This window comes from Gallinula chloropus (assembly GCF_964237585.1).
Source record: "Gallinula chloropus genome assembly, chromosome: 2".
In the NCBI taxonomy this organism is placed as follows: domain Eukaryota; kingdom Metazoa; phylum Chordata; class Aves; order Gruiformes; family Rallidae; genus Gallinula; species Gallinula chloropus.
This window is the reverse complement of record NC_140086.1, coordinates 66941107-67013195: the sequence shown is the minus strand read 5'-3', so window position 1 is coordinate 67013195 and position 72089 is coordinate 66941107. Positions and strand designations below refer to the sequence as shown.

The following is a 72089-nucleotide window of genomic DNA, read 5'->3' as shown; positions in this document are numbered from 1 at the left end:
TACAACAGGGAGACAGGTTCAAAAGCAAATTTGATCTAATGATTTCTATTTTTTTCAAAGGACGTTTAACTTTTTTTTTCTTTCATCTGAAAAAAATTTCATTGTACGTTTTAGTTTCAACAAACCACAAAATGTTTTTCCAATTATTAGTTGCTGAGGTGATATATATATATATATATATATGTATATACATACTTTTTTTTTTAATTTCATGCTTCCACATATTTTTTTCCTTACTTTACTTTTTTTTCCAGTGTTTTCAAGGGTATCAACTTAGTTGTGTAGTCTCAGGCAAAGCAGATTCTCCATGCTTTGACTTACCCACCTGCAAAAACTGTGTAATGTGCTGATTGTGCAGAATTAGCATGATGTTTAATCAGTCCTCATAGAAGCACTCAGCTTCAGAATTCCTGTAGCACGCATGTAGGAAATGCCAACACATCTGATTTCCTACATTTGCAACGTGAACAGAGTGGTAGAAAGGGAGCATAGTTACACTTTTTTGAATGTTAAAATTATTAATGAGTCATACTTTTTGCACTTTAGAGACAGAACAAGCTTGTGTGTCTCCAAGCCGGAGCTGCCATGTTGCTAATGCAGCACGGAATACATGGGAAGTGTAGCATGGTGTAGTAACTCTGTGGTAGTGCTCCCGAGGCAGGAAGACTGTCAGAGCTTTCTCACTGTGTTCCATTTTATTTTTCTCCAGTGTGTAAAAATGTTAATGCTTAAGAACAGGACCTGCTATATGTCACCAAACTGTCTTTATAATGTCTCCCTGTTCTGAGCTATGTTCCCTACGACCAATTTTGTTATCGGATTGCTAACATGGCAGCTGCTTAAATAACTGTTAAAGACTCGTTATTACCATTATTTCACAGGAGTCCCAAAACATATCAAATGCTAGATAAACTTTATAGCAAGACTGGGACTCCCCCCACACTCAACTCCTCACTGCCCCCCGCCAAAGTCCACGCAAAGGGAAAAAACCTGTTCAGAAATGCTCCTGGTCCATCGCCTGTGAAAAATCAATGGGCGATCGATCAGGCTGTACTCTGGCAACTGGAGGTCACTGTTAGAAAGTCTGTAGCACTGCACAGCTTCACAGACACGGCAGCGACTGTAGCGCAGATGCTTCCTTAGTAAAGGAGCGTGCTTTCCTCGCCATCCGTGTTGTTCCCACCTGCTAAAAGAGGTCTCTTCAAATAGATATGTTGGTTAATAATATTTTAAATTAATGTGTTGATCATTAAAGAACAGATTGGAAAGTGGAGTAACTGTGCCTAATTGAGTAACTATTACTGCCCCGGTAATGGGACACGTGAAGCATTTTATCTGCTTTCTTTGCAGATTGTTAATTTAAATGGATAGCACGGCGATAAACCTGTTAGACTTAATCAGCTGAACAAAACTGTAGGAAGACAATGTAAGGAACATTTTAATGCTAACTCAGGAAATTACAGCTGTTGTAAAATATAAAAATTAATAATTAATAGTGTTGATGAGAAACTAATTTCTGAAAAACTGGACATCATTCTAAAGCTACTCATGGGTAAAAGTCCATGAATTTCTTCAGTGTAACGGCCTGAAAAGGTCTTGTATTGTAACGAGAAAGACTGAACTGTAGCAAAGGCAGATGATAATTCTCAGCCTCCATACCTGCACTGAAATCAACTGCAAGGGCCGCATACAAGGCAGCAGTCCCAAAGGGCTGTACTTTGAACTGTGCAGATTGGCACAGAGATGTGTATTATGTGCTTTCAAAATTAATTAAAAATCTCATTACCACCTACACAAGGTTCCAGTTGCCCATGGATCCTTAACAAAAAGTTGTGCTTTCAAATTATCAGTGCTAAGTATTTTTTTTACATGCTTTCTCAAATATTAACAGAAATTTGGGAGTTGGAGACTTTTTGTTTCTGAGCAATATGAAATTAATGGTATACACCTTAAAGAACCAGGACCCTGGCCCTATCGTATTTATTACTGTAAACTTGTCTGTAATGTGACATCAGTTTCATCAAGGTTTGAAAAACCTCTGGACATCCTACTCCTGTTTGGAAGCAGAAGGGCAGTGGAGGGAAGACTCTCTTGTCTCAATGTTAACATCTGATTTTGTGAACTCAGAAGACTCCACTAAACACTCATGGTGTTAGATACACATTGTGATCCATTCTTTTGGGAGTTTTGCCTATGCGTCCGTCACGAACTATAACTCCAAGGACCTTACAGCTATTAGAAAAGTCCCAGAACAGCACTTATACATGAGAATATACAGAAAACAAATGGAAAAATATTTTTAACAGACAACCTCTTCAAGTTTTTCCTGAGGCCTTTTCACCTTGTGACCACAACAGCAGTGTCTTGTGGTGGTGGTTTCACGCTGGCTGGAGGCCAGATGTCAACCAAAGTCACCCTATTACAGTGTCCTCCATTAAATTCTCCAGCATGAGTCCTTTCCCACAGGGCTTCAGCTCTTTCACCAGCTGCCCCAGCGTGGGTCACTGCTATGGGGTGCAGTCGTAAATCATAGAATATCCCTCAGTCTCTCAGGCCCAGACTGCTCCAGCCTGGTCCTCCATGGAGTCACAAGCCCCTTCAGCAAACCTGCTCCAGTGTGGGGTCTCTCCATGGGCTGCAGGTGGGGTCTCTGCTCCCCATCATCTTCCATGGGCCGCAGGGGATACCCACTCCACCAAGGTCTTCTCCATGGGTTGCAGGGGAATCTTTTTCTACTGTACCTGGTCCACCTCCTCCCCCCTTTCTTCACTGACCTTGGTGCCTGCACAGTTTCTTACATCTTCTCATTCCCTTCTCTGACAGTAAAAGGCAGTTGCTTGCCATTTTTTTTCTCCTAAATGTGATTCCCAGAGGTGCTGTGACCATCGCTGATGGGCTCTGCCTTGGTCAACAATGACTTCGGCCTTGAGCTGGCTGGTGTTTGCTTTGTGGGGCCTGCAGAGAGCTTCTGGCTGCTCCTTGCAGAAGCCACCCCTGCAGTCCCCCTCCTCCACCAGAACCCAGCCACGCAAAACTACACCACTTGTCCATACCAACTCTTCAACAAGTCAATGGAAAATGTGTTCAGTTTTAAACAGGGTCTCTTTAGAGTTGGGGTACTGTAATCTGTTTACTTGGGCCGGTACAGCACAAAAGATTAAAAGCTGTAAACATGATTTCTAGGTTAACATGTGGGTATCTCAAAGGGGGCAAATCATTACACAGATACACTGAAATCTGTAGTACTAAACTGCAGTAATGGTCTGATGAATCTTAACCAAGTTTTAAAATGGTCTGGATTTAAAGCTAAATAAAACACTATGTCTGAACTCCATGGACTTGTGTTGGAGTTCCTATGCAAGAGATGCAAACTTCAAATCATGAGCAAACCTGGACCGGTAGTTAACACTGCCACAGAATGAAATTTGTAATGCCAGGGATAATTTATACATAACAGACCATGACTCACATATTAGCAGTACTATGTTCCATAGATCTATACTGGAGAAGAGGATGAAAATATCTCTAATGAATTTATGAACTTGACAACTATTGCATCTCTTAATAATCTATATGTAGCAATTTAATAGCGGGGGGTAGTATTGTATGTTTTATAAAACTTCTGCTTACAGGAATAGAGAAAGAAAGAAAGCTGGCATATGTTTTTGCATAAATCTGCAAAGTGGAAGAAGCAGCACCTGTGTTAAGGTACAGACACAGAATGTATTTATATACAGGTTTTTAAAGGATGACATATCACAGACATTTGCAGGAGTATACACTGGGTCACTCAACCTGATAGAATGAGGACTGCAACATTTAAAATCCCTCCTCCTGAGTCTTCTCAAGGGCAGAGAAATGTTTAAAATAAACTATGAGGTGGGGAAAAATAGAAGAACAGGTAAGCCAAATGTTGTACATATCTGCCTTGTCAGCCTCCTTTGAACCAGCAGGCAGTACAACCATGAACCAGCACAACCTCAGAATGCCACAGAGATGCAGATGTCTTTGAAATGTCTCCTTCTTAAACATCTGTCTGGGCAAACACATCAGGAGGGTTTCTCATCTCACCAGACCTTTCCCAGTCTGACACTGATGTTAAAATTGCCATTTCCATGAAAATGCCAGCCTGTATGCAGAAATGTATCCAAAGTCCCTGTGAACACAGAGCGCTCCATATTCGTTATATGCACATGTCTATATCATGGAAGGGATTACTTTTTGGTTTTAAGGCAATGTGCTTCTTTGCTGATATATTGCAAATGTCCAAATGTATTCCTCTTTTCCAGATGAAACCTATTTCAACTACTACTATTTTTATGATTATCAGCAATAAAGGCAAATACTGGGTGAATCATTAATAAACACAGTAGGCATCATTTTTTCCGAGTCCTATGGCAGCTTTGTTTTCATTCATGAATCACTCAGATCTTCTCATTTAAGCTTTCTTAAGTTTTTAGAATCATTGTCCTCAGACTGTTAAAAAAAAAAATTGCAAATCTTTTCCTTTTATTCTTCTAATCCTCATCATTTCACAACACTGATTCATAAAATTCCCTCCTCAGTGGGGGAATCCAGCTGTCACAGGACTCTGAGCACCAGACCAGTGCATGACAATGCACTCCCCTGGGCTCCACCTTACTGCATGGGGGTACAGACAGCCAGAATCACTTTGCAGGTCTCCACTGTAATGATACCTCAGAAAGCTGCAAGAGGAAGTGTGTCTGTGGTCACATTCCCACCCCTCCACTGTGGACAAAGCTAGCTGATGAACAAACCACTAGAATCTGGGGAGTTACAAGGAAATGATGGGTTTATTCCCATCCTGGAGACAGAAGGAGAAAGGACTACTGTTACTTCCCTTGCTGGTGAAGAGAACTTAGGAAAACTTGGTTCTTCCAGCCATAACAGAACACTCTAGATAAACAGAACACTAAGATAAAGAACCTTTCAATTTAAAATGTTGACATTCTTGTAGAAAAATCAACTGCATCAGATCTTCAGACATGAAAGAAAAATTTATTTTCCTGCGTATATTGTGGCACGTGACCAGTCTAGCTATTTGCTTTTGTGAGGGTGTAGACACCTTAGCAATAAACAAAGCCTGTAGAGCAAAAGCTCCTTCTCTTTAAGATGTATAATAACCAACAACTGAATAGCCAGAGAAGATTCATAGTGAATCATGCCTAACACTGCATGGTACAAGTCGCTCTGAATAAAAGGTAAGGTTGGTTTACAGATGTAAAACACTTCTGGTCCTGTGTTGATGTTCCTTTTCTTCTCTCCCACAAGTAGCAGAGTGAAAACAAGAATCTAACATTTTGACCCCTTGAGTCCTACTCCAGCCTGTTCAGCAATGTAGCTATTCTTGATGTTGCAGTATTTTCTGGCATCGGTGCCTTCTCGCAGCTGAGCACCAAATGCTGCCATAATACCTCCTTCCCTCCCTCACGCAGTATTTGACAACACAGGATGCTGCTCATCCAGACGTTAAAACCATATATGGATGCAGCCTTCAAATGAGTGCTGAGCATTCCAAATCTCCTTTCAGATCCAGCTGCTATACACATCTGTCTGTAAGTACCTAGATAAAGCTTATTTACGCTGTCAGCAAGCAGACTTTCTGTTCCAGGCTGTCTCAATACCCATATTATTAGTTCACTGAACGCTGAATTATCAGAGGATAAGCAGGAAGCAAAGCTGCTCTGGTTGCTTACTGCAGGGGAGAGGTGGAGTAATAGCAGGAAATCAGAACATTCAACAACTGCACATGTAGGAGGTTTCTCTACTGAAAAAAAAAGGTCCAGACAAAAGGAAGAGGTAAGATTAGTTCCCTGTCCAGAAATCCTTTTTTCAGTTCCCCTAAAGGGAGCATGGTCTATGTCTTCACAATAACATCAATCATTCCCAAAACTTCAATACTGTTAAGGGACAGAATACGAAACCCACAAACAAAAAAGTGAGTAGAAATTACATGTATTCAAGACTACAGAGCCTGTCAGAAATCATTTGAGAAGAGATTGCCGTTCTTCCTATACTCTAGCTATATTTGAGAAATTTAGCACCCTTCCAGACTTCTGCAGGGAATGCTCCTCGGCTCTCCTTCCTTGCTATCTTGGTCTCAGCATGGCTGTTGTGCTTCCTCTACCACAAGAACAAGTCTGGCAGTGATTTCTTAGCTCAGAATCAGTATATTATCCATTCCACCTCACAGGGCAGAGACTGGTTTCCCTGGTGAAGAACCAGTGCTCTGCAACACTCGGTGATCTCTTAACAGCTCCTTTTTGAGAACTTGGAGAGATTGGTAGAGTAGCCAAAGGCAAACAGAGAATCTTAAAGGAAAGAAAGGACAGATGGAGGGAGCTACAATACTGCCTGATTTCAAGACCCTAGAACTACATATTAAGCAATCAGCCTTTAAGCACACAGGAGACAAAGAATTTGCCAACACGTCAAAAACCTGCAGCGTCAATTCAAGTTACTTATCTTCTGTGATAATATAACAAGTGTAATGGAAAGAAAGAAACAGCAAATGTGAGATACTCATTTTTCTAAAACTTGATATTTTCCCTCATGATAGTCTTGTAAGTGAACCAGCAAAGGCAGTTAAGATTAAGTTTCAATAGGGTGACCACTCCACTTGGTAGAAAACACGCACATTAGGAGTATCAGTGTCAGGCTGGGAGTATATTTCAATTGGAGTAGAACATGAATTTATCTTTGGCTGAACCTCTATTCAACACATTGTTTAAAACTTGAATGGCAGAGAATAAAAAAATTACCCATTTTCAGATGTCACTGATCTGGAAGGCCTCACACCAGAGATAGAAGTGGTATTCAAATGAAGCCAATAAATCAGGAAGACATACTGTAGGCAAATGCAAAGAACTGCAACCTGAAGAAGTGAAGTGCATAACGTGATATAAAGAGTAACTGCACAGCTAGAGCAGTGAGGAGTTATTTTGGTCCATAAATTGACAGACTCAACACTGTGATGTTACTGCCATGAAAGGAAAATTTTATTTATATATTTTTTTTAGCATATACTGTTAGGACTGTCATATACATGACCCAAGTGATAAAGATTGTTCTACTCTGTGTTCAGTCAGCCTTGGCTGGAACACAGCAGCCAGTTCCTGGCACTATACTTCAAGATAGCTGAGAAATAAGTGCTGAGGAGAAGAATGGTGATGGGTTTAGGCAACATGGCCTGTGAAGACAGGTGGAAGGAATGGTGTTTGCCCAGCCATGGAAAAATGTACTGAGGAGAATCTCTGAAAATATTGTGAGACTTGTAGTAAAACATAAGGTGATCAACACTCTTTTGAATTCAGTGAGAGGGATACAAAAAGAAGCCCGCTTCCATGGTAGCAGAAAATACTCAGGTTAGCTCTCAGGTGAAATTTTAAGAACCATTCCACTGCAGACCAAGTTGCCTGGGAAGCTACGGGATTGAAGCGTTTGAAGAAAATATTACACAGGTATCTGGCACCCGTAAAAGATGTCATAGGTTTATCTATGAAAGTAAAGGCTTTTTGAAGTCATCCCTAGACTTATATTGCTATGAAAGTTATTATCAGCTTTGTAAAGGATTTAGGGAATGCTGTCAGAACCCTGAGCACAGACTGAGAGGTGGGGGAAGGGTTCTGACCCAAAGGATTCACTGTGTTTGGCTCAGGATTCAAGAAGGTCCAAGGTAACCAACAGGAGCAGCAAGGGCTGTCTGCTCCACAAGGGAAGGGGAGCCAGGAGATGAGGGAGACAGCAAGGTGTGCAGAGGCTTCATCAGCAAGGGTGCAGACCCACATTACCTACACAAGAAGAGCAAAGCAGGTCTGGTGGTAGAAGTCAGGTTAAACAAGAAACCAGACTACTCAGTAAGTCTGTAATGCATCCACAGCCACACCAGTCAGCGTCTGGCTCAGTGGGGTATGTGCCCAAGCACATGTAGCTGCAAGGGAGATCAGGCAGCAACAATGAGCAAGGGTCTGAGCCTAAATACAGCGCTCAAACAACATGTGAACAAACCCCAATAAGACTTCTCACAGCTCTTTCTCACACAACTTCTTTCACAGCAGCTGGATCTAAGGCTGAGCAGCTGAGCTCTATTAGCACTGACCTGGAGCCCAGGCTGATGAACCCATAGCAAGGAGCAAGTGCACCCAGAGACCTGACAAGTACATAGGAAGTGATGTGGAAACCAGTGCTGCATTCATTTACCTTTCTTTGGTAGGTAATGCCTAATATTTTTGTGCTGTTTGTACATATTCTCTGCAAATTCCTACTGTACCGTGAATTGACATTTTTAGTTGCCTCTTCAGGGGTGCTAGTACAGTTCCAAGGTGAAACAACTGATCCAGCATGATATAAAATCCTGGCACAAGCATGGATTCCTTTTGGAATAAGTATACTTATAAATAGGTAGAAAAAATATAACAAATTAATATAAATGTTGAATTGCTGATAGTAATTGCAATGTTTTGAAACTATTAATATTGTTTTAATCAGCTAAATTTTGTTAAATAGGTCAATTGCTTATCCATTCTCTAAATGCAGTATCATTACAAAAATTAAGAGCGATGAGGTTTGCAGGTAGTCTTATTGACAGAATAGATGGAAGTACTTGAGAGCATGCCATCTGTTGACTAAATATCGTAATGTAAAGGTGATTAAAGTTGTATTACTAATTAGTAGTAATGCACCAAATATTTCCTTCTAAAAAAGCTTTGGGGTCTTGAAGGCTACGCTGTTGCAGGAGTGGCATACCCAGATTCCATCCAGGGATCAACTACATCACTTTAGTGTAGATATTTCACCTGACCTTCTAATCTAAAGCTTGTGCTTGCTACTTTACAGTCAGTTTTTCTTCAAGCCACCTTGTCAAACACATGGGTCACATTTTCCAAATGCCACTGATAATCTGAAGTATGATCACCCAGAATGCCTTATCTTCAGGAAAGCAAGAGGTGGGGTCACTCTCTTCTGCTAAGAAAACAGAAATAAATGTTCAACATGACAAGTCTCAGATCTCTGAGACTCAGGTAGCCATGCAAAGCTCCACTTATCAGAGCTCACAGTCCACCGTCAGCTTGGATTCCTTTCTCCTTTCGAAGAAAAATTCTACCTGCCAGCCTGGACTGCCACGCAGGGCCTGGACTTCCCCACAAACCTCCTCTAGACAAAGGAGCTCTTCCCTAGCTCTGCCACATTCTTGCAGTGAAATACTTTGCTCAGGTCTCAACAGAAGGGTCAGCAGTGACTTCCCAATAGATTGGTGAGAAAAACAAATGGCAACTGCAGTACCAGTTACTGTTTTAACTATAAGGTAGTTCCAACGCTGCCAATATCAATGGCCAAAGACCCAGAGCAGGAGTTTAGTTTTAAGATGGTCTAATATTTTCATCTTTATAATAAATGTGGTAAGTGTTCCACTGTGTTTAGTTCAAATGTTGCAAATGTAGGGTGTTATTTGTTGGATAAGCTTGTGATTTAAGAGCCTATTTAGGTCAGTGAGGGAGATGCTGCTGCTTCTACATTTACATTGTATCTGTCCAACACTAGTGTTTACCCAAACTGACCCATATTTGAGGAACTGTGGTAACTGCTAACAAATCATTTGATGTATACGATGTATGCAACTGAGTCCTTTCAATATTCCCCCACAGAGTGTGCAATTTGATGAATTGTCAGGTTCGTCGATGCCTAAAATGAAGGAACATGCCAAATTACACTGACTCAGGGTGTTGTAAGAATGTGTCAAAAATAAAATCTAGAGTTTGGTGATAAATCAGACAGGTTATGAAGTGTTGAGTTAATCAAACACTTTACAATTCCTTTCCTTCCTTGTTTGCCAGAGCCCAGAGTAGTTTTGGGTACTTTGGCATATTTCTATAAAAAGGCCTTTGCATTATTAATCACTTTCCAAGAGCAATGAGTGACTGGGAAAAAAAAACAATCCACCTCAGAGTTCTGAGACAGGAGGTTTGTGGGTCATCGATATCTGAAGAAATAATGGTGACTTGACCAAATTTACAGACAAAAAAAAAGGGCAAATGGGGACCTTTCCCTTTGGATACAAAAGATTATAGCAATTTATGTAATATTTTAAATACTTCTCATCCTTTTCTCAACCAAATGCTTTCACAGAAAAAAAAAATAGGTGTTATATTTTTTCATGTTGAAATCATTACTTCTAGATCCTGGGCTCCAGTTCTTCCCTTCTTCTAGCAACCCTTATTTTTCTTAAAAACTTACTGATATATTTCCTCTAGTTCTTTTTGTTTGAAATGACATGCAAGATACTTTTGTTCCATGGAAGTAACAAGCAGGTAAGAATCTAACAATTAATGGTATGTTTTTCATACTAGTAGTGCCAATTATATGCTGTTTAAGCTTATTATCTAATTGCATGCTAGTGCTGGCTTCAGAGATGGCATGACATTAAGTCAGACTTGTGCTGCATTCCCCAGCAGTGGAATATTCAATTATTTGTTCTGACTCATGTAATTCCCTGTATTCCAAGCTTGTTAATGTCATTACAGGGCTGAAATAAAGTGATTACTCTAAATGAGTATTTATCCGATAGGCAATGCAATTCCTGCCCCCTCCAGCTGACAACAGATGATTGCAAGTGTTCTTCTCTACTCCCTCACCTGCACCTCCCCCTCCTTCCCCTGTCAAGGAGGAAACCATAACATTGTGGTGCTCTGTGAAATACTGTCAGATGGCGTAAAATATATATAATAAAATAAAAAGAAGCGCAACCTTCCCCGGCAGAGTTAAAGCTAATGACCACTGCTTCCACTCCCAGTCAGTGATGACAGGTTGAACTAACTGATAATGGCATGCCTGCTGTTGAGCTGGCCACTTATGTTATTTCTCTTGACATGGTTCTGGGGAAGGCCTAATTTTTTTGACATTTGACCATGCAAATTTGAGTCCTGATACATTATTCTGCATTTACATCCTCCCAGTGTTGCTGTTTAAAATGTGCTACAAGCTCCTTGAGCTCAGCTAATAAAGGCCACAGAATGAAAGAAAGTTAAATATGAATGTAAGAGGAGACCTAAATGAAGGGCTAGCTTGTACATCTCAGAGATGACCTTCTGGAAATGAGCAAGTGGAAAATCCTCTTTAAAGCAAATGGTAAGAAGTGTAACATTGATTTTTTTTTTTCTTCAAAAATTTTTTTAAAGATTCTAAAATATTCACAAAAAGGAAAACATTAAGTTTTACATAGACATTTCTTCAGTCAGCAATTCAGCTGAGTGTATTTTAAGCCTAGGTTCCATTAATGACTCTTAGTAATACACCTTTCCCAAAGAGCCAGAAATTCATAGTGCTTCATTAAATATAAGGAGAAAATATGGCTTGTGCTCTCTCTCTCTCTCTCTCTCTCTCTTTCTTTTCACTCGCTCTTAAATTTTTCACACTGTTGAAGTCCAAATGTATTACCTGTGAGCAAACCCAACTTTTTTCCATCTCTTAAAATTAATTTGTATAAATTTACCACTCATGAATGGCAATAGCTTGACAGTTCTGAGAAAAACACATCTCTCTCTAGCTAGAGTGGGTGCACGCTGGACCTGTGGCTCCTTAGCTAAGGCTTTTACCTCAAACCTGAACAGGTGATATGCAGGGAGAGGTCAGCATTGCATGAGCCTTTTATGCAACTGGAGTCACGGAAGTTCTGGCAAAACTTTCATTCCCAGGTTTTTCACTGTTGTCTTGGCTTTTATTGACTCTTTATTGAAACAAACATCTCGGTGAATAAGAAAATATCTACTGAAGTTGATGATAGAATTTTTTCTGGCATACATGCTCCACTTCACTCTCACATAACCACTCCAATAATGAGATGGCTGCAAGAGGATTACACTGCATGCAACCTCCAGCGTCTGGCATGCAGTTAATCAGACATCCCCCAGTCAATCACCCTGGAAAATAATACGTTTCACAAAGAGTATAAATCAGCACCTCTAAGCACAAATAAAACAGCAATCTATGCTGGAAAAGAAAACTTTAATCATTGTGCAATCCATGCCTCCAAGTAAGCCATCCCCTCTAAAGCTACAGTAGCTTGTTCTTTAACAATACTCATTTATGGTCTCCTTACTCTCCTTGCAAGTTCCTCTGATTTCAACAGTGTTTGCCAAAAGCTGCAAACTCTGCAGCACAAAAGTAATGACACAGACTGTGCAAGATAGGTATTTTAAAGCCAGAAAACTTGAAGATGTTAACAATGTACTGAATCGTGTTGCAATGACGTTATACTATATCATATTGTTACCAGCTTAGGATATTATGTTATAAATAAAGCAAACTAACACCAAGTGACTGATTCCATTTTCTTTTTTTCTTCTAGTATCTGCTGATATTGAGACACAGTTTTCAAATTCCTTTTTTTGATGCATATTTAGTACATGTAACTTCGATCTAGTTCAGGCTGACCAACACTGAGAAAAACCATCAAGGATCCGATAAGCTCTCTCCAGCCATGTAAATATGAAGGTAATTCCTCCAGTTTTCAAGTAAGTGTTCCTTCTGCAAGACCGCTACCAGTGACAACTTGATCAGTCCTCTCATAGTCACACTGAGGACAAGGAACATGAATGATTTCCTTACGCACTCTAAATGGATGATGCCTCCACAAGACTTGGTCAATTTGCATACATACCTGATTTTTAATCCTTAGTATCTCTTCTCTCTTGATCACCAAGGAATAGCTCCATGAAAAGGAGGCCCTTTGCCCTATCTTTTCCCCAAGACTTAAAGCCATTTAACATCTTCTCCTGTCTCACATGGGCTACAGGGAAATGCCCTCCCTCACCTTGTGGGGAAGCAGGTGACTAGCCAAACCCACACCAAAACCAGAAATACAGCAGTACAAATAACTGCCTGCATATCGTCATTTTTACTGGAGTGTTCCTACTTCTCCTATGATACCCACTGTTCTTAAAATCCTTCTTCAAGCTACCTGGAATAACACGGTTTCTCCTTTCCTCCACTTTTAAAGAAACCCAATTAAAAATAAGTGGTAGGTTCTTAGCACTGTACTGACCAGAAATTGCATATCAATTAACAGAAACAAACCAAAACAAAAATAAACTGGAGCATGCAACCACTGTGCTAGACAGTGTTGTGAGTGAAAATCAAGGGAGGATGCTAATGACATATGAACAGCCGATAAACTAACTCAGCAATCAATTAGATTACTACCACAAAGCTGCCGCTTGAGCAAATATCAATATCTTTAGCTGGTCAGAAAGTGGCAGCAACAGAACCAACACCTTAAAAAAAATCCTGTAGATTTTTCTTTTTGCAAAGCTGCCTAAAGTATGTTCTCATTCTGCTAAAGCATGAATCATCTTGCAAATCCCTGCATCTCTAGTACTTTTCATCCCGCAGCAGATGAGGCTGCAGGGGAAGCCATGTGAAACAGCTGGCTGTGCAATATCCTCTTGCTAGCTACCTCACTTAAACTACAGAGGATACAATCTAAGGCACATGCTCCAAATCAAATAGCATTTCCCTCTGCACTACTATAATTCCATGAGGACTAATAGCTGAGACACAGTTTGAGCATCCATGTTGGATACCCATGCTACAGTTTCTAAAATGACACCATGGGCATGAGAAGTTCCAAATTTGCTATGTGAGTTCCCTTTGAAAATTCAACAGACACCTGCGACATTCGCTTCACTAAAAGGAAATCACATTTTAGCACTGTGTTTCCCTGGAGGAAAAAGTCGTGAACACCCCAGTTTTCATCACCACTCTGGTTTTGTAAGGCAGTAACATGATAACCATGAATCCCGTAATACAGAAAATAAAGGATCTGAGGCAAACAGCCACCAGCTTTTCAAAGAGCTGCGGTGCAGTTTTTAAGCACTGCAGAGCGTGTTTGGCAGAAAGGAAAAGATCCATAGGCACAGCAGCAGGAGTGGAAACTGGAAAAGGGGAAAATGGACACCAGCAAAAGATAAAAACATCTTCAAGATCAGCATTCCTCCCCTTTTACTATTGGAAAAAATCCCTCTAAGTGCAAAGGCTGCTCAGTAGTTATTTAGTTAGAAAGGTTGACGACCAGTGATGTAAGCTCAAGGGTTTCTAGACCTACCCAAGCTGTCTCCATTTCACTACCAACACTTCTCACCTTAGCACTTCCCAGGGAAATGAAGAACTAACATACATGCTAAGAGATGACAGCAGAACTGGATCCTACTAACCCTTTAGTAGAAATAAAAACACAAGAGTTGCTATTCTGTTTCAAATAGATAAGGCCCCTTCTCAAGGTCAGTTTATTACACCTCTCCTATGCCAACAAAAGAAAAGTTAAAACTTGCAAATACCATAAACTTCCAATCTGATTTGTATAGCATATAATAGCACTGCGTGAATTGCAGGGGCTGTCTTCTCACAGATTCAGGTTAGCCTACTTTATAGCAAATTACTTTAAATATTAGCACTTCCCTGTTTATATCTTAGGAAAAAAAATGTAGACATACTGAGTAACAGCTACTTACTGTGCGATTTATGGCCTTTTTTTAAATGAAAGTGACTAGAAGAAGTACTACTAATATTGTTCATATTTATGATATGATATTTATAGATATATGTATATATACTACTGCCCTCTGCAGAATGGAATTGTATCACCTGCAGTGCTCTCTTTCAAGCCAGGGTATGTTTTTAAAATATATACAGTAGATTTAGAAGCATTCAACTGCTATCTGTGCACTCACATAACTCAAAGCATATAGGTCATCCTTTCCTGAATTAGGACCATGTTTTATGAAATCACATTATAACCATTCAGATTTTCATATTGCAATTGAAAAGTATTTAGCCAGCAGCTGCATCTTTAAAAACACATCCTGAATTACTGACCATTTATTAAAACGAGTAAAATTCCCAAACTGGGACTTTTAATAATCAGTAGAATTTAAGGGCTGTTACAAGGATTTCAAATAAACGCATAAAACTCACAGAGATGTGAGCAGTAAAGCTTAGCTCTCTACTTAGCCGAGTTATCAATAACAAAATCAGAATAACAAGTTCAGCTAATGCCTAAAAAGAAAACTGGTCTATGCAGAGGAAGCAGGTAGATCCCTTCCAAAGACCTCTATTTCTCAAAATCCCATCTCTTTACAAGATTAATACAGGATTAATATCAGTGCAGCTGTATTTTTGTCACTTTAGCTAACCACGAATATTCTGCTTGTATATGACATTACCTTAATGCTAGCTAAGTATAACTTGCCACGCTCCGGGGTTATTTGCTGTTGCAATTTCAGCTTGCATCCATACTTTGTCCCAAGCAATAAATAAAAAAAACCCTACCTGACTAAAATAACTTTTGCCAGAGCTGTTTTGATCTTTCCTGTCCCTACTTGCAACTTCTGCTGCCTTTGCAGTTTCTGCTGCTAATATATATATATATATATATGACCTCAATGAAGCAATAGAGTTAGGCCACAGGCTTTCTGCTCGACTAGGCCATGTGCTCTGTTAGACTACATTCTTTATGCTCAGGTTACAGAAGTGACCTGGCTCTTCCATTTTTCAGAGAAACTATAAAGTAGCAGTTAGTTAATTTGGAGAGAAGAAGGAACAGCACCATACAACACCAAACTTGTAACTAGAAGCTATAAATAATTGTTTAGAGCCCAGCCTGATCCAACAGAGACCAAGTTAACAGCAAGAAGCTGTGCAGCAAAGACCAGACAAATGACCTGAAGGAACTAGAATGTGTTCCCGACAGGGAGGCTACAGTGACACAAACCAGAATGGATGTGCTAGTATGGAAAAATTAATAAAGTCTCAGAGACTCCTGTTCCAAAGACATTCACCGTATGTTGCTTCTAAAAAGAAAAATCTACATCAAAATTAAGAGAAAGACCACAGGCTGCAAGTGCCCTGAAGCACAACTCATCGCTGTGGAGGGAAATGCCATCAAATGCTCTCAATAGTCTCCATCAAAAATTCTGTGCGGTTCTCCCTGCCCATGTCCTGGGAAGCCTGGGAAAGGTTGGCCCTGGAAGTGCCATGCTGCTTGCTCCTTGAATCGATACTTGTTTGCTGCCATTTGTTTACTCTCGCTACCAGCAATAAAGACAAATAAGAAGCAATACGTATGGAAAGCAACAGGAAAGGAGGAGGGGATGCAGACTGGGAAGGAGGAGGTTGAACAGTGAAGCATGTTCGCCAGATAACTTCAGGCAGCTCAACAGTAGCTGCGATAAAGCATCACCAACACTTCAGACAGTCCTGGAGTACCTCTGCTCAAAAATGACATCGCGATACAGAAGCCATGACTAACTTAGCAAGCCTAAAAAGCTACTGATGCCGTTTCTGTATAAGACTTGAACAACTGGAGTCCCTAGGAGATGAAGCATGGGAGCTGGCAATGTAAGGCAGAATGTGCCACAGCCAGAGAATATTTCAGAATGTTGTTGAGAACTGAGTGGCTCAAACACAGTCTGATCTCAGCACAATGTTTTATGAGTGGCTATGCCCACCTTTTTGAAAGGTGGCTCTCAGTCAGTCCTCCTGTGGGCTTATCTGCTTATCTTACATGTAGCTACCATGTGCTTGATCTTCCCTGACACACCACCTTTTTCTACTTGGAGCAGCTTCCACTGTTCCCACCAGAAACAGTGAATTTGGACATTGGTCTTGGACTACAGGTCACAGCAGATGAAAATTAAGACTCAGACTACTTCTACTTGCCAGATGGCCAGAACTCAGCCACAAGTGACCACTGTGTGTGTGCAAAGCACAGTGTGAATTTACTACTCAGGTGCATAGGAGTCAGTCTGGGCACACAGTTCAAGCTCAGTGAATCAACAATGTGTCCACCTTTCTATTCGTGGTGCATCTGGTGTGACCAGTATGTCAGAGTCATTGCATGTATATGGCACCATGTGTGTACGGGCACGTAGCTGGGTGTCGGATACTGAAGTCCCAGCTGTGCTACAGCCAGACTGTGAGGCTGTGTGCAGGATCATTGTCTGTACATACAACTAACTTAAGGGTAGTAGTAGGACAGCCCTTTGGAGACAGTGAAAACCTTCCCTGAGGAAAAGGACTTGGGAGTACTCATGGATGAGAAGCTGGACATGAGCCACCAATGTGCATCTGCAGCCCAGAAAGCCAACCACACCCTGGGCTGCATCAAAAGAAATGTGGCCAGCAGATCAAGAGAGGTGATTCTGCCCCTCTACTCTGCTCTGGTGAGACCTCACCTAAAGTATTGTGTCCAGCTTTGGAGCCCTCAGCACAAGAAGGACATGGACCTGCTGGAGTGTATCCAGTGGAAGGCCACAAAAATGATCAAAGGGCTAGAGCACCTCTCCTATGAGGCTAGGCTAAGAGAGTTGGGCATGTTCAGCTTGGAGAAGGCTCCAGGGGGACCTTATAGCAGCCTTCCAGTACCTGAAAGGTGCCTATAAGAAAGCTGGGGAAGAACTGTTCATGAGGGCATGTAACGGTGGGACAATGGATCATAGAATCAAAGAATGGTCTGGGTTGGAAGGGACCCCAAGGATCAATAAAGTTCCAAACCCCCTGCCACAGGCAGGGCCACCAGCCTCCAGGCATGATCTAGACAAGGTTGCCCAGGGATAATAGTTTTTAACTCAAAAAGGGGAGATTCATGTTGGATATTAGGAAAAAGTTCTTCAATGTCAGGGTGGTGGATCACTGAAACAGGTTGCCCAGAGAGGTAGTGGAAGCCTCATCCCTGGAGATATTCAAGGTCAAGCTTGATGGGGCTCTGAGGGACCTGATCTAGTGAAGATGTCCCTGCTTACTGCAGGGAGGTTGGACTAGATGACCACTAAAGGTCCCTTCCAACCTTACACATTCTATGATTCTATGATTCTATGATTCTCTGTTTCCTGTGAATCTCAGAACATTCCTGACCCAACGGCCCTGCAGCCAAAATGGGCATGGAGCTGTAGAGATTAACAGCTGCCATTGCAGGAAGCAAGCAAAAGTGACTTTCCTACACAGAAAACAAGGGATGGAGTATCTATAGAAGGAAATACCAAATTGCTATCATGAAACTGCTTGAATAAATAGTGGCTGAATCTCCTTAACTTTGCCGATTTGACATCAAGCCTACAGAAACGTTATGACACTCTTGAACTTGTAGTTGGAAATGGCAAGGCACCAAGCACAATGGAGTGTAGTTTGGTCAAAAATAAACTGGCCCAAATGAGTTGGTCTATCTATACAAACCAGTGCGATGCAGTGTCCTGAAAAAAACATACTTTCATTACTCCAGCATAGCCCTCTGCCTAGGCCAAATGCCTCTTTACAGAGATAATTAGAGCAGAGCACATTAATCCAGACACTCTGCTTATCTTGCCAGCTGCTCCACTGAGATGCAGAACACTGTTGTGTCCTCTCAGCCAGCCACAAGGCAGACGCATGAATTGTCTGGTGTGGAAAATTCATTGTTAATACCCATTCCATGGCTGGCAAGCTCTCATTTGTTACCAGTCTTATGGAGTGACTTCAAAAGATGATGAAAAGGTCCTTGCAAGGCTAAGAATCTGGCTACACATTTAAATACAACAAACACAAAGGCGGATGCGTGAACAAGACCTTTGCATGGAGACAAAAGCAGAACAAGCATCAGTGAAATGAAGCTGGCATCCAGCTTGCTTACCCAGCTGACAGCAGTGATGCTAGGTGAGCGAGCTCAGATAGCCTACCAGGGCATTCACCTGAACCAGGAAACAAAATGTGAGTGAGCACAAAGCACTCGATGAGGAGTCACAGCCGCTTCACTCCTGCTTCTGGAGTGCAAAAGGGCACCGTCCTGTTTGGCAGGGAAAAAAAATCATGAACACCTTTTTCATAAAACAGCTGATGGAATTTGCTCTGAACTGTCCTCTGGATTTGGTTATGCTTTTGGAAAATGATTATATTTTTATTTAGCAAAAGAGACATAACTCACTTTTGTTTCTATTTGACCTCCAACTTCCATTTGAAAATTGTCCTTCTGTTAATGCCAGTACTGTTTTGTATTGTTTCAGAAGTCAGATTCTGACCATTTCACGACTTTGTTATAGCAGTCATACTTTAAAACTTTGACTGCTGGAGAAAACTGGTTATTCTAAGTAATAAAACTGCACAGCACAGCAGCATTTGAAGATATTGAATCTGACACTTAAATTTTGATATCTTACCTTTTAAAAATCTTTGGATGACATGTAAAATTTGAAAGCATTTCTTTTTTTTTTTTTTAAATTCCCTCTGTGTAATGCTAGTTTTCTGATAGCTTTATGAGGATTAGGCTCATACTTAAGGTCGTTCCCCTCCCTCCCCCCCCAAAAAAAAAAAAGTGCTGGAATCTGGTCTGTAGCTTCATTTTCAGTAATCTGGAGCTGCTATCAGGCCTTTGATCATACCAAGCCTTACAGACGGAAAAGTTCTACTTTAAAATTCCCCATGTGTTTGGAGATGTCAATAAAGTTCTTTTAAAGTGTCAGAAGTGATTGCTCTGTTTGTAGTTTTGCTAATACCAATTACAGTGGTATTGTCTCCAGTCAGAAGAGGGTATAAAGAAACAATGAAATGAACCTTTCGTATTCCCCTACCCACTCCAGACAACTACAAGCTACACACAAACACCTAGGCACAGAAATGGATGCACACACGCACACGCATGCCACCCTGCTTCTTTGGAAGGAATACATTAAAGGATTTGCATTTCGGGGTAACGAAGGAAACATGCAAATACAGCACTCTATCCTTTAAAGAAAAGCTTTCAAAATGCACATACTCCACTCCCCCTAAATTATGGTAGGAGATGGGTCATAATAGCTGATGTAATAGGCAAGAAGGGAGAATGGAGCACAATTCCCTAAACTCGATAAAATAAGCAATTACTCTTGTTATCTCAATGGCTCTGTCAGTGGAGAAGTTGTCTGTGTCATAACAGAATCTAACAAAGCCTGTTGCCTTTAAGCATCAAAGGCTTTGGCCTTATTATCTTTCTAAGATGTGGATGTATAATAAGTTTTCCCAACAAATGGCGAGGAAGCGTCTCTGGCAAAATATAAAATGGTGATAAACTATGTCCAAATGATTAATTCACAGAAATTCTCCATCACACTGCAGCTACATGTGCCCGTCTCTTCTGTTATGCCCTTGGAGATTTTCATACTAAACGTATGTGCATATTTTTCATGGCCACTGATATTTGAATTGCAGCCTGCTCCCATGCAGAACATAAAACACTTCAAACTGCATAATGCTGACTAAATTATAAGTTCTCCAGTGGCCCGAGGTAGCAAGGGCCATAATAATGAGTGTGCTTAAGTGGTTTGTGTAGGGTTTTTTTCCCCCTTTAATTTTAATGCCCTGACTTGCCGCTGCCTTTTCTAAAGCTAGGGATTGTCTCATACAATCATAACAACAGGGAAATAGAAACTGCATTGTGCTTTGAAAAGATGTGGGATGCAAAGCGGAAGCTTCAGTCACCAAGCACGGTGATAGCCAGCTCAGCCCTGTCGGTCACATAGAATAGAAAATGCTTTGGTAACTGCCCATACCTGTCATCATATTTGGGCTGTTTCGTGTATAAAGAGAACTCAGACCACATTTACTGGAGGTACCAGAAAAGCTGCAGTCCTTCTTAACACATTCACACTGCACACAGGAAATAAAAAAAAAAAAAAAGAAAAAGAAAAAGAAAAGAAATAAATTAAATTTTTAAAATACGCAGCGGAAAACTTATTTGATTAAAATTATAATGAAACCAGGTAAATGAAGCCTGCAAAATCCCAAGAACTTTACTCATGGTATTACAGTAGGTCAAAGTGGCCATCTGTACGAGCTGTAATGAACACTTACTGATTTTGCAATGTTTTCAATGTTCTGGTATTAGTTATTTTTCTTGGTTTTACTCAAAAGACAAATGGATGAAAATGCTTACACTGCAGCAATGCTCACTTCCATGGTAATTGGAAAAATATACACAAACTGTGCTAATATCCACAGATGTTTACACTCAGGCAGATAAAAAGAGCCTGGGCACATGTTAACTGTTTCCATCAACTTCCTCCATCTCTAAATAGAGATCATTTTTGGCCAGGAGCTATTGACTTCACAAATCAGTGCAAAGGAAGACGAGCTCCTTGCAAGATCCTTTTCATGTGCCCTTATTTTGTCCCACAATGTTTTTGTGAAGCTCATTTCTACATTCCCTGCTCTACAGGACTGAGGCAGATGTTTAAACTCACTTCTCACAGCATTCAGACCCACCTCATCTGCACCTAACCACTTCATCTGGCCTACAGCCTGAGGCCCTCTTTGCAGAGGACTGCAAACTGATGTGGCTGGAGTGCTCCTGAATCAATATGGCTACACAAACCTTCTTTGGGCACCAGCGTTTGGACCTCTTCCTCGCTGTGAAAACAGAGTCCAAAGTTCTTTTGTAAGCAGTATCAAGACTTACATGGAAGGAAGTATTATCTCTTCCCTCTGGCCTCTCTTACTGTCCTGGGTTCAGCAGGGATAGAGTTAATTTTCTTTCTGGTGGCCGGTGCAGTGCTGCGTTTGGGATTTAGGATGAGAATCATGTTGACAACACACAGATGTTTTTATTTGTAGCAGTCAAGGAGTTTTCAGCCTCTCATACTGCCCTGCTAATGAGAAGATGGTGGAGGCACCCAAGAAGCTGGGAGGGGACACAGGCCGGACTTACTCCATGTCTAGAACTGAGACTAATCTCTCATTTGGGAGTTTCACTCCCCATTGTTTTGGATACTGTTTAGCCATTATTCTTGATTCAAGGCAAGTCCAAAGTGAGACAGCAATACTGGTTAGTTTTTAGAGAGTACAGCCTTACTTGATGCAGTATCTTGACCCTCTGCAGCTCTTTTCCTCACTTTAATTTTACACTTTGTGATTCAGGTATTGTGTTGTAGATACAGATTATAACTATTTATTTACTCCATCATCATACTTGAAATAAAAGCATGGCATAATTTAGTCACTGCGATCAATCAAAGAGTATCAAGAGTGGCCTCACAATGACATCAATCACCTCCCTCAGCAGTTGTGGGTGCATCCGATCAGGGCCCACAGACATAGGCATGTCCAGTTTGATCAGCTATTTTCTAACTTGATCCTCTTTCAGCAAGGTTAAGTCTTCTTCACTCTAGACCTTCCCCTTGGTCTCTAGGCCCTCAGATTTCTGAAGGTGGGCCTTACTAGTAATGACTGTGGTGAAGATGGCTTGCAGTACCTCAGCTATGTCATGTGTCACTGGATCCCTTGCCCCATTCAGCAGCAGGCACACATTCTCCCTAGTCTGCCTTTTGCTATTTATGTAACTTGAGGTTTTCTCATTACGTTTACTATCCCTTGTTAGATTCAATTATAGATGGGTTTTGCTTTCCTAACAGCATTTCTGCATGCTCAGACAGTGTTTCTCCTTTTTATGTTTGAGTTTTGCCAGGAACTCCTTGTTAATTCCTGTAACCCTCCTGGCATACTTGCCTTTCTGCTCATTGCAACAGACTGCTCTTGGAAGAAGTGGTCCTCTAATATCAAAGAGCTGTCTTGGGCCCCTCTTCTATCTAGGGTCAGTCTACCAACAGATCCCTGAAAAGACCAAAGTCTATTCTCTCAAAGTCCAGGGTTGTGATCTTCCTTTTTACTCCACTTCCTCTTCTCAGGATTCAGAACTCCACCATCTCATCACTGCAGCCAAGGCTACCCTTGAGCTTCAGATGTTCAACCAGACCTCCCTTTTTTGTAAACATGAGGTCCTTCAGAGGACCTGTCCTCATCAGCTCCTCTATTATTTGGGTCAGGAAGTTGTCCTCAATGCTCTCCAGGAACCTCCAGAATTGCATACACCCGTATGTGTTGTTCCTCCAGCTGATATCAAGGTGGTTGAAGTTTCCCATACGGACCACATCCTGCAAACATGAGGCTGCTTCTGTCTACAGAAGGCTTCATCCATTTGTCTTCCTGCTCATGCCACCTATAGAATACACTTACTACAGTGTCACTCATATAGGTGTGCTCAGATGCCAATAAGCCCTCAGCTAGATCATCATCCACCTCAGGGAGACACCCCGGGATGCTGAATTCCTGTTAAAGGTCTGGGATTTTTCCATAATGGTGCCTTTTAAGCACTGTCTTGGTGGTGTGTAAATGCTTAAGGTGACCCTGCATAAGCCCTGCTTTGTTGACTTTGTTTACTACCATTCTTACTCTGTTAATACTAAATAAGTGCCTGAAAGCCCAGTAAACAGGAAGGTGTTTGGAATCTGAGCAATTATTTTGGCTATGAGTATACGTCACTTCTCATGAATAATGACATATGCATTTATTTATGATTGCTGTACAGGTATACCTCCAAAAATAGGCAAGACTGACTCAGCACATCTGATTTGGTTTCAAGGGTTATCAGGCATACTTCATAATCTCCTGGAACATATTTTGAGTTTTTTGCATATTTTGATACCTTAAACTGTCTGAATGTCTGAATTCCCAATCTCTAGCAAGTTCATCTACTTGGTTTGGGCCTTATTCGTTGTATAACCTATTCAGTACATTGCTTTTACTGCAAAATTAACTTGGGCATGTATTGTAACACATGAGAAGTCAAAAAGGTGTGATGGTTTATCAGCCTGAATTCACGTGACAGAGATTCTTGAAATGCAAAGCCCTTGCTTGCCAGAAAGATAAATGGACAGTCATCTGGCTTCAATCTGTTTCTTTGTCTCCTTCTCTAGCATAACTTGTCCTGTTCCTTTAAACAGATTGAAACAGCTACTGTTTGGTACAGGGGAATTCTCTTGCTTGGGAGTACTTGAGAGCATTCCACACCTGCAAGCACCTTGTTGTGGATGGATCAAGGAGTGAATGCACTTCACTCATTACAGAGAAGTGACAATATATTTATTGATACAAAATAGTTAACGGAGTCTGATGGTAAATGTAACACTGATTTAACAAGCTTTGGTGGCGAGGTACACTTGGTAATTTACTGCCTAGAGGACAGGGTCAGACAAAACTCAGCAGGGAGATGCTCCTGTTGAGTCACAAGGTTCAGAACTGACCTCCTTGCATTCTAATCTCCTCAGAGAGGAGTCTAGGGAGAGCTAGATCCAAACTTAGCCCTAGATGTGGTCAACAATTTATGTCTAAAGGATTTATATATATATATATACACACACACTGACATATGCAATCAACCCTTTATATCACTTAGTGAAGATTCATAGAGTTTTACAATTCACTTACCAAGTATATAGCGCAATAAGGACTCTCTCAACCTTGAGTAGTAACCCTGAGAAGTGTTCCTGTTCATGGAGAAATCCCATTGTGCAGCCAAATGCCATGCAGGAGAGCTCAATGGTATCTTGGGCTGTCCACTATTTATGGAGTAAGGTAATTGATTTACAGTCATATTTACATAGCAGATGTGTAATTTGTTTGTGGGATGCTCAGTTAGCCCTCAGCTGTAGAGCAAGTTGTGTGTCCTTGGTATAGCACTGTTATCTGTGGCCTCAACATTTGATTCAAGTTGGATGCAGCCGTCTCAACTCCAGTCCTTTTCATGGCTGTAAGGAGAAGGAAAGAGGGGACCATACCAGTGGCCCCATCAGTCTTCCTGAAGTCAAAGGTGCTTCACTCAGTCCAAGTGGAGAGCTAAGCTTCCAAGTGGCTTTCTGAGGAAAGCACCAATTTTGATTTGAGCTGAGAACTCATCTTTGTCTTCAGGTAGATTTTAATTTAAAAGTAAAAATACTGCTACACAAGAGAATAGTCATCTCCACTGATGACTTCATTGAGTCACATGTAGCCATCCTATGTAACGCTCTTCCGAGGTAAGCATTCCAGCTTTTAGAGATTAATAAAAGGTTTTCTTTGCCATACTGAAATTTGCTTATCCCCAGAGGTTTTTCAGAGAGGGTTTGAAAATAAAGATGTGTTTTAGGAAATCTCAGTTACAAAACAGTATGCAAAATAGTCAGGTTTCATTACATTTTGATGAGCAGGTAAGCTTTGTTTAGACCTAGGTTCAGAAGTGGAATATTTATACCACCTTCCATAGTAAAACAGTGCATCGCTTATCTCTTGGGCATTCACGTGTGAATCTTGTCAAGATCTATTGCAGAGTTTTCAAGTGTCATTTATAGGATGAAAGATTCTTAGAGAAGTATCTCACAAACAAACTTTCAAGGGTTGATTGATGTCTGAGGCATCTCGCTGTGAGTAAGACACTGTAGTTTGTTCAAATTAGTTTACAAGATCTCTCATTTCAGCTCATTAAAAGCACAAAGGCTGGATGATAACAACTTAGGGGAAGCACGGTGATTTTTATGTATCCCCTCGGAACACACCCTGCATGCCCTAGCCCTCATAGGATTTAATATGCGATGAAAGGTTCAATTTAGAAAAGAGCAGGCTAAATTAACAATAAAAAGGGCTTCCACCCAGTACTTCAAAAGGATGTTTATGACATGCCTCTAAAGTTCGACCTACACTTTATGTTTTAATTAATTTCTGAGTGAAAGATGTGCACATTTTTCAGTCCTGCAGAACTACACAAGTTTTGTGCACCTATCTCCACCAGGCCCGGCGGTAAACTAGATCTACCCTTTGCTAAATCCAAACCTGGTGCTCATAACTGTGCCTGGGACGAGCAGTCATTAAAAAACAGAAACATATTTTTCAAGGAAAATGTGGTGCAAAACGGTTTCAAACGGAAAACCTTACCTAAGGAGGCCCTGTTTATGTGGCTCAGCCTCCTTGAGAAAGGATTTCCTTCTGCAATAAGAAACAAACTCATCTTTCCTACCAAAACCAGCCCTAATGAAACACTTACCAAGAGCATCAAACATGCTGAGAACTTGGTAATGTGGCCACCTGTCAGTTCAGCACTGGTCCAATGCTGATGACTGATTTCACAGAGGCTGCAGAAAAAGCACGAGCTTCTAGTAACTTTCAGGTGTAGCCGACATGAAATGAACAGACCCTGTGGAGCAGAGGGAGTAGGTTACTTAAGCTGCAAAATTTTAGTCTCCCCATCTTGGAACATCATCCATTTGCAAGCTGAAATAAAGTCCAGACACAGACCCTCTTTCCTGAAACTACTCTTGCTTTGATGTCATTTGTGGTGTGCTTTTAAGACTGCATAAATAAAATACGTGGCTGTGTGTTAACCAAGCACTGGGCAGCAATATGAGTGTATACTGGTTCCACTCACAGCTCTAAGTAAATGTAAGCATTGTAAGACTTTCTAGCTTCTGTGTACCACCCAGTAAAACCGTTGGCTTGGGTCTGCAAGGGATTATCCAGAGCCAAAAGGAAGCCACAAAAGCCGGGTACTTAAATTAACCCCTTACACATGCCTGAGTACTTAGGCACCTCATTCTGCTTGGATATACAGTAATGCCTCCCACGCATTGGAATTACCTAATAACCCTCCAATTTTAATCTAAAAGCCAGTCAAAACGCTTCTCTATCCCACATCTTGCCACCAGCTGAACAAATGTACTAGCTACAGTTCTCGTGGTTCAAGAAACACCATTGTCACTACCAAATTTTCCTATTAGTATAACCAAACACTTTCCAGATCAAACTGATCTGGCCCACCCTAAGGAGACATTGCTGAAAGACAGAAGGAATAATTGCTGGTTACAGAAATAGTCTATCGTCAGAGTTACACACAGCATTCGCTCTTTATGTTGTTTAATTCAGTTTGGAGACTGCATCCTTCTGATGATGAAGACAGGTCATGGAGCTTTAGTGATGAAAATGAGCACCTTCAATCCCCTTAATTTATAAAGTATTTAAATCTTTGTTCTTCTGAAAGGGCTGTCACTTGCATTATTTGTCCTTCTCTTTTTAATGGATAGTTGTAGTTCCCCTATGTTGATCTGAAATCTGACACATTCTTTTCTAATTAAGGACATCTAATGGGAAAGTTACACTTTCCCATGATGCCTGCTACAATAAATCCTTCTAATTATTAATGTATCCAGGCAAGTGACATCTCATTATTTTGGGTGACTTCACAAAACCATTTGACAGGAAATAATGATGACTCAACCCCGAACTTAAATTTGGAAGAATTTAAGCAGATCAGAGATTTTTCATACTTTTTTTTTTTTTTAATTCATATGTCCTAAATGAATGGATTTTCCGTCTGGAGGGTTCAGATGAATTCAGCTTCTCCCTGATTCAATGGAGAACGATGCTGGTGTGCTTTGAGGCCTACAGGAGAACACATTGTTTCTGCCACTTTTCCATCCCTTGAGCTTTCTATACCCTATTTGTACAGTAAATATGCATTGTAATGGCTGGAGCAGAGAATGTACAAGGCCAGTTTTAGATAGAACTTAAAATTTGGTTTGCTGCCCACTCACCAGTGCTGTTTTGTGAGTGCCCATACCCAGGGGGAAAGGTTAGATCTCCGCCTCTGTTTGGGGGTGTTGGTTGAGATGGGCCAGCCTCCCACGGAGCTGTAGGCACACCGGTTCATGGGCAGCCATTGCCTTCAGTGGGCCAGCAACCACCTGCACCGCTCAGGCGGAGGCATTTAGCAGCTTTGTCAGTGCAGTGAGGCTCCTCGGCCACCCTCTCCCCACAAACTTGGGGACTTCGTTTGGGTTATAGCACAATAAGAGGTGGTGGGTGGTTTGTAAGGCTCTCTCCCCACCCCAAGCCGCTGCTCTCGCTAACCGGGCAGGGGGCTGCGGGCGAGCACAGCCTCCTCCCCGCTGCCAGACGACCAGGCCTTTCCCGCAGTGACACTGGCCCAGCTTTCCCCCCAGCCCTCGGGGAACAACCGAGGGCGGCGGATAGCACCAGCTCCCCTCACTGTATTTCGGGGCTCGGTGTGCTTACACCGCCCGTCGCGCCGGCGGGGCGGGTTCCATCCCTGCCGGGAGCTGCGGGGGCTCTCTGAGAGGCAGGCACAGCCCCCGGCCGGCGGGAGGGCTCGTGGGCGCCCGTTAACCGCACAGCCGTTTGCTGCAAAGGACCGCGCCAGCGGCAGCTATCGCCCACTGTACCCACTGTCCCCCCCACACACCCACTGCCCCCATCCCGCAGCCGCTAAAGCCCATCCCGCACCCGCTGTCCCCAGCCCGCAGCCGCTAAACCCCACCCCGCAGCCGCTAAACCCCATCCCGCACCCGCGGTCCCCAGCCCGCAGCCGCTGCCTCATCCCGGCTCGGCCGCTTTCTGTTGGCAGCCGCAGCAGCGCCAACGCCGAGTCGCCAGCGCCCCCTGGCGGGCGGCCTCTGGCATCGCGCTCCTCCGGGCCGGGGCCGGGGCTGGGACCGGGACTGGGGCTGGGGCCGGGGGAGGAAGCGTCGCGGGGTCGGTGCCGGCGCTGGGAGACAACCCCCTCCCCACAGACACACACACATACACGCACGGCAATTTCACTTAACCGTTGACCGTTACCGCCCCGGCGGTGCAACGCGCTTTTCCAGCCGAGGGAGAGCGGATTCCCGAGAGCGGCGACAGCCGCGACTAATCCGAGGCGTTGCCGCGGAGGCTGAGGCGCCCGCGGAGGCTGAGGTGCCCGCGGAGGCTGAGGTGCCCGCGGAGGGTGAGGTGCCCGCGGAGGGGGCCATGGGGAGAGCAGAGGAGTCTGAAACTCTCCCAAAGTGAAGTGGAAGCTGTTACCCGGCAGCTCCGGTGCGCGCTCCCACTGTGCCAGCCGCGCCTCGCGTCCCCGCGTTCCATCCAGCAAAGTCCTGAAAGGCTGGATGCACCCTCTCCCCTCCCGAAACGTGGCCGGGGGACGCGGGGAGCTGGCGGCAGCCTGCTGGATGGAGGGGTAGAGCGTCTTCCCTGTGCGCGCACACACCCCCACACCCCGCCTGAGGCTGCGGTGGGGAGTTTGCACCCATCAGCTTTGCTCTCGCAGGGCCCGAGCAGGCGGCACGCTGTTTTACAGAAGCTTTTCCTTACAGATCCACGTGTGCAAGGGGGCTCAGGAGGTCTAAGTGCTCTAGTTCGGCTCCTCACTCAAGGCAGAGTTAGGTAAAAAGTAAGAGTGGTCTGTCCAGGGCTTCATCCCCTCAGGTCTTGAAGACCTGCTAGGCTGGAGAATGCAGAGCACTACAGGCAACCTGCTGCAGCCCGTGGCCATCTTCACGAACAAGCATGGCTGATATGCAGTCTTGTGCCAGCCCGTGACATTGGCCTCCTGTCCTCCCACACTGCACCACCGAAAAGAGCCTGGGTCAGTCTTCTCAATGACCTCCTCATAGGAATCTGAAAGTTGCTGATTTTGCTAGCGGCACTGCTATCAAAAGGGCCCATGAATCCCTCTTTTTGTCCCCACTCTGAACAAGCCCCGTTCCCTCAACCTCTCCTAACAGGGCAAAAGCTCTGGTCCCAAACCATTAACATGCCCTTTGCTGAACATACCCCACACCTTTCCTACTGGATGCGGTTGAGGTCTAACAAATGCTGAGTAGAGGGGGATTTTTACTCCTCTCACCTTGCTGCTACTACAGCCTAGGCTGATGTTGGCCTTCTTTACAGACACTGCATGATACTGTCTTATGTCCACCAAGCCCCACCAAGCCCTTTTGCACAGAGCTGCTCCCCCACCACTCCGCCTGCGTTGTTACACAGGGTCCTGCCTTCTCAGGCGTAGCACTTGGCAGTTGCGTCTGTTGAATTTTGTGAGGTTTCTGGTGGCCCATTCCCACACCCCATGCAGATCCAACTGGAAGACAGCCCTGCCCTTGAGCATTTCAACTGGTCACCTGCAAACCTGAAGAGCAAGCAATGCATCACCTCCTGCAGGTCATTGTTAAAGATGTTAAACAGGACAGGTCCCAGGATAGGCCACTAAGGTACTTCACTTACTCCTGACTGCCTGGGAAAACATGAACCATTAACCATTCAAACCTGATCATCCAACTTTTTTTTTTTTTTAACCTATTTAGTTTTCCTCTCATGTGGTATCTCACTTCCGATATGAAAATATTGGGAACCACGGTGTTGAAAACCTCACTAAATTCAAGCTGCTGCCTTTGCATCCACAAATCTAGACACTACAGAATCACAGAATGACTAGGTTGGAAAAGACCTTTAAGATCTTTAAGTCCAACTGTTCCTGTCCTATGCTAAACCATATCCCTAAGTACCTCATCTGCCCATCTTTTAAACACATCCAGGGACGGTGACTCTCCTGCCTCCCTGGGCAGCCTGTTCCAGGCCCTGACAACTCTTTCAGTGAATTTTTTTTTCCTAACATCTAATTTGAATCGGCCCTGGTGCAACTTTGTGTCATTTCCCCTTGTCCCATCTCCTGTTACTTGGAATTTTATCATAGAAGGCAGGTTGGTCAGGTAGTTGGTAAACTCATGCTGACTCTTCCCAACCCCTTTCTGCCCTTTAAATGTAGCCTAGAAGTTTCGGGTTTAATGGACAAAGCCTGTTCCCACTAAATGTAGCCTTGTACTGCCAAGAGGGCTTTGAAATCAAATAAAATGTAGAAGTGGCAAGTGTGAGGCTATTAGTGTCAAGAGTCAGACCAGCTGAGCGATTCTAAACTCAGGTGATCCTGGTATTGAAGAAATCCGGTTGCATGAACTTTAATGTTCCACCTCACTCTGGAAGCCAGAGTTGTTCCCTTGAGAAGCTATGTGGCTTCTGAGGCGTTTGCTTAAGCACGAGAAATACTACAGATGACTGTTTGAATCATTTCCAGATAATGAAGTATCTTTATTTAAAATCCAACTGTGATTAATGCTCAAAGTGCAGAAAAAAAAATTAAATTCAAATAACCTTATAAAAGCCTCTGGTAAAATAATGATAATATTCCTCAGGAAATTAAGCCATCCTAGGGTTAACAGCTACAGACTAGTCAAGTCCGTAATTCCAGACTGAAACAAGAACTGTTTCTTCTGGTGTTCACTGCTTCAGCAGAACCCAGAAGTTATAATTTTTCATTATGAGGTAGCCAAGCTTTGCTAACAAAGATTTTCCTTTAACTAAAAAGGAGGACACAGAAAATGAACAGCAAACAGCTTTTCACCTTCAAATGTCTATGACAAACCAGTACAGGTCAATGGAATGACAGTCTCCACCTCTGAATGGTGTCTTTGTCCCAGCAACTGTTTGCAACAAACAAACCGATGGTGACCTTCACTCAGCGTCATGTCTGGCACTCCTTACGGGTGCTCTGGATGCCCTAGAGCATGCAAGTGCCAGTGGGCATCTGGACAACTGAACCAAGCTCCCAATCCAGGTTGGCCAGGCCTTTTAGACCCAGTGACTGCACTGTCCAGACCTCCACCAGTGTTTATACAGTGACCTGTGCCAGCCCCCACACACAGGCACACAAACATCGGTGTTGGTTGCAAACTCCCTCCCTCTCAGAGCCATGACAAGCAGCCATTGAAAGCAACCCGTGTTGTACCTCTGCTTAGGATGGCAGTTCCATCAGGCAGAAGGAAAAGACTGTCTTTAAGAAAAGGAATATGTGCAGCAGAACATAGAAAAGGTTCCCAAACTCTACACCTGTGACTTTTTGTTCTTGCGTTAAACCTCTTAGCTGCTTCTGCTAACATTCCCAAAATTATAGCAGTGTTTACCCTCAAGTCGCCATGTAGCTTCACAATTAGTAACTAAATATATCCACTAGAGGAAGTAAAGCCCAACTCTTCACATCCTAGACCAGCATCTTATGGAGCCACTCCTCAAGAGCTCTGAATTATTTCCTGCACAGCGAGACAGATCAAGCCGGAGGAATGGAGCATGCTCCTACCCTGCCTTACAGCCTTGAGGTTCCTACAGTCTCCTGGGCAGCAGCATGTAGGAATTTGAACCCTCTTACGTTTTAGAATGAATGCATCATTCAACTTCATAACGTATTTCTCACACTGAACCATGTTCCATACCTTACTGAAAAGGACCTACAAAATACAAATGAACATCCACATCCTCAACTCGGTGCAGGTGAGTACTCCTACCAATAAACAAAGCCTGCAAGCTCTGAACAAGAACCGCTGAAACCTCCTCACTCACCTTCAGGTTTCCCCATGAGCTGGCTTGAGGTGCCTCTCCACAGTGTGCTGGATGTCTGGATCACCCCCAGCAGCATTAAAAGCACTAAATTGTGTGGGGGAAACTGTGCTGCCCTAGGGCTGGTGGGCACTACACAGCGGATGAGATGCTCCGGCTGTTACAAATCACTTGTTCCCAGTGACACTGACAGCAGCTCTAAGCTGCCACCACACATTTTTGGTTTGGAAGCACCCTAATCTTAATAAGAGGCTGCAATTATTTCTCTGCTGCATTTTGAAGTGTTTGAACCAAAGCTGTCCAATGTTTCTTCAGGAAAGGACAAGGCCACTAGCTTAATGCTATACAGTTTGCACCCACCATTTCTGCAGATCTGCCCTGTCACGGCATCTTTAGCAGCAGCTCTTGAAAACTGTGAAAGCAGAAATGATGCATTTTTACCCTGAAGCTCAAATTAATCCTGAAGCATGATTTTGCATAAGGAGTGATCTCCTTGGGCATAAGACATGTCAGAAACACAAGTACAACACTAAGTGTGGATTGTAAGTTTGTTGAACTACACCGAAAAAGAAAAATGGAACAAGAATTATTTTGCACATGGCCATACTATGAACACCTGACATGTTTAATGGCATGACAAAGACCTCAGGCTCTGATGGCCCTAACCATCTCATAACCATCAGTTTTCTGCAGCATCCCCCTGTAACCTCTTCTCTTCCTCCCAGGGATTTAGCTACCTGTGTTCGAAGTCAGCCCTGCTGCGGCGCGGCTGAGACGCTCTGCTGTTCGCCACGAGCACAACCTCAGACTGCCAAAGCCATAAAGCCGTAACAGCAGGGGCACCACCGCTTCCAACAGTGCTGTCATCTTTATCACTACAACCACTTCCATCCCTATTTTTGCTAAGCTCCACTACAAGCAGTACAGCAAGGAGGGTGGAGAAATATAAAATCATTAGTTCTGTACAGAAACAATTACCTGAGATCGCTCCTCTATGCTGCAGCTCCAAGATCTGCTCGGCTTTACCTGCATCTGCACGCCTGGACTTGCACTGAATTCAGTCTGTGGTAAAAGTTACATGTTTGTGAGTCTTCAGAAAGATGAATGATGTCAAAGGCTTCCAGTGACTTGTACTTTAGTTGCTCAACAAAAATCTGTATTTGCTAAACAGACAATTACTTCCACTCACAATTACTGTACAAGTCTGTTTAAAACTATTACAAAAATCAAGTTATAAAAACCCTTAAAAGGTTCAAACAAAATCCCACAGCCACTATCAGTTAAATGTTTTTATTCTCAAAAAAATCAGCAATATAAAATACTTTATCATTATTTCAGTTTAAATATTGGTGAGAGATTATGCATTTCCTTAAATAAAGTGCTATTTTTACAAATAGTGTGTCATATTTACTTTTACTGCTGTTCTAACCTCTTAACATTGAATAGATAGTGTATTTTGGTTAATGAAGAGCATGGCATTACTTTTCCTTTACATTTCCTCTCATGAAACCATCACATTTTCAATTTGCACTCCTTTATCTGTATCCAGCCAACAGGGCAGATTCAGTTTATGTATTTCCCCTTGTAGCAGCTCTCATGATTTGTGGTGGTTTCCATTCCTTCTTCCATGCTGCTGTTGTTTCTGTGCCCGTGTAGGCCTCCTATGGGTTCCTCACCTATGGGCAAGCGCAGAATGAAAACATAAATCTTCACCTATGGTCATTCACTCTTCTTGCTCTTCTGACTGTGTTCTTCTCAAACCCAGCCCAGTTGCACCTTGAAGAATTCAACTTTGGTTGAACTCTACAAAAGCAACCTCTATTATTTTGATTGATTCTTTGTGGGATTCCAATCCTAAATTGGTTACTGCAGCTGTAGTTAGGACTAACTTTTCCATTTTTCACCTGTGAACTTGGATTCACTCAGCCAGGTGCCAACCTTCACCATAAGGTAAAACAAGCTTTTTTTTTTTTCCAGCAGCTACCTTTTAGGAGAAACAGCTTCTTGTGGTTTCGTAGAGCAGCCAGGTGCTGTAAAACAAAACAAAACAATCTGAAAAACTGCAGCCCACAAGACTCACAGCTTTAAAGATGACAGAGTTAATTCCACAACTGCTGGAAACAGGCCCGCATTTCCTGATACCATTGTTATACCATACTCCCACCAGTCCTGTAATTCATTTTACTCATCTTGAGCCCTCTCCTGTATGAAGAAAACATGAAAAGTCAGTGTCACATGCAAAAAGGTCACCTACTGCCACCAACTTCTCCAATATCTCTTTTCTCAATATGTACCTTTCCAGCAAGTAACCACACGAATCCTGTATCATTTTCAATTGCAAGTCTGTACTGTTTTTGCTCTTATTTATACTTCTCACTCTAATCTCTCCAACGTCCTCCTTAGGATAATTGCCATTTGATATTTTTGTATATTTACTTTCCACTTCTGGATTTATTTTGTCACATATTTTAAAAACTTCACAGATGTAGGTACATACATCTGCAGATACATACGTGTAAGTATGTATCAATATGCAGCATATGATCATATCTACAGAGAAACTGGAAGATCAGAATTACTGTGAAGAATTACAGACTGAATGATACTCATTTTTTCTACCATAGTTACTCTTCATTTAACTTTTATCTGGAGAATATTCACTTCATTCTTTTGGCATCTAAGTCCTCCCTTTGTGCTAGATGTTGGGGTGTTCTCTTGTCTTCCCACCTGTCCTAAGAGGAGTGCTGTCTTTAGGTGGGTATAGGCATCCAGCTGCAATCCCCAAGTGAGACGTATTTCAATAAAGAAGCTAAGCCAACTGGCAGGTAGCTTTGCCTCCAACAAAACTTTTTTTTTTTCATAACGAGGTTAAGAAATGCCCTAGGAGAAAAACAAGATTGTGCCCTTCAGGGTATAAAACTTGGATGCTCTCTTGCTTTTTTCATGTAATTTTTGTAGAAATAGCAAATTCTGTTAGAAGCCCCAGACTTCAAGGGGACTCCATGACCTGTTTCTATTTTTCTGATCACAGATGTAAAATGTAGCACTGCCTTACATGTGTGTGTGTGTGTGTGTGTGTATATATATCTATCTAAGCATATGAGATTATATTTCTACTCCTTTAGAAGAAATACTTTTGATTGCTTTGTTCCTCCCTCTTCTGTTCTGATTTGGCAAGTCTGTGTTGAGATGCAGCACCCTCTCCTTTCTTTCAGTGAACCTACTGACCACTTGTTCAACCTCTTACTTACCCACCTGGTGACTGCATGAATCTTGACATCACTCCTCCACACACAGAAACCCCACCAAACCCTACATAGCCCTGGCACTCAGGCATTCAAGAAGTCTGGTTTTTTGGTAACAAAATAGGTCACCTCAAACTACAAATAGAAACATTTCCTGGGGGGATTCAATTTCTTAAATCCAGTTTCCTGCAAAATTTGGACTTCATGCTGCCACTTGCTATTTCAGTCCAGACCAAGCAGGATCACTCTGTTCCTGTGAGCAGTCATCTCACCTCATGCCTTCACGGGCTAGTCAGCTGCTCTAAATTCAAATAGTGAAGCAGCAAGCGAATTCTGTGTGTGTTTGACACAGTTAATGAGGTTATAAAGAAGCAGTATCTTTCTAGCAGTTTCTTTTACCAAGGACAGGGTGATAAGCATGCATTGCCAGTTTAAGTGGTAATTTTTTCCTTGAATACTACCAAAGTGTCAACCCCACCCTGTAATATTCACTCTTGGAATGAATGAATTTTGGCAGAAATTTGAGCAGCACCAATTCACTCCCAGTAACAAAAAAAACAAAAAAACGCCCAAAAACAACCACAACAACAAAAAAAGAGACAGGGACAGGGGCAACCCTCTCCATGCAAGTACTGTTTGCCTATTCAGAATAGGGACAAGAACAATGGTGCCCCTAAACCTAATGGCTTACAGATCCAGTAACCTGTAATTATTTATATTGCAGTTAACACAGTCATCTGCCGTACGCAGCTCAGGCAAGGACAGGCACACAGAGCTCCCACAGCCTCATCTAGTCACACTGCTGTGGGGTAGGGAGGAAGCAGTCTCAGTATCCAACAGAAAACAACAACTCTACGTCAAAGCCTGTTTTCCACAGAGCAGAACCATCTCGCTTCCAGCCCCAGGGATGACACAGCAACAGACACACAAAGGAATCTTTCTCTCAACAATGAGCTTTATTATAAATGAAATAGGTCATCTGCCAAAACCCAACTGTAGTATCACAGCAAGTTCAGGAGCAATGACCTCGGGAGGAGGTGCTTACCTCGGGAGGGTACAAGAAGCCAGCAATTGATTTTGAACTGCCAAAATAACCCAACCCTAAACCCAAAAACCCCACCATAAAACAAACAAAAAAAAAAAACCCAAGAAGAAACTGTAGTACCTTCCCTAAACGAGCCTGTTGTGTGACATATACTAACAATCTACTTCTGATGGTCTTGCTTTTTCTTTTTCTGCCTATTGTCACTTTCTGTCTCCTCCATTCCTCAGAAGCACAACTGCAGATAATCACTGCTGTTCTCTCTTCCATTCCAGAAACTCTAAGTGTGATTTTCTATTTCTGTTGCCCTCCATCTCAGACCAAGTTAGAAGAGCAGCAACAGCTCCTGAGCCAGCGGCAGCAGGACAGGTACTCAGCCTGGGCAGTGTGAATAGGGGCATTCTGGGGGAAAACTGAAGCTAAGTGGGCACTGAAGCTATGAATGGGGAAGGCTGTGCAAGATGTATAAATCTGCAGGCTTGGGGATGGCAGTCAGCTTATAGATACTTTTCATCTCAGTGGTGAGTTGCTTGGAGACACGTTACATCTGAATGCTGCTTCAGTTCTTGAGTAATTCAGTTCATTGCATCATGTTATCAAGTCCCAAAAAGCAGCTTCTGATCACCTAGTCCGGGATGTTATTAAGAGACATCCAGAAGGTGCCACACATGAAGACTACTCTGAGAACAGGAACTAAGGTGCACAATGCATAGTGTGATACTGGTAGGGACTTTCAGCCAAGTAGCCAACACTAACTGCCCCAGCATTTCCCAATTTTCTCTAAGACAGCACTAGGACAAGAGTTAGCACCTGCTTTCACCTATCTAGTGATGTTCTGCTGTGACTGGAACAGGGACTGGTTCATTATTAAGGCCTCCTAAAGCATGTTAAATAATACTTGAGGTATTGTATAACCATTAAACAACTGAAATGATTTTGAGAGTGGATGCAAGCAGCAAAGTAAGCTAAGGAAAGAGAGAATAATAGGTACTTTAACATGGTGAATTTGTCGAAGCCCTTCCATAGCTTTCATGTTCCTCCTAAAACATGGATCCAGAAATGTACATATGAACAGGCTTTGCCCCATTCTTTACCCCTGAGCAACAGATGTGTATCTGCCTTTGGTTCAGGTGGCTGGCAGGACAGAGCTTTGCAACTTTTGTATCTGCATATTTTGATTACAGATAGTATGTTTTACAAGGCAGTTTCTCTAGCAATAGCTAGCTATTAACACTGGTGGTTGGAATAGATGTATTTAATGAAATTGAGACAAATCTCATACAAATACTACCTATGCAAAATAGCCATTTTAATTATCTATTTAAGTACTTATGCATTTAGTTGACTAAGCCAGTACACCAAATTGTAAATCTTTAATTTAATCTATTTGTTCACAATAAAGAAAATTGTCTCAGACAGAATATACAGAAGTAAACTATGTATCCTACATCAACACACGCCCCATTGCTGATATAGATACACCCACTACATACAGTATGTTGTGTACTACAGTTGCTACAGTTGCATGGATTTTCTGTGTTTGGCAATGTGTAACAAAACCTTACGCTCATTTCAGATAGTACTGGAGTGTGTACAAAAATCTTAACAGATATCTCTACCTCTCCACCTTGAAATCTTCTCTACAGCCAGCAAAAGATACAGACATGCACCAGTCATTAACCCATAAAGCATTTAAGTGGCTTGTTTGTCACATGCTGTCTTCTAACAGAATTAATTAATAAGTATCCATACATTTCTCAAATAACCGCAGGTGCTACTTACACTGGGAATGGCCTGGAGGTCGTGTGTTACTAACGCTGCTCTCAAAGGAAGAGTGGAAGTTGTGTATAGTTTCTTGTAAAATCTGTCTCTCTCGTCCCTGTGAAAGCACATTAAAAAAGGATATTCTTAAGATTGTTTAAAAAAAATACTAAGAGTACACAGAAAAAAAAAGTGTAAATATGCATGCTTATGCCCAGAGTCACAGTGCTTTTAGGAATAACAGCAAATCCTTACCTCCCAAATACACAGAAACCTTGTAGCAATATTTTCCACAAACACTACCAGGCAGCATTTCCATTATTTTTTTCATAGCTGTATAGTGTGGAGCATCACCCACCTCCCCTAATTTTTAGCCTCATCACTTGTTGCTGTTGATCTTAACTTGGGGAAGTTATCTTCATGTTTTGTTTATCTGAGCTTCCCATTTCAGAGACAGAAGGAGGCTCAGAACTAAAAAAGCAGCTGAGAAGTGTCAGCAGGCCTAATTTAAGAGATGCTCCAGTCCATTATCCCTCTGCCAAGAACACTGCTTATTTTTACTATTTTTTTAATGCGAATATAAAATTAAAAGGCAATAAAAGTATAAGGAACAAGAGAAGTGCTAGTTAGCTAATCACAGAGAAATCAAAAACTGTTAGACAAAAAAAATAGAGACCTTTACTTTTATATTACATTCTAGAGCTAGAGTATAGTGGACAGACAAGTCTTTTTATCACCACTGAAATCAATATTCAGTAACTGAAATACAGCCCATGTTTATGTTCCCAGTAGCATCTGACATAATTGCCAAGACTCTGTAAAAGAGCTCTACAGTCACCAAACTAGGAAGAAGTGTTCATCAAAGAACAGAGAGTACCACAAAGGAAGATACTTTTTACCAATCAAATACACTAAATATTTTGTTCAAAAAAAACCCCATTCATTTGGCTTTTCTAACTAACATCTGCAACTGAATTTTTGAAATATATGTGAACAATATAAGCAAACCTTGAACTAATTTACCAAGTACTTAAAAATGTACCTTTCCTGCATTCAGTTCAGAAATAGCTGCCAAAATTTGCTGCCTTGATCCATCGGTTTTAATGCCCAGCTCTTTCAGGTCACCGTCAGTAAGCGTAAGGAAGGCTTCCATATCCACCTGCATATGGGGGTGGGGTTTGGGGGAAGACAAGACAAATTTACTTAGGCAAAGGTTCATTATTACAGGTTAAATGTGTTTGGGGTTTTTTTTAATTGCATAGACTTACTCTAAGTATTGTGCACACAAAATTTTCTATTAACTACCAGCATCAAGTTTATTAATCTGTTGTTGAGTTTTAAATCTGCTGTTAATTCCATTAATTATGATAGTATATTTTAAATTTTAATGGATTTTTAACTTTTCAGACCAACTCTATCAATACAAAATATACATTCTCCACAAAAATTCCTTGACTTACAGTCACAGCTAGTTGAATAAGCCTAACAATAAGCCTCTATTCCACACCCACCAAGTATTTTGAATTTCAAAATATTGTTTGTATTTTTCCAGTGTCCCCAGAGGAAAACATAGAGTTTGGTCATGTATCAGTTTTTATTAATCAACACATCCATAAGGCTGTGATAAGAACAAATTTTTGGGCAACCTGGTCTAATGAAGAGTATGAACCCCCCATGGCAGAGGGATGAAACTAGGTATTTTTGAGGTCCCTTCCTACTCAAATCACTCTTGATTCTATGATCTAAAACCTTTTTAAATTGGTATAACCTTCACAGAGAACATAACCATTTGTCAAAAAAATACTCTTCCCTATCATGAGGGGAAGAATAGTAAGTCCAATGAATTACAATGCAGCTAAGTAATCTGTGTTTGTGGTGCTGAGCCCTGAACTCTGCAACAGTATCAATCTATGGTAAAGTTACTTCACTACCTGCCTCTGGCCAAACAAAGGCACAATTACTGCTCACATCTGATATGGTCTTAAACACTGTAATGAATTCCTTTTACTTATTTGCAGCAACTTTCCCTTTCATTGCATCCTTCAGGCAAGTCACTGTCACAAGCCTCAACTACAGTGATGCTTTAGGGTTCCCCAATTCAAGTCTCCTGTTGCTCATTCACCACAGGAAAGAGCAAGCCGCCACCTCAGTGACTGCTGATCTCCATCCGCAGATGAGGCCTTGGCTCTGATTCCAAGGATGATGCGCTACGTCCTGTGAACTATTCAGACAGACTGGAAATAGACATATATAGAAAAAGCAGAGCACAAAAACAGAGTGGGGGACAAAAGCAAAGCTGAAGCACCCTTCTGTATCAAAATTGTGGGTTCAGCATAAAAAGCACCGGTATTTGCAGTATCCTGGAGAATGCCATGAGTAACACTTGGTCCTCTCTGCAGCTAGAAATGGTTGTAAACGTCTAAATTTGAGATTCTGTGACAATGTGTGGTGTCACATCCTACATTTTCTAAAACAGTAAAGCTTTTTTTTTTAAAGACATACCTCTTGTTCCTCAAAAATAGGCTGATATTTCTCAAGGGACAACTTCTTAAGGATGCCAGTCAGCTCATCTGCAATAATATAAAAGAAAAAAGTTCCAATGAACAAGGAAATATTTTAGTGCACTCTGCATTTTAAAGTGTTGAAAATCTGTAATAAAACACATATTGCATGCAGTGACACACGAGTAAAACCTGATCACATTTATTAAGCAACAGAAACAAAAATATTGGCTTATTGTGTTGTCACCTATTTCTCTATACCGTAATTCTATCTAGGCTCACTTTGCTATGGTAAAAACCAGACCACTAAGGACAACTTAGGCATGTCAATGCCTACAATGCAGGTGTTTGGCCCCAGCTGGCTGACCCAGATGATGCAGGTTAGACAGTAAAGACCTTCAAGCAGGCCATGAACTCAGTGATGGATTTCCATATCACGATCCATGAAGACGAAGCTTAAAGTAAGTAACTACCCAGGTGCTCATTTAAAACACTGACGTGACAAGGGTGTATCTGAATGTCTTCTCCTTAAGTACCAGCCATCCTGAACACAGCTAGCTGAAGTCCAGCCAAGATGAAACCTGGGCAGAATTTAAGTCTCATAAGCTTACCTTCCAAGGCTGACAGCACTGGATAATGAGTTTCCTTTCAAACTCTAAGGAAAGTCAAGTTCAGAAGACCTGATAATGACTCTTCCTACACATTTAAAATGAGATTATCCAGTTAAAAAAACATTTCTGGAATAACCCACCATTACCTCACCTAATTACACACTACCTCTCTCAACTAAAGATTCTATTTATTTTTACTACTTTGCTGTTACAAGTCACTTTTCTTCTGTTCCTGGAAGTACCAAAGAGGTCAGCTAAACTAAGGAGTCAAAGTCACAATGTAATCATTCATGTTCTTCATTACACAACCAAACTGTATTTAATATTTTACAATGAAAGGGAGTTTATATGGGAAGGCCACTGTTCCGTTCCAAAATATACTTTATTTATTTCACTCTGCCTTCTGGCTGCCCCTTTTCTTTCATCATTAAGAGAAATATGAAAGAGAATCTCCCTAAGCTTCTCAGAAGATGTCAAGTATCTTGAGATGGACACACTTCTCTATGCAGCCTTCTGAAAGTCTCCTCTTATGTAGAAGAGCCTTTCTTTACATAGAAGAGCCCACAGAAAACTGAAGTGAAAAATTCTAGTCAAGTCTTGTTTTCTGCTGTCGCTTTGGGTTTTTTTTACCTCAGGGTAGAAGCTTTAGTACCCTGACTGTGGTTAGTCCACAGGAAAAAGTAACGAGCTTTAAAAAACAGCATGAGAACCCGCTCCATGCAGTTTGATGAAAAAACACCATCTTACAGAAAGAAAATACAGGTTTTATTACAAGCCCTTAGATCCATTATTAACCTGGGGTTTTTTTTTTCCCTTTTAGGTTGTTAGCCTTCTCACTTTTCATCACACTTTTGGGCTTGAATTCTAGGATGGGGTACAGGAAGAAACTTTCAGGGTGTCTGAGCCTAGAGACCTACTGTCCAACAACTATAACATCTAAACTTTGCACACATACTGCTTTCAGCTGTAGTCCTTACGTGTTTTCCTCTCTCCCTCTTCCAGTTCCTGTATTATACATTAAATTTGGACAAAACCTGAAATCTGTTTTACAGCTCTTGCATAATATATTGTTTCCCCTTTGATTTTTCACTAAGTCTTTCTTTTGCTCTACTCACATCTTGTCTCCTTACCTACATCCTTGGAGAAGGCAAAGGTTATCAGAGCTGTTACTACTTCTGCCACATTACTCCTACTTTAGCACCTCTTTTGTACTACTCTGTAGTAGTAGGGTAAGATTACCTTTCTCCAAGTTTTCAGAGCCTCCTTTTATTCTCACATGGTTTCGTCTTTCATGATTCTCTACACCACTGGTTTTCAGAATGGGGACAAGCTGTTGATGGTCCACAAAGTGGTTGCCTAAAAAGAAACCATGCACACCTCTGAACCCTGCTGCCTACTGTTTCTTCACAGTAATACTCAGTGTAAATCTATTACCTACTTCATTTAAGCTTATTTGAAACAAAAATTAAAAAGTTAACACTGCAGGCCCTCAGTATTTATTCTTCTGATTATTGCTGTGCTCCTGAGCATTTGTGCAGCTACTGCTGAACCAGCTTAGGGTCAGAGAAACCCTTGAATTACAGGGCCACTTCACTATGAAAGCTCTGTGAGAGCGGAACTACCAAGGCTTCTGACAACCTATCCCTCTGCTACAGAGGAAACTCACTGTATCAGGACAGGAGTGGTGGAGTCCCTGAGCCCTGCTTAACCAGGTGAGCTTGTAACAGCTGACAGCTTGGGGAATTCCCCTTCTCATGTGACAGCGAGTTTGCTTCCTTTTATCTATTTCTAAAATGACAGCTCTTCAGTTATCAAACCGTCATTAGAAAATGGCACTAACTAAAATGGGAAAGGATTTTCTCCAGCACACAGCACAATGTGTTACAGGTAAGCTGTGACAAGAGGACAGAAAGCTGGTCAGGTATCACCTCCCTTTAGTGTCAAATGGAAGTACAGTGTCAATGGGCAAAGTTGGTGTAAGTGAAGACAAAATCGACATGGACACTTTCAAAATACCCAAAATAGTACAAAGTGCCTCCTGCAGAAACCAGATAAAAGGTGCACCCCATATCTTAAGAGATTCCCTGTCATGTTATTGTTTTCACTTTTTCTGCTATTCTTAGGGAAGAAAATATAGTAATTAATATCCTATTTCAAATGCAGTAAATTACTTTTACTTTAAAATTTAATGAAAAAGTATTAACTTTATTTTCCTTTCTTGTGACCTACAGTTACAAGGTCATCAAAATAGCACCTTCTTGTAAAAAATAAAACAAACTAATTGCTGTTTATGCAATTAAAAATACAATACTGCTCTTAAAAATTAGTTACACAAGGCTATAACTTGCAGTAAATCAAAATTCCATTTCTGTCGTGATGTTTTAAAAAAGGCTGTCATTTTGAATGTGGAGAAAACACATTTTCTACCCTCAGCAAAGGGTGAAGAAAAGCATTTACATACTCTATGCAAGTTTTAAGATGGTACCAACCTCCCTCTAAATAGAAGAGATCACAGGTTTTGGGAGAGAAATAGCCAGTTACTGCAGGAATGACAATCTCCCAGTAAGAAACACCAAACTATTTTCTGCAGAAAGAAAAAAGTCCTCACTCTCACGCAGATACACACTAATCAATCCAGTACAGTTACAGCTTTAGACACTTTGTCCTCTTGATGAATGAATTTCCCATAATTACAGTGACCTACTCACCATCTTCTGTAATAGTACCACTGCTGGAACCATTGCTCTTGGCCTGTCTGTGAGAAGAAGAGAGAGAGGACTCTGTGTTGTGAACCTTAGGAGATGGGGAGGGTGATGGGGAAGGTGTGAGAGTTGGTGACGTGCTTTTAGATGTAGATGAAGTCCCAGATGGAGGTCTCTTGTTCATGTCCAGTTTTTGCTGCAGTTAATGACACAATCATTTCAGTTAGAAGGGTCGTTACCTACACACGACGCTTTGATATTACTTAAGTGGCTTATAACTGCTGCAGACCACGCAGTCACAACTAGAAGCTTCTGCTTGACTCTTACTGAAGTAACTGGAACAATCCTGACTTAATGCCAGGTGAGACTCTGCCCCCTCAAGTTCATCAAGGAAAATACGTTTATTAAGGCTGCAATTTTGGAATAACAAAATGATCTTATAAAGCCATATTACATACAAGCTGAACATACACTACAACCTATATATACACTACAATTCTTTTTAGAAAAGCCAAAATTATGACTCTGAAAACAGGTCTCTTCCACTGACATTTAATTAAACAAAGGCAGGCTCGATTAAAGCTTTTCAAAGTATATCAGATGCTAATTTAAAGTGGCACTTCAAGCTGCATTAATCAGAAATATGCACCAAGCATCATCTAAGTTTTGGGTGCATTTCACTGGAATGGAAGTTTCCAGTCACCTCAAACTTGTTATTACCTAACACAAGTCAAATTATTTCAAAAGTATTAAATATTTTGCAAAATGTGTTTGAGAATATTTTATATATTTGTAGGCATGAGAAACAGGAAAATTTATCACTTTTAAGTGAGAAATAAGCATATGTATGTGTATCAGTCTTTTCTAAAACAAGTTAATGCACCTCATCTCCTAAAACCCTTCATCTATCCATCACTTCACACATTTCAATGTTTGCATTATATAAAGAAGCCTAGGTGAATTCAGGAATCCAGGAGAAACATCAGATACCTTTTGTCAGTCAATCCACTACAAGAAACATGGAAGAAAAAAAAGGTGCTGGATAATAAGGCAAGAAGGGAGTGTGACAGTGGTTTCTGCCTCTCTACAATTTTGCTTCTGTGCTACAGTGGAAATGAAACTTTTCTAGTTAATCAGAGATGATGATTTAAAAGCTAAATCTGATTTGACTAGTAACATTCTTCCATTACTCTACCCTATGCCAGAAGGTACTACTCCTACTTAGCCCTGCTTCTAAACTGACTAGAATGTAACATGATACAAATCTGAGAGGTTTCTGAAGAGCATCATGAACTCATTTCAGTGTTTTGTGCCTTCCCACATTACCAAGCCTCCCTGAATTCTGTTACTGTCTATTTGTGTTTCAGAATGGTCGTCCCCCTCTAGAGCACTGTCTGCAATGATTTAAATTACATCACCCTATAGACCAATACTCGTTTTTTCTTTTCCTTTCTTTAATGCTTGAACTTGTGTACTTCCAAAACACACCAATGTCCTAAAAATCACTTCAGAAGTGTGATAGGTGAACATCTAGAGCAAGATCCACACTGCCTGCATGCTTTGTTATTTATGGATAGAATGAAATTCATCTAGACATCTAAGTAAAGACCAATGAAAGTGTCATTGCCTTTCCAACACACTTGCATAGTATTTATTTAAAAATCTTTTCAACAGTCTGATGAACTGCCTTCCCAGAAGATGATCTGCAGGGTGTTGGGCCTCACTATCTCTTTAATTCCCTAATGTGTTGAACTGTGAGTAGGATAATAGTTAAACTTCTAACAGCAGCGCTGTTGTTACAACAGGCCCAAAATCTGCAACCCAAAGCTCACAGGCACAGATATTTTCCCTTAACAGGCTAACTAATGTAACTGGGGGGAAATTAGATCTTTTGGGAGCACACAAACAACTCTTCCAAAATTATTTTCAAGATAAAAAAAAGTAGCTGCGAGGAACTGCTGAGAGTTTAATTAGAAATATATTGGTCAGACCACCTCTGAAAGAAAAAAAGCATTTGGTAGCTGTTTAGTAGAGGAGACTTTAATGAGACAAGAGGATAATAAAGTGTCTTTGCCTACAGGAAAGAAAGAGACAGATCATTTATAACCTGGGGAGCAGTTCAGTGGGGTAGAAAAGGGAGGAAAGATTATCATGTGCCAAAGAACCAGTGTGAGTCCATAGCTTTTGGGGGTCCAGCAGAGTTACAAATTTCAGCTCCCAATCTCATCTTTGAAAAGCAACCAGTAGTAGTCCCTTCAGAACCAGGGCTGATAGATCAAAGTGACTGTTCAGGGAAACTGTTTGGCATTGGTAGCTGCATGCTTTTATTTTCCTGATTTTTGTCCTCCATCACTAAGCAATTTTGGAACTTCATTTATCACTGATATTTACTGATGAAATATATGTATATTGCTTACTGCTGTGCATGAGACACCACAGAACAAGACAGCAAGTGTATTAGTTTCATATTATGGCCATTTCCGGGTTTGGGGTTTTTGTTTGTTTGTTTGTTTGTTTTTTCTTCTTTGCAACTTTCACGAAGTGAAACGAGCTGTCTGGAGATTACACTAGCAAGAAGTTAAGAAATTTTGCTCTTGGTTGTGTATTCTAACGTTCTCAGAACACCAGACATTAAAACTAAACCCCCAAATGATGTCCTTTCTGTTCCTTGCTCTCTCAGCTGTCACGTTTCGCTGTGTGAATAAACCCATACATTTCCCAGCAGTGTGTGACATCTTCTGTTTTGATGTGGCTTTCTAACCTGTCTCTGTTTTGAAGATTTAAAATCTTAACACTTAAAAAGTTTACACAAAGCTGTTGTTAACTTCAAAGCAGAGGCACAAAAATGGGTAGGTAGGTCATGAGGGCAAAGCTATTTTAGGAAGCTGAGGGCCAGGTCAGTGCAGATAATGCAGCCTCTGTTCAGGCACAACACCTGACTCTGGTGACAGCAGCTTCATGTTCATACTGTTTAACACCTTGTGGAGCAGACCGGGTGCACGTACACTGTTGTGGTGGGCAAATCACATTCTGCACTCAGGTCGTTCCTTTGGTAGGAAACTAACTCTGCCACTTCAGAGTAAAGCCCAGGAATGCTAACTTGAAACACTGGACTCAACCAGGGCTACAAAAAGAAATAATGGGAAGTCAAATAACAGTGTGGGTCTACTCTAAGATCATATACTGGTTTTAAAATAAAGTAAAATTGTTTTCTACTATCAGTTCTGCTTGTTTGTAGACTCCTAATTAAAAGGAAGGTTGGTAGAGCTGAAAAACTTCCAGTACTCTAACAGGAGTTCATTCATTTTAGGCAATACAATGCCATGCAGTTATATTTATCAACCATCCATGACTGAGCCATGACCTCTTAAAACTTCCCAATTTAGAAGAATAAAAGTTCACATTTTTCTGTACCTTTACAATGTGTCCATTGCCAACGATTTGAGGACACTGCACATCAGACAAGGTGGTTGAAGGAGTTGACTGGACAGGACTATGTTGTTGGCTGGGTTTCTGTTCAGGTAAGCCTGCTGCTTTTCTTCTTTGGGCTGCAATCTGAGACAAAACATTATCTGCACTTCCACCTAAGAAAAAAAAACAAACAGAGTAAAGGAAAACATAATTTTAAAGTATTTGTCAATTCTCAGTTCAACTCTCACCACCACTCACCCTTTTTTAAAAAAAACCTGACTGGATGAAGTAAGGGAGAGAATCATTAAGGTTTAGACCTGGCTCAGCAGCTTTTGGGAAAGGGAACAAAAATCAACTGCAGAAGAGAAAAGCCACCCTTGTCTGTAGACACAGAGCGGTGACTTTCATACTCTTTGGATACAGGTTTCACACGCTGCTTCACCACACCATCTTAAGAGCTGCCAGACACAACGTTTGAAAGCTCTTTTTTTAACTGAGAAATGATTTTTATTTTAAACAGAGAGCAGGGAACAAAAAGAGAGACAGCTGTAAGAAATCTATGTTGCAAGGAACAAGCATCCACCCGATCCATCGTGGGTGGAGTCGATAAAATCAATGTGTTTTTTCTGAGACAGGCTAACCTGTGAGACTTCAACAGATCTGAAGCTTTTGTTCCCTTATGTCGGTCCAAAGTCCAATCATGTTCCACCAAAATTTATACAGGTTCTGCTTATACAGCAGTGGGAGCCCTCATAAAAGGTTTAACATCATCTACCACCATCAAAACCACTAATTTTTCAGCTGAACCAGCTTCAAATTACTGTCCTATTAAAAATAACAGCAGCATGGTACCTGATCTGTTATGCAGCTCTCCACCATGCCTGTTAATTCCCGCAATGTTATTGGATCCACCAGAAGAATGGGGGGAATGGTTGAAGTTGTTGGAATTTGAAGGAGATGCAGGTCGTCTTGCAAATGCTGGCAGTTTGACTGGTCTGGTACCTTTGCTGACTGATGTCTGGAAAACAAAAAGAAAAATCACTTAAATCTTTCTTATTTGAGCCAAACAAGGATCAAACTTCAACTCCTGTTTTACGTTTCTTAAGTTCTGAAACTTCCAATGAGGAACAAAAGGGAGATCAGAAATAATCTCAGTTTACATATACAAATACACCGTATATATATTTGTTTAGGGAGGTTAACTCTGACCTGGCCAGGACCAGGACACTTACATTAATATTAAATATATACACTCAACAAAATAAATGACACCATAATGAAGTCATTAATTCTCCTTTACCTCTGAGCAACACAGAATGAGCACATACAATGCCCCTGGGATGATATACACAACAATACAAGCTGGGCAGGGAGGGGGTAGAACAAACACATAAAGCTTCTTTCCTGCAGAATCCTGGTTTTGTCTCTCCCATCTTACAAAACTCCTACCCCCTACTTCTCAGCCACAGTATCCCTCTTGCTTTTTAACTAAGGTGCAACAAGTGACACAGACTTGCTCTCCTCCAGCTGCATTTTCATATCCACTCAATCTAAACATCCACCTGCACCATTTTATTGGCTATTGTTAACTGAGACACAAACGGTCTAGCTACGTGCTAGCCAAACACTCAGCCACACCCACATCCTCCTTCAATTCCTTTGCTTTTACATCACCAGCCTCTGTCAGCCATCTGACACGTGGCTCCTGCAGCTCAGCATTTTCATGTTTCTTACCTTGTTCCTCAAATCACTTCTTCCAATCCTGACTTACTAGGTTTCTCTCCTTCTACCTGTTCCCTTAGCAAAACCCCATCTTCCCCACAGAAGGACTGATAGCAAGTCCTCCCCTACTTCCACTGCTCATTTTGTATACAAGTACCAATTATCCATTTATGTCATTACAATCATCTTTTACCATGAAGAAACATTTACCTTCCTGTGATCTATCACCTGCCTTCTAATACTCCATCTTACTCCACCTAAATCACCTCACTGGTACTAAACTCATTTTCGCTTAAAGAAGACAGAAAAAAATTCCTCCTAAATGTCTTCATTGTCCCATTTCCAGAACTGACATAAAATATAGTTCTGGACTAGTAAATAAATACTGGTTGATAGATTCTAAAGTCAGGTGAGTAGGTGCTTCTCCATTTTCCTCTAGTAACTATGAAAGCAAACGTTGTCAAGGTTGTTTTTCTTCCCATCTCAAGACTAACGAGCTATTTTCCTTTTGGTTTGCATTTTCACTAAAAACACTGTAGAATCAGACAAGCTCCTTCTATTAAAAACACAGAATTAATTTAGATTGTCCCCTTTTTTACAGTGGTTGCACTTTAAGGCTGTATGCCTTCAAGGCCACTTGATTGCTAATTGCTACAATTTAATCTATTATTAATCTTCCAGACATTATGTCTGTATATTTGTCTCTCACTGATATTTCTTTATTCTTGTCTTCTGCCCCTCGTCTTCTTCCAAATCAGAGCAGTTTCCAACACACTCCAATGACAGAACCTACTTTGCCAACTAAAACATATGGCTGGAGAGATATGTAGTCTTCAATGGTAGACCTTAAAAGCCATGACTAAGAGTGGGTTTATAGTAGTTTCTAAATCAGAAAAACAGCGTGGCTCGACAATTAGCATGGCCTGGGCATAACACAGGATTTTTGTACACAATTTGTTTCCTTACTATATCAGAGTTCCCACTGCTGTTGAAATCATGCTTGATTGCTCTCTGTGGCCAGGCAGTTCTCATCTGTTCAGCTTTGCCATCTTTGCTGATTCGAGTTCGGTCAGAATTCCAGAGCTCAAAACTTGAGGGCGGTAAGAAAGGTGGTATCACCGCTTTCAGTTTATCACTGGGCAGCCTGGTAAAGGGAGCACTACTTCTCAGCTGAGAGAGGGGAAACAAAAGGGGGGAAGAAAAAGGAGACTTGATGATGTAGCTACAAAATTGCAAGTTAAAAATTGGAGACAAATGCATTTTAAAACAAAATAAAATTGGGACAAGACACAAAAGGAGTATTTATGAAGATGTACAATATATAATAACAGAAACACTTGAATGGACATTCTGGCACCTTTCAGTACACTCATTCTTTTAATACAACAAATACAGTTCATTAAGAAGCAAGAACTGTCTCTCCCTTCCAGTGGTCTAAATCCCGCTTCAGATGGATTTTAACAGGAAAATTAACAATTAATTTCCAAAGGTAGTCCTCTGTCTTCCCAGACAGGACACTTGGAAACAGTGAACAACTGCCTGTTCCCACTGCATGTGTTCTCCAGTGAGCGAACCAAACCAAACCAGACAACTCATTTGGCTCCCTGAAGTTCTGTCAGTCAATCACATCAAGAGTTAATCTTCTTAAAAAAAACAACCAAAGGATAACCAGCCAAATTTAATGATATCTCCAGGGAGTAAGCTGTAGGGGAATGTAAAGCTACAGCATAGCAGAAGAAACAGAACGACACAAATATTTCATGATTGTCTCCACTAGTAATTCCTCACTTTCACACTGTTCCATTCACGTTTTCCTCACAGCATACTGTTAGTCAGCCACTAATCACTTGTTCCACCTATTTTGTGAACTCACTGCTGATCATACAAATATATGGGTAAATCTTGAAAAAAGTCAGTACTTGTCAGCAGTTTCCATACTAAACTACTTGTAGTACTCCCTAGTTTCAAAACTACTGATGTACTACAGCCTGTCAGTTCCTGTCTAGTGACTATCAAGACATGATAGCTCTCTTTCTAATGGTGACTTGGATAGGAAGCAAAACAAAAGTGATGGGAGCTGCACGACCTCCTGAATTGGGCTGAACATACCAAAACCGCTGCGACATACCATGGTGGTCAATAATTCATCACCCTTTTCTCCTTTTGCAGTACTTCCACCTGAAAAAAATACAAATGTTTTATTGTTTACATGCTCCCATTTTTGTTTCCAAAGGTAGCTTGCTATTTTCAAACATTCAACAGCTATACCCTCAGTAAGCACACAGAACCAAGATTTCTAGTGATACTGTCACACACCTAAATTACATTTAAGCCAATAGCCTTAGTTCACATCACAGACTGTGGAGGTTCTGCATGAAGAGCTGTACAATTTCAGCAGATATGCTTTATGATTTGGGTTTCTCAAAATTCTTTCTTCTCACAGTTATTTATTTGCTTAAATAAAATTGGTTTTCATTACATAAATTAGTTTATCACAGATACTAATGACAGTGACCTGCCTCTACTGTCCCATTTAATGGTGCTCACTAGAGAACAGAAACATTGTCATATTAGCACGTTCCTGCTTAAATGTGGTTGCACTCAGTGTTCAGCATGATCAATAGTCAGTAAAAAAATCTCTCTGTACTACAAGCACCTTACATGTAATTTCAGTTATATTGAGTTAAATAAAAACTAAATCAATAAATTAGAAATAGTATAATCTTGGCTATCCCATGAGAGCTCACTTCCCATAAGACAACTCTGGCTTTACCACTAGCTTTGTTATTTGTGATCCAAGCTGTAGCAGCATCAGGGTTTCCAAAAGTGTTTGTATCACTCTGTGAAGCTGCTTTCATGGTGGAATTTAGTGATGGTTCAGACTCATCAGGAAAAGGCACAAACTGATTGAAAGGAAATCCATGGCGCAATGTCTGAGTCAGCTTCAGCTTGCGGAATCGATTGGACATCCTGCTCCACCAGGACTAGATTGATAAGAAGACACAACAATTTAGTTCCAACTAAAAGAAAAAAAAAAAAAAAGAGGAAAAGAAATGCACAATTAAGTAATCCTTACTGCAGTGATAAACCTGTCAAGCAGTTTAAGTACAAAAGCAATGTTAGAGTGGTTTGCAATTACCAACAGAATCCTTCACCATAATTCATACACATAAGATTCATCTTATTCCTTATTCTTCATATAGCAAATACCTTACAATATTTTTCCACAATATCTAGAAAGTCAAGGTAGACAACAGTATTAGGGCAATTCAAACAGGAAATTTTTAGTTACATGGCAAATATTTGATTTTTTTAATAGTTAATTATTTCCCATTAACTTCCAATTTCACCATCCATTCATACATTCTCTGGCATCAGTGAACCAGCCTGTGTATTTTCTGCTATTTACAGGTGTTCATAGAGCTTTATCTGATCTGCATGAAACCAACACAAACCTGGTATCACGTATGTGGGGACTGTTATACAAAAGGGCCATCTTTGCTCAAAATAAAAAGTTTATCCAAGTATTTATGCAAATATATACATTTTTACAGGCAGACAGTGGAAGACACTTCAAGTATTTAGCAGGACATTTCTCTAGACTACACAAGACCTATATGCTATATTAAGAAGGCGTATGCAATCTGTATTAAAGATTATGTGACTTGTAGGCAAGTCAGGTTATAAATATCTTCTGATGATTTCTTAGTAAAGCTTCTTTCTTCCTTCCTTTCTGGATCACTTTTAAAAAAACCTAAAAGTGATGATAATTCATCAAGAAAGCTTTACATGATAACCAATCCAGATAACACACTTTTAGCTTATTCATTCTTAGCCAATTCCTTGTCACCAGTAGCCTCTCTCCTTGTCATTAAACACTTTTAAACTGCTTACTAATGTACATCTTCCAAACGGTCATACAGTTAAGGAGCTAAGTAACATCAACTATAAACTTATTCCTTTTAAATCAATCCTTCTGGAAGACGATCAGATTTTAAATTTGCACAGAGCATTAGTGATGGATAGAGTTTTGGACCTTTTTGTCTCTTTGGAGCCACAGCTAATAAAGATTTCCATTACTTTTAGCAAAAAAGACCTGATTGAAAAAGGCAAAAGAAAATTGTTCTGAGAAAATACTAAACCCCACACAGTTCAGCATTTATTCACCTTCCAAAAGGAACTAAAAGGGAAAAAAAAAAATCCACCTAGTGCTAACAAAGTACAATGAGCTTATAAGAGACTGCCTGCATGTGGTTTATTTGCTACAGGAGCAAGCTTGCTACAACAAACAATAAGATCACTTCTAAGTCCCTAACATCTTCATTACTCTTCTTCACAGTTCTTCTGTGTCGTTAACATATGCTCACGTAATGGACTAACCCAAAATGGAGTAAGCAGAGCCAAAACCTAATGCTTCTCCAGAGAGAAAGGAATGATAATGGAGAGTTGATCTTGTCCTCTGGCACTCAAAGTATGATGGTCTGAGCAATGGAGTTTCTAGTCTGCGGCTACAGATGGCTGTGGCCTTTCCCCATACGCCACCACATCCCTCACAGAAGCCAGAACACAGGGCTTTAAAACTAGACCGAAGCGCCGAGTAACAGAAGTGCATCCGTGGTTAAAAAGAACCTGTCTCAAAAGGCTGAAACCTAGTAGGAATGGGAGAAGGCAATACTACCACAGAACAGAAAAATGGTTTTACTGCTTGAGAAATACCTCAGACACTTGTAACATTAGGAATACAGAATATGGGGAAGAACTAGAAATCTCTGCCCTCAAATCACTTTAATCTAAAAAAGAAACTGAATGTGGTAATTCCCATTGCTTTAATACTGACATTCAGAGTGCAGCTTGCTGAAGAAGCACAGGCAGGAAGAAAAGAAACACAATTTATGTGTATGGAAAAGGCACAACTTTGTTCCTCAGCATTTTGTGGATATGAAAACTAAGTAGTTAACAGTTCCTGCGTGAAAGGGGTGGCAAAGAATGAGGTTATGGTTATCTACTACAGAATCAACTGGTAAAGGAACAAGGGCCTGTATGATGCATAAATTACAAATAAAAGAAACACACAACAAAATAAAAAGTCTACTGGTTAATGACAGAAGTGATCAAACAGACACAGAAAAGGGTTTGGCTTTTTTAAAACTTCAAAAGCAGCCTACTTGTAATCAGGTATTTTAGTACGAAGATGGTTAACAGGAAGAAGGTAGGAATGTATGTGCTTTTGCATAACAGACTAATAATATTTAAATGAGCTTACATGAATTAAAACCAGACAAGACTGATTAAAATTACCCTAGAGTAATTACAGACAACATAACTTCTGAACAAATATTATCTTCAGGATAAGTTAGTTGGATGGAATAAGTTACAGAAATCAGGCAAAAGGCAACTACATAATCACTCTTACCCCAAAAAGGAAAATCTGAAATTTTACTAGCAAAAAACCTTAACTTGAAAGGACATAATTGAAAAAAACTAAACAAATCCCTATAACACATCCACTCTAATTTCAATGGTAAAAAAACCCAGCCGTTAAGAACAGGCTATTAAAATTGGAGTACATTTGGACTTTAAAGGCAGATTTAAAATTAAAATGATCATCAAATCTCAGTTCCAAACTTATGAACATGGTACCTTCCACTACTTAATGATATCTATTTGCAGGCACTGAAATACTTCAATATGAATTCTGTCTTGTAAGTCTTCCCTTTGCCATCTGATAAAAAGAAAGCTGAACACATGCTACATTTCATAAAACCAGGAAGCACCATCAGCAAAGAATTCAGATCCACCCCTATCCAAAAACTACCCAGTTACATATTAGATTTGAAGTACTTCTTTGCAATGACTTTCTCTGCTTCGCAGATTACAGGAAACGATACACTGGTTATTTATTAAGAGTGAATATATTTACCTTTAGACCGCCTTTGTCATCTGGCAACATTGGGACATTTAAGGATTGCCTACTTCTGGAACAAGGCAGAGATGATCTGCTGTATGCTTTATTCTTGTCTTTGTCTACTTGCATGCATGCTGATGCCAGTAACCGTACAAGCTCTGTGTCTAAAAGAAAACAAATTAAGATAATGTTCAGTCTGTTTTGCTTCCCAAGTTATGACTGATAGGCTGACACTTTCCCTATAAATCCCATATAAATAGTGATTGATCTACCTCTCAAACACAAACCAGATTAATTCCCTCAAGCCTTCTTTCTTGGCCTATGTTTCCTACCTCTCCTCCCCACACAGTAGCCTGCAGTCTAAAGGCATTTATCAATATAAATAAGCATGCTAATCACTCAGAATCAGTTAAATGTGACTGAATGAACAGTTTCCTCCCACACTATGTAGAAGTTAAGGACATTGTGATGCTCCCTTTTCTCACCTGGCGCAGAAGAGAGTAGAGGAAAAAAAAATGAATAATCTTTCTTCAAGTGTAGGATGCAGAAAAGAAGCTTGAAATTAAATCCCGAAGAGAAAAGAGGTGCTCAGCCTGGACAATAAGGGGACTGGAAAGACACTTTAAGAAAAAAGGTGGGGAAAAAAAAAGAGGTCAGGAAAAAAGCAAGAAAAGAGAACAAGTATGAGATGGGGACAGGAAAGCAAAAAAATTACTCTGTAAATACGTGTTTTACATGGAAGTCAGGACAGCCTTTCAGGACAGACAGAACTGACATATATTCCTCTTGCTGAACAGGTAATAAACTACTCTGTCCTACAAGAAGTTAAAATTTAAAAAAAATTCACTCTATTTTCTAAAATTTCATACTATTAGTGCTGTACTTTTGACAAAAGAAAGGTGTCTGCTAGAGACCAAAACCACCACAGTGAGTAAACAGAGAGAAAACAAACATTATTTACATCAATAGTAGTGGTTTTGGCTTCATATAAAGCATTCTGGGTACCAGGAAAGTTAACAATAATAAATCATGTAGTCTAAACAAACTACAACAATAATTAACTGTGCTTCATTGAAGTCTCCCCAAAACATGCTGCTTTTTTCTACAGCACTCCCATAAAAACAAATCTGAACTCTGAAGTGTGATTTATTCTCAGCCTTTATAGACCCAGTGGGTGGTTCAGCCAGGAATTCACTAGTTTTGTTCTGACCACACTCTCTTTGTCCTGTCCCTTCACTGCAGTTATGAAGTGGAAATTTCTACCTCCAGTTGTGCTAATGATACTAGAGAATGGCTGGGCCACCACAGTCAAACATCACTAAAGTGACTCTGGTGACACAAACACATTTTGGAGCACTTTCAAATACAAAAGCAAGAGGAATGTGCAAAATCCATTATCCTATAAATGTATATGCTCAAATAGCCAACTAACTCAAACCCCTCTATTTTCATATGACACCACTTCTTGGTCCAGTCCAGCACAGACCTAAAGAATACTTCCTAGAAACTTTAATGTATTTTCTAGATTGGAAGGGATGCTTATATGTTTATCTTGCATGCTTCCTCAGTGCTCTTTGAAATAACATACCTGGATCATTCAGCAGCATTATCAGGTCAAAAGCAGTGTATCCATTTTTTGCACGAAGATTGACATCAGCTCCTTGATTTAACAAATACTTTACAATATCTTTGTTGCTTTAGGGGAAGAAAAAAGGCATTGCACATGTTTAAAAAAAGGGAAAAAAAAGCCCAAACAAACCCATAACACTATTTTCATCCTTTTATATCACTGCTTCTCCATTAGAGATCAGAGTTTTAACTTTTCTATAGCTAACCAAGTCTAAAATTTGCTTACAAACTATTCAGAAGCTCCCATGATTTCTTTGTCAGTCACTGTTTACTCTCTATGAATGACACTTATCAACATGCAGAAAGTCAGCCTTAAATACCTAATTTGAATAGTCAGTTTCTTAAGCTGACCCTTTGGAAATGACTCAGGAATTTGTTGCCAAACACCTTCCCAGTAAAAGGCCACTAATGCCCAGAGCAAATAAGCAGATGGGAAGACAAAGGTCAGTCCAGTAGTCATCATTATGCCTTCACTAATACTTCAACATAACTTCATATTTAGACAAGTATAATTGCATATAGGAGAGCCAAATTGACTGGACATCATCTATAAACTCCAAACAGTACTTCACTTAAGATATAAATTACATAATAATTGAAGGGATATTTTCACTTCAAGACCTTTAAAATGCAAAACCAATCACCATCAAATGATAACTAACTTTCAACAAAAGCTCATAAAAGCCAGTTGCATAAAAGGAACTCACCATCCTATTCCCATCAGCCCCTCTCATACACCTGAATAAATAAGCAGGAATTGCCTTGTGAGTTAAAAACAATACTGTAATTCAGCCTACAAAATAAGCAAACAGACAACAGAGCTAGGGAAAATATATTTAATACTAAACTCCTCTTGAGCAGAGACTGAACTTGTATAAAAATAAAATCTGACAAGAACAAGCAGTAACTGACTGAAACCCAAACACTGAAGCTGACAAAACACTCTAGAGTGTTACTCCTTATCATAGGGATAAAGTTTTCACTTCTGAACTCGCACTAGATAAAACCTAAAGCAGAGAAGGAAGGTTTCTCCTCTAACAGAATGCTGCTTAACCCTACTACAGCTGTTCTACATATTTCCCATTACTTTTCCTCTCTTCCTTAAAACTGTTATCCTCCCTGCCTGCTTTCCAGTCCTGCACCTTGAGCCACAATCCTTTGGTGCCCCTGGCTCCCTGCCCGCTCCCTCCTTCAAACCAGAGACCCTCCACACCGCTGTTGCTCCAGAGAAGGGGTAAGCTGGGGCTCCATGGAGGATAAAGACTTCCCGTTAGAAAAATTCACAACTGGCTTGTACTGACCAACAGGAGAGGCTGGGACACAAAGTGTATAATTACATGGGTGAGTATTTATTCATGCACATGAGGTGTCCCAGCTGAAACAGAGCACTCCAAATGTGGTTTTACAGGGGGTGGGTACAGGGTTCTTGTACCCTTCAAGCATTTAGATACAACACCATGTGACTAATCACTAACACCTACACTACTGATTACTAACCATAGTAAATGCAGAGCAACTATTTCTGCTGTATTCTTGCTGCTTCTCTATTCATCCAGTCTGGAGTCAGTCTTGCTGTCGTTACTGATCTATGACAGGACACAACACTGAGAGGGTTTCAAAGGCACGTTAAAAGGACTATCATGCTGCTGTTATCGTGGCTGACTAGGGGTATCTTTTATCCTTCATGGCCAGCTCTAGGCCTCCAAGAAGCCAAGTCCTTACTTCCAGGGCTGGGATGTCCTTCTAGTCCTTTCACTGAGCAGGTGCCCTTCAGATTGTTTTACTTAAGCGCAAACATTACCAAAGTCTCCAGTACAATTCCACTACCTCAAACATCAAGTGCATTAACAAAGTTAATATGCTGTCTGTCACACTATAAAGACCAACTAATATAAGAGGGAAGGGAATTTCCTAACACATTCCTCCAAGGAACTGAAAGGGCACTATCTGAACACAGGCAGCATTCAGATGCGCTCTGCACTTCCACAGACAAGCAGAGCATCTGAGCACCAGCAAGGCGACGTGCCAGCAGCCCTGCACATCTGCTGGCTGCTTGCACTCAAGCTGTGTGCTGGGGCAGCTGCTGCTGAGTGAAAGAGCTGCACTGGAAAAAGAGACCTGCAGTCACTTCTCTGAAATGCCTGAGGCTACTATCAGCACTGCGCTGGCGAGGAAGCAGAGGATCCCATCTTGTGCAGATCCCAGGGACTACTTCACCAGATTTTCACAGAGCAATGACAATTTGACCTACTTTTCCCTACTTTCACAGACCAATAAGATCTCCTGACTAAAAATAAAAGCTGGAGCAGAATATCTGCATTTGTATAATTAACATGAGCATTACCAAGCAGCAAAGTGAATCTTCACCTTCCTGAGGGCCTTGTCTACAACAATGGAGAAGAGTTCACCTGAATATCCTGTATGAGGACAGGGCCAAGTATATGACAGAGACCACATGTGAAATACCAGGCCAATTTCTGGGGTCTGGCTCTAAAGTGCGTAACTCCATTTATAACATACCTTTAGAGAAAATGGCAATCAGTTCTCCAGCGGGTGCATTTCAGAAAACTCAATGAAAAATAAAGGCTGGAGAGAGGAAGGTAAGACTGGAAAAAATGGCACACAGAAGGGCGATTGCCTTGAAGTTCCACAACTTGATGTGCACTTACAAGCCTGGCAGGGAGTGATAATATTCTACACAACACTACATAAATCATCAAAGAATGGAAGTTGGGATCTGCACTAACGCAGCTACTCCTTTGCCTGGAGAGCCATGTTCCTAGCACTTACTGGGCAAAACTCAAGTTCCCAAATGTGCCACTCATTCTGAAATCCAAGCAGCACTCAGGTCTGCTCTGAAAAGCTGAGCAGTGCAAGTCAATTTCCTGTAAGACCCCTCTTTCAGAGTTGGTATCAAAAAGATTTATTTTCTCTTGGGATATAAGACTAATTAAACTTCTTCGCTGCTAGACCCAAAGACAGCATATATCTTACCCATGGTATGTGGCTTGCATTAGTGCTGTCCAGCCATGAACATTGTCCTGTTTGTCAATATCAGCATTTTTTTCTACAAGGAGCTGAACAAGGGACAGTTGTCCAGTCACAGCCGCAATCATTAATGGAGAAGCACCGTCAACATTGGTGATATTGACCTGACTTGGGTCTTCATCAATGATCTCTTTAACCAACTGAAAGTTTCCTGTAAAACAGCGATAAAACACAATCTGCATGAGCAAGAGAACTGCTTAGCCACTCAACTCATACATATTTTGATTTGCTGCCACAGGTTTGCACTTAAGAGGAATTAAAAACAAATAAAGTATTAGTGCAACTGCAACACTAAAGTAAGTTTTTGGACTGATCCTTGGTCTTTGAGTTGATCAGTACATCTTCCCATGCTACATAAAATTGTGGCATAAGCACAAGACACTGTTTTCCCTCATGTTCCCTACCTGCACACTTACAGTACAATCCCATTACAGGAACCGTCCTCTATAACTAACAACTAAAAAGGCTGCATAACCTGCAGCACACCCTACATGTGAAGGCACGAGTGGGCAGTATTTCTATCAGATTTTCAAAAGACGATGTCATGCAAGGAAAACTGATGATGCTGAGACACCATGATGCCTTGTTACATTTCTGTAAGCTGAACACACACAAAGCAGCAATTTTGGAATCAAAGAAAGTGTGGACAAAGGCACTCTGATAGGTGGTAGAGACCATCCCTTCCCTTAAGGGGAGAGAATGACCTATGTCCTACTGACCTGGAAGTTCCTTTCAAAAGGTGATTCACCGATTCTAAAAACTTCTGATTCTATTTCACAACTTCCAAGAAATTCCAGCACTCAACTTCCTTACATTGAAAAAGTTGTTTTGTTTTTGAATTCTGCCTCAAATATTTTAACTAAATCTCTAATACAAAACTTCCCTATTCCTTGCTCCAAAGTAATGCACTATTCCTGTTATTTTTCTAGTTCTTTCAAACATGAAGGGGCTGGTAGTCACCGAATTCTTGTGTTTAGATTACAAAAAGCAGTACAAAATATGCTACTGAATTTATTTTCACCAGGTTGTGTGTTTTTTTCTCCTAATCTTAATTAAGATAGGAACGAGTACTTTTTAAAAACGTATGAGATAGTCAGGGTCATCTCAAGTAGGGAGCTTAAGCTCACTCAGTGGGTCCCTTACTTTTTTCATGATACATGTCAGACAAAAGCAGGGAAGGAGCTAAGAGAGAAAAAATTATTTCTGTGATCATATACACACATAACACTATAGGAACAGAGTCAAGAAACAGAGTGTTATCAATGGCCCCGCAAATGGAAAAATTCTCCTCTTTATAAAACCTTTAGATGGTAAACTGCTTCATGACATGAGCTGCCCTCAACTCCATTGCAAGCATGAACATTTTCCTTGGAAAGCCAGTCTGAATCCCAGACAACCCCTGTAGGCACTTGGATGCACTCACTGAAACCAACACCCAAACCACACCACTCAGCTAATTTCTTGGAACAGGAAAGATATAAAAGCAGAGAACTGCTTTTTTATGTCCCAGCTTAGTAAAAGACATCAGGCAGCTTTAACATAGACCCGCACCACAGAATCTGTTAAACAGAAGCCCTGGAACCTACAGAGACTCAAGAATTGACTCTGGACTCTGACCTGGACACTTCTTAACCTAGTAACTTGGTATTTTAACAGTGCTGCCATCCATAGCCAAGTATTTCAGGGGGAAATAATAAAAAAAAAAAAGAAAAAAGAAAAAAAAAAACCCAAAAGTAGTATGCTGACTAGTATTCATTAGCCTCCCCACCCAAGGCTCCTTCTGACCCAGCACTAGCATTTATAGATCTCCAACTGAATGTCAGGGGGGTACAAGAAAAGCAGCTGAACTCTTAAAGATCTAACAGACCTGAGGCTTTCCCAGGAAGAGGTTATGGTAGCTTAGATGCGAAGAGTTATTTAAGAGAGCACCTCCTGTACTGCTACCTACCACTTTGTTCTCCACTATTAAATCAACCCATTTCCAGTTCTGGTAGCCTCAAAAGCCATAAAATCCCCAAGACTTACAATGGTTAATTGAAAAGCAGCTGTTAAACTGCTGTACCACACCCCTGATGAGATCGTGACCATTGAAACCACACCTCTATCTTTTCAATAGGAATGCAGTGACAATAAAACATGATTTAGTGATGCACTGCTGAAATCCATTTGGACAAACATTGGAAACACCATTTTTTTTTCTCATTCACAAAAATAACTATAACAATAATAATATATAAAAGGCCAACAGAAACTGAAAGTTCCTAACTCGGAGGCCTCTTCAGGTTCCAGCTCCCTGTTGAAAGCAAGAAAGTGAAGCACATCAAAGGCTTCATAATTATGTTACAGTCAGGAGTGGGTCAGGGATAAAGAAGTTGAAATGAGAGGCAGTTGTGCTCAGCCCTAAAGCTCAGTTTTTCTGCATGCACATATGACAGTCAGGAGGGGTAGAGCCAGCTTTCAGTGCACTATGTTCAGCCTATGTGCACAGAAGGCACAGCCCCAGCAGGGATTATTAGGTCCGCTCGCCACGCAAAGCTGCATTACTGATGTTTCTTTTGTCTGGGACATATTAGGCCAAGTAAGGGCAGACTGATTGGAGAAGAAACAAACCTGTTAGGTCTCATGAGACATCTCGTGATTTCACTGGACATAAGATTTAATCTTAAATGAGAATGGCAACTTTCACTATTAAAAAAAATAATAATAATAGAACTATCAGGATCTTTTCTTTCCTGCTGAATGACTTTTCTCCTGACTGCCTATATAGCCAGGACTGCCCGCGACAGGCTGAACGTGCTATCACGTAGCTGCAAACACATTTAAATGGCAAAATGCCAACTGAAAGGGCAGTAACCAGATACAGTTCAAATACCAAACCTCTGTAATGTGTTCAAGAGATTGGAAGCAGTGTGGAGTTTTCTGAGCTGTGACATTATCAGGAACTCAGCAGAAAAGCAAATACTCCTGTTTCCCATGCCAAAGCCATCAGATAGCAAGCCTCAGGCCAAGCCCATCATTTCAAAACTTTCTCCCATGCTGGAAGATCCTGTGAAATAGGTAACCAAAGAGCAGTTTGCCACCCATCATGGGTGTCACCCACCAAAGTCTGGACCAAATTTAAATCAACAGGGCAGCACTGGCTCTTTCTGTTTGCCATGGCACAGTTTTACCAGTTGTGTGCTCCGGAAAGTCATTCTTGCTCACGAGAGAACAGGTAAGATCCAGGACATTTACTCTTTTCTTGAAGCAACTTTAAAGAACAATTACAGTGAGTAATTGTACAGCGAGTAGAGGCCAGCATATTTTTTTGCACCAATTAGCACTTTTGTTTTCATGCTTCAAGTTTATAAAGCAGGAAAAAAGACAAACCAACATATTAAAAGGTAGCATCGTCTTGGACTAACTGGATCTACTAAATCACACCATTTTAGCATGAAGGGCACAACCAGGAGGTTCATTAAGGTTTTCTGATATTGAAATGTGAATAAACTACAGAAATCAGTAATTTTTCAAATGAAAACATGGAGAAAAAAAAAGAAAAAAAGTCACATGTAGACACAGGATACATCTTAGTTTCCCATGTTAGCAAACAAGCATTTTCTGAATGTACAAGAGCCAGACATGTAACAGTCCTGGCAGTACTTACCCAATTTCAGTGCATGAAAGACATCAGGTTGCCTTTTTTCTGTATCTGGAAAAGATATAAATATTCCTATTAGCAATCTCTAAAATTTTTTTTAACAAATAGTAGAAATGTTATAGCAAAAACTATACTATCTTGACCGTGCTTTTGCCAAGAAACGTTGGAGCAGATGATCCTCAAGGTCCCTTACACCCTCATATTCTATGACTCTATGATTAAAACATTTACATAAAAGTACTTCCGGACACACACTTAATAAGAAGTAAAAAAGAAAGTACTGCTAACCTTTCTATTTCCTTTGGGAAGAATGACTCACCTGTATTGTTCTCCATGCAGAGTTAAGGCTACACACTATAATAAAGCACCAGTACAGGCCTTTGCCTTTTAACTTCCATTATCAGGAAATTGTATTTGGAAACTTCTGTGTTTCCTGCCTGGAAGACTAAAATATCAATTAAAGAACCACAGTATGGTTCTGTAGTCTAGTGTAAACCTCTGTACAACAGCAAACACTCAAATAGTACAGGATTTTTTTGAAAGGTGACTCAAAAGGAGTTTTTACAAGATGCCCCATTTTTATTTTCTCATGAGCACTGCCAGGTTTATTTGCAAAGGTCACAAAAATAATAGTGATTATTTAACTACACAGCTTGCAATTTGTGAATTAATAGATAACCTTTAGCTCTCAGATCATAATCCCCATAGTAAGAACTGCAATTATTACCAGTTAATACTTTGAGTTAAGGATCTTTCCTTTGACAAGCCTTCAAAGTACCTTGAAACTGCTGACATTGGGTTAGACAAAAAAGTACAGACACCTTCCACTCAAGCCAGAAAAATAAATCCTCCTTGATCTTACAAAGCACTGACACTACAGAACCAACAGGATTTTAAGGAAAACAAGGAGATGTTGAGAGATTTGCCCAAGACTGATTCTGCTGTTTTTATGATAATACAAAAAAGGTTAATGTTCACAGCCTGACTCCAAAGGAAGTAATTTGAAAATGGTGAACAACAGTAATTGCTGGAAAGCACCTGAAAGCGTAAGACACTCTTATTTTAAGAATGGGAGAGCAAGCTGTGGGCCCTACATTTTCTCCTGGTCCAGAAACTGCTTGGAACTGTGCATGAGCTCACCACTGGAAAACATTTCAAAAAGCCTAGTTTAGAAAAGGACCAGACTCCATACTTGGCACATAAAAAGCCTGGAAGAGAGGCACCCTCAGGGAGCAAGAGATGACAAGATGCCAGAAAGGAAGACTGCCATCTGGGTAAGCTGAATGAAGGACAGGGACAGAACACAGGCAACACCTGGGAGATTTCAAATAGTTTTCATTTCTTTTACTGAAAATAGGTCTGAGGAAACAGCTTTCTTTTGGGAGGCAATTCACCCTACGTATGGCAATAGATCAGAAGACAAGCTCCTTTACTGCTGCCTTCTGTATGAGAGAACGAATTTCTTTTCTTCCCAGGATATACATGGCTCCAGTGCTAAGAGGAGACTGAAGCCATGGTCAAAAATCAATTTGTGTGGAACTTTAACATTGTATCCCCCCACCCTGCCCAAGTTCGTTACTACCTTTTTGCTGATGGACACTCCCTTCAGCAGAGGTGACAGGAACACTCACCTGCTTTAACACAAGTCTGCTCTTCTAGCTTAAAGAGATTTCTTTGATACTGTGAGTGCATGGCTACAGCAGATTCATCAGCTCAACTCTGCCTGCACATACACTCTGCGTACATGCAAAAGCATGGGCAAGGCATAAAGCACAAGCACTGCACTACTGAACCTCATGTCCGAGTCTCTCTGTGTGCTGTAACCAACTGTTGTCTATTTATTACTCAGAGATCGGTCCTGATCAGTCTACAGTCAGCTGGTTCTGTCTGGTAGCACTGCTGTGTGAAAGCACCAGTTCACACTTAACCTATGAGTCAACATCTGACTAACTTAACATTTTCTCTGAAGCAAAAAGAAATGTCAAATTTTTGTCCTAGAATCTTAAAGTATAAAGGAAGCTTGACCTGTAGGAATGACACAAAATTTAAATAAAAATTAACAGTTTGTGTGACTGTGGACACGTCCACGTGGTAGTGTAGTAACAGACACAATTAGATAATATTTCAATAAGCTTATGTGGGTATCACAAGTGGCAGAGACCCTGGAGTGGACTATCTTACCCTAGGTGCTTTCTGCCACCATGGCTGGATGGGTAGTCACACCTGGAAAAGGTTCATTCCAGGGCCAGCCACATCCTTAGATTCCATAGCAAGTACTCCAAAGCTCAGAAATATAGATGGGGCTCTCCCAAACCCTCCTGTTAAGCACCCGCATCATAAAGGACAAATACCTTGACAAATGTCCCAAAACAGCCACATACTGAGTAAGGTCTCAATCTCTGAAATGACTTACTGACATTCCTATGTCCAACACAATGTCCAAAATGAACTGTCTGATTTCAAGAACAAATTTAATGTATTTCTGCTAGCATAAACAAAGTTCTAGTTCTAGAAAAGGAAAAAAATAGGCAAACCTACAATACTTTAACAAAACATAAGGCATTCATAAGATTATTCATCCACATAAATATTTTACTTTCTTAGAATACACAGTCCACTATCCAAGTGCCATGAGGATATTTCATATATTCAGAGGGTTCCAGAAGAAACCATCAGTTTAACCTCATTGGCTTTCTGCATGCCACAGGCCTTGCAGGCAACACCCAGTGAAGACAATCTGATTATGAGTTTTAGGAAGGCATTTAACCTTGAATGCAGCTGTTAGAGACTGCACATCTTTACCAAGTCAGTCCAGGTCTAAGCTTCACCACAAAACATAGTGTCTTATTTCCAATTCAAATTCTTCTAACTTTAAATTCAAAGGTTTTGTTTTCTTTGGTTGCCATTTAAACAGGCCCTCCAGAACTGGATTTCATGTCCTTACCACATATGCTTTATTAATCACACCTCTTAACCACCTCCCCATTGAAACTAGGCAGACTGAATTTCAGTCTCTGCTTACAAGGCACATCTTCTAGGGTTTTTTTTTATCTTTTAGGTTTCCTTTGAGTCTGCAACATCCTTTACTTGCTATCTTACTCTGCTTTTTCATGTCCCTTCTGCAGTGCCATTTCAAATCGGCCGTTGGAACTCTCTTCCTAAATGAACACCTGGACTGTGTGTTTTAAAAGCAAAACATTTAAAATAGTAAATAATTTTAAAATGTTTCACATGATTTTTATTGCAGGACAGAAACCTTGTCAGGTTAACATGGAGGAAATCTCTCAGGTTGGGTATTCCTGCCTCACCCGAGGTAGGTGTACCTACTCCAACATTTTAAAAACACTCTACTCAGAAGTTATAAAGAGCAGCACGTACACAGGAAATAAACCCTTCAGATTTTAAATATAACCAAAACTTGAAGAAAAGGAAACAAAAAGCTAAAGCTCCATACCTGCTTGAGGTCTGATCGTTGTGAGAGATTCCAGGTAGTCCTTCATGTCTTTGTGTTTGAAGCCCACAGAGATTTCAAAAGGTGTTTTATGTAGAACATTAAGGTGATCAGGATTGGCACCCTTCTCCATGAGCTGCTGTGCCAAGCTCACCTTTCCACTAACCGCTGCCAGCATTAAGGGACTCCAGCCCATAGTCTTCACAGTGTAGTTACAGTCAGCTCCCCAGTCTAACAGCAGATGCACCACTGCCTCGTGTCCATGCTGAGCAGCTGACATTAGGGGAGTGATATCAGGAAAGTCGTCTCTGCTGCTGCTAAGTACACTTGTGTTAAAATGGTCATAATTGTCTACAAAAGCTCCAGATTCCAGCAGCAGCTTCACCATACTGACGTGACCACCTCTGGAAGCCATTGTGAGGACACTAGCTCCTAATTTATTCTGTGCATTGAGATCAGCACCATTCTCCAGCAAGATGTGAGCCACACTTAAATGTCCAAACCTTGAGATAAAGAGATAAGGCAAAAAATTAACACCTTGGATGGCAGTGGCATCAAACCTGACATACACCAAACATGGGAAAGTTTCTTACCAGACTGGCCTGTTGACTAGTATGCTACATGAAATTACACATGTACCACTGCATGTGACAGTAGTGATTATTACTGCAGGGGAGCAATCAATGGCTGAGGGCTTCTTGTTGTTTTACATGGCTGAGTTCTGGTGGAGGAGGGGGGCTGCAGGGGTGGCTTCTGCAAGGAGCAGCCAGGAGCTCTCTGCAGGCCCCACAGAGCAAACACCAGCCGGCTCAAGGCCGGAGTCATTGCTGACCAAGGCCGAGCCCATCAGTGATGGTCACAGCGCCTCTGGGAATCACATTTAGGAGAAAAAACCCACAAGCATCTGCTTTTTGCCACCAGAGAAGGGAGCGAGAAGATGTAAGAAACTGTGCAGGCACCAAGGCCAGGGAAGAAGGGGGGCCGGGGGGGGGGGGAGTGGGTGAAGGTGCCCCAGGTGCCCAAGAGAGATTCCCCTGAAACCCATGGAGAAGACCATGATGGAGCAGGTGTCCCCTCACAGCCCATGGAAGATGATGGGGAGCAGAGATGCCACCTGCAGACCATGGGGAGGCCCCACGCTGGAGCAGGTGGAAACACATGGGAGATGCTGTGACGTGCAGTGGACCAAGCTCCTGGCAGGACCTGCAGCCCGCAGAGAGAGACCCACACCAGAGCAGATTTGCTGGTGGGCGGTGGGGGTGGGTGGCAGGGGGCAGTTGTGACTCTGCAGGGGACCAGGCTGGAGCAGTCTAGGCCTGAGAGACATTCTATGATTTTATGATGGATAAGATCGTAGAGGACTGTCTCCTGTGGGCAGGAGCCCACACTGGAGCAGGGGAAGAGCGTGCAGAACGCCCACCCCACACACACACACTACGAAGGAAAACATCTTGTGAGGAACTGATGGAAACCCCTGTTCCCCATCTCTCCCTATGCCACAATGCAGGGGGAGGGGGCGTGGGCATTTACCCTGAGGAAAAGGGAAGCCCCTTACCGTTCCTCAGCTCAGGAATCCCACTTTTTAATAAACATGATGTAACACAGAATGAGTGGAGAATGGATTAAGAGCAGCCCTGAGGAAAAGGACTTGGGGGTGTTGGTTGATGAAAAGCTCAACATGAGCCAGCAACATGTGCTTACAGCCCAGAAGCCCAACCTTACCATTTGCTGCATCAAAACCAGCATGACCAGCAGGTCAAGGGAGGTGATTCTGCCTCTCTAAGCTGCTCTCTTGAAACCCCACCTAGAGCCCTGTGTCCAGCTCCAGGTCCTCCAGTACAAAGAAAGACACTGACCTATTAAAGCGAGTCCAGAGGACCACAAAAATGATCAGAGAGCTGGAGCACCTCTCCTATGAAGACAGGCTTGTCCAGGCTGGAGAAGGGAGGGCTCCAGGGAGACTTTATTACTGCCTGCCATTACTGTATCACTGTATGTGTTAGGTTGGAAGGGACCTTTAAAGGTCATCTAGTACAACCCCCCTGCAGAAAGCAGGGACATCTTCACTAGATCAGGTCACTCACAGCCCCATCAAGCCTGACCTTGAATATCTCCCGGGACGAGGCCTCCACTACCTCTCTGGGCAGCCTGTTCCAGTGATCTACCACCCTCATACCGAAAAACAGGAAAGCTGGGGAGGGGCTGTTTACAAGGGCATGAATTGATAGGACAAGGGGTGATGAGTTTAAACTAAGAGGGCACATTTAGATTAGCTACAAGGAAGAAATTCTTCCCTGTTACGGCAGTTGGACACTGGCACAGGCTGCCCAGAGGAGCTGTGGCTGCCCCCTCCCTGGCAGTGTTCAAAGCCAGGTTGGATTGGGCTTTGGGCAACCCGGGCTAGGGGAGGGTGTCCCTGCCCATGGCAGGGGGGTTGGTACTAGATGGTCTTCGAGGTCCCTTCCAACCCAAACCAGTCTGTGATTCTGTGACATATGTACTTCATGCTCTCATTGCACATATCATGCATTAGTACATGCTGGTGCAGTGTTTAACACAATCAAGCTCTGATTATGAAAGCAGCCTTTGTACAGGGCAGCAAAGCAAATATTAGTTGAGGAAATCCCAAAGACTGCTACTAACCACTAACAGCAGACATGAGACCAAAATTCCCTAGTTTGTTTTCAGAAAGCACACAGAAGCAGAAGGAACCCTCCAGGGCCTGTCTAGTCCCTAGGTCTACACTGGTAGCCTTCTCTGCGTCATCTCAGTAGAGCCTGCAACCACTGTACACAACTAATTTTATGCATATATCCAATCTCCTGTCCAATCTCAACAGGGCTAACCCCAGACAGAAAATTAAACATGTACATAGTTCAAAACCTGTGTTTGTACAAACACTATGTTTCCTTTTGGTTATCCATTATAAAGTAAAAGGAAACACGCTCTTCCACTTAAAGCTTTCTGCACAGGATTCAATGGTATCTGCAGTACTTTTCAAATGGCAGCAAATCATTGCTTTAATACAGCAAGAGGGTTATAGTGCTTTGAGTTTCTTGTTTTCAGAGAATGACCATATGGTTTTCATTACGGAAAAAAATAAAAATCTAAGAATGTTTCTAAAACATTTTTCCTTTTTTTTTTAAACCTTGATAAAGTAACAAAATTGTTGAACCTTGTCTTCCTTGTTCTTACTGGGAAACCAGCTGTGTGACTCATTCTTTGGGAACTTTCTACGGGCTTTAATTGAAAAGAGAAATGTTGACTTTGAAACACGCTCATTGCTTCCAAGTATTTCAATGTTATGAAACAAGAAAAAAACCTGAATCCAAAACCTAATTATCCTGTCAATTAAACACTCAAGTATTACAGGAAAACACTACCCTACAACTTTGCAAAATCACCTCTGTAAACTTGCATATCTACTTGTATAAGCGAAGATAAGCACAGATAGGAGCATCAGCAACACAGGAACCTCCCACAACCCAGCAGCGGGTTGCACAAAGCACAGCGTCACCAATGCAGAGAGCAATCCAGTTTTGTCATTAAAAGCCTTCAGCAGTCATTTCCCACATCCACCAGCGAGCCATTCAGGAAAAGATATGGAAAAGCCGAGCGAAATTAATTATTTTAGTCTGCCTCAGTATGTTTTATGTCAGAGACGACTTTTCAAGCGGTCCATAAGACAAGAAAAGAAAAAAACCCAGAGGATAAAACGCAGAGAGGGAGTGGGATGTATCTTGTTTCCACAGAGGGAAAGCAAGGAGCAGGGTTTTCACGTTCAGGTTACCTCTGGCTGTGATTACTGCGCGGGCTTTGCCCGTGAAATAGCACGAACGGCTTTCAAAATGGAAAGGGAAAACCTAACGACCCGATGCAACACTCACAAAAAATTTACACTCGACAACCACCCCTCACCCAGCCCCGGGGAAGGTAACAGGTTACCCGCCGGGACAGCTACCGCTACACCGGCCGCGGGCGGCCGCGGCCTACAGGAACATGGCGCCACCCCGCCCGCCCTCACGCACGCACGCACGATGACCAGCCGGGAACCCTCGGGCGCTCCCGGGCGTCCTCCCCATCCTGGAGAGCGGGATTTTAAGAGCGAAGGGAGCGAGCGCCGGCGACAGCCCCGGGGCGGGGAAGTGAGGATGGCCGAGGCGGCCCTCCCTTCCCCGCCCCGGGGCTGCCGCGGGTGCGGCAGCCGCCCTGCCTCTGAGTAGGCCGGTGCCCCGCGGCGAGGCAGGACGGCTGACGGAGAACCCGTCCCTCCTCCCCCCGCGCTCCTCGTTACCTGGCCGCTTGCATGAGGGGACTCCATCCGTAATGGTTCCGGCTCTGCACGGAGGCCCCCTTCCGCAGCAGAAACCGCACCAGCTGCTCATGGCCCCCCGCCGCGGCGAACTGCAGCCCCGTGTTGCCGGCCTCGTCGGTGCAGTCCACGGGCACGGCGGGAGCCGGCGGGGTTGACCCTTCGCTGCGGGGCTCCGCCGCTACCGCCTCCTCGGTTCCGCAGGAGGAGGAGGGGGCCGCCGGGTCGCTAGTGCCGCCGCCGGGCAGCCCTAAAAGGCGCCGGGCGGTCTCGCAGTCTCCCTGCTCGCAGGCGCGGAGGAAGATCTGGACCTGGGGGGGCACCCCGCACTCCCCCATGGGCAGCGCCGGTGGGCCCCGAACAGCTCGGCCGCCCGCGACCGCCCCCGCCGCCGCCGGGAAGGCAGCGGGGAGGAGGGGACTCCGCCGGCGGGAGGAGGCCGGCCGAAGGCGGCCGCAGCGCCCCGGCCGCTCTCCCAGTGCGAGGAGGGGAGGACGGGCTGGACCGCACGCCGCGCTGCTCGCAGCCGGCAAAGGGCTCTTCTCTGCCAGGCCGGACCGCCCTCCGTTGCCTCCGCTAGTCCCGCCGGTGTCACCTCCCCTCGCCCCAGCCAGCGCCGGAGCCACCGCAGCTCCCGCCGCATCCCCCAGGTGTTTTCCCTCATCCACTCGCACCGGGGGTGCAGCCGTTCCCCGTACCACATTCCTGCTTACATACCGGCTCCCACGCAGGACAGTGTCCCGGCGTTGTGCGCTCTTCTGCCCGGGGCCAGGGCAGCAAGCCTTCGCGGCGGGGCTTCCTCGCTCCCACCCGGCACAACGATCCCTTTTTCCTGCTCAACTACGTGACTCACACAGCCCGGTGTAGTCTCTGGCAGCTCCGTTCCTCTGACATGGTTCTTCAGCCTTTACTTGCCCCTTCCAACTTTGCTTTCCCCCTTACCTCAAAACCGGATTTTTCTCACTGAAATACAGGACTCTTAGTGGAGTCATTATTACCCAAAACCCCCAAATCTCCTGCCCCCTGATAGTGCCAACCAGGTGGGCTTTGGGTTTTAAATTGTGATTTCTTG

At 41.9% G+C, this 72089-nt stretch overlaps 1 protein-coding gene across 1 annotated transcript; it reads right to left on the bottom strand.

Annotated features, from left to right (window-relative positions):
- Positions 1 to 33317: 33317 nt before the first annotated feature.
- Positions 33318 to 71355, bottom strand: ANKS6 (ankyrin repeat and sterile alpha motif domain containing 6; the record flags this gene model as incomplete). Its single annotated transcript, XM_084260190.1, has 16 exons — positions 33318 to 34067; positions 38107 to 38203; positions 39128 to 39244; positions 40588 to 40655; positions 43906 to 44095; positions 47314 to 47483; positions 48163 to 48328; positions 49999 to 50202; positions 51161 to 51210; positions 51806 to 52016; positions 54953 to 55101; positions 56526 to 56632; positions 59561 to 59765; positions 63261 to 63305; positions 66709 to 67208; positions 71000 to 71355. 16 exons carry the CDS (start codon positions 71353 to 71355, stop codon positions 34018 to 34020), a joined length of 2685 nt encoding a protein of 894 aa, XP_084116316.1. The 3' UTR covers positions 33318 to 34017.
- Between the last annotated feature and the right edge of the window lie 734 nt (positions 71356 to 72089).